Source organism: Brassica napus, chromosome A5, assembly GCF_020379485.1.
Source record: "Brassica napus cultivar Da-Ae chromosome A5, Da-Ae, whole genome shotgun sequence".
Classification (NCBI taxonomy): Eukaryota; Viridiplantae; Streptophyta; class Magnoliopsida; order Brassicales; family Brassicaceae; genus Brassica; species Brassica napus.
Genome location: NC_063438.1, coordinates 835403 through 897236, shown reverse-complemented (window position 1 = coordinate 897236; position 61834 = coordinate 835403). Strand labels below are relative to the sequence as shown.

The 61834-nt window shown below is 33.3% G+C and overlaps 10 protein-coding genes and 1 long non-coding RNA gene across 12 annotated transcripts; 7 read left to right on the top strand and 4 right to left on the bottom strand.

Annotated features, from left to right (window-relative positions):
• The first annotated feature begins 8681 nt into the window (after positions 1-8681).
• On the top strand, positions 8682-10207 carry LOC106450502. Its single transcript, XR_001289415.3, has 3 exons — positions 8682-8994; positions 9080-9647; positions 9796-10207. It is a non-coding gene; the product is annotated as an uncharacterized LOC106450502 (long non-coding RNA).
• A 1060-nt stretch (positions 10208-11267) lies between these two features.
• On the top strand, positions 11268-13440 carry LOC106450496 (dof zinc finger protein DOF2.5-like). Its single transcript, XM_013892170.3, has 2 exons — positions 11268-11505; positions 12096-13440. Exons 1-2 carry the CDS (start codon positions 11482-11484, stop codon positions 13164-13166), a joined length of 1095 nt encoding a protein of 364 aa, XP_013747624.1. The 5' UTR covers positions 11268-11481; the 3' UTR covers positions 13167-13440.
• A 2073-nt stretch (positions 13441-15513) lies between these two features.
• Positions 15514-16120, top strand: LOC106450492 (calcium-binding protein KIC-like). Its single transcript, XM_013892162.3, has one exon. It carries the CDS (start codon positions 15655-15657, stop codon positions 16033-16035), a length of 381 nt encoding a protein of 126 aa, XP_013747616.1. The 5' UTR covers positions 15514-15654; the 3' UTR covers positions 16036-16120.
• LOC106450491 (serine/arginine-rich splicing factor RS31) lies at positions 16085-18342 on the bottom strand. The gene is made up of 6 exons (XM_013892161.3): positions 18104-18342; positions 17894-18021; positions 17052-17164; positions 16738-16961; positions 16386-16652; positions 16085-16298 (listed from the first exon to the last, which is right to left on the bottom strand). Exons 2-6 carry the CDS (start codon positions 17997-17999, stop codon positions 16268-16270), a joined length of 741 nt encoding a protein of 246 aa, XP_013747615.1. The 5' UTR covers positions 18000-18021; positions 18104-18342; the 3' UTR covers positions 16085-16267.
• LOC106450490 (AAA-ATPase At2g46620) lies at positions 18274-20103 on the bottom strand. The gene has a single exon (XM_013892160.3). It carries the CDS (start codon positions 19857-19859, stop codon positions 18453-18455), a length of 1407 nt encoding a protein of 468 aa, XP_013747614.2. The 5' UTR covers positions 19860-20103; the 3' UTR covers positions 18274-18452.
• Positions 20104-24958: 4855 nt separating this feature from the next.
• Positions 24959-26066, top strand: LOC125608880 (nicotianamine synthase 1-like). The gene has a single exon (XM_048779469.1). The coding sequence runs from the start codon at positions 25069-25071 to the stop codon at positions 25624-25626; it is 558 nt and encodes a 185-aa protein (XP_048635426.1). The 5' UTR covers positions 24959-25068; the 3' UTR covers positions 25627-26066.
• Positions 26067-26276: 210 nt separating this feature from the next.
• LOC106450488 (serine/arginine repetitive matrix protein 1-like) lies at positions 26277-27796 on the top strand. Its single transcript, XM_048779468.1, has one exon. It carries the CDS (start codon positions 26363-26365, stop codon positions 27533-27535), a length of 1173 nt encoding a protein of 390 aa, XP_048635425.1. The 5' UTR covers positions 26277-26362; the 3' UTR covers positions 27536-27796.
• A 1891-nt stretch (positions 27797-29687) lies between these two features.
• On the top strand, positions 29688-31782 carry LOC106450487 (protein TILLER ANGLE CONTROL 1). Of its 2 annotated transcripts, none has more exons than XM_013892155.3 (6): positions 29688-29809; positions 29913-29958; positions 30176-30501; positions 30738-31091; positions 31351-31483; positions 31560-31782. In XM_013892155.3, exons 1-6 carry the CDS (start codon positions 29804-29806, stop codon positions 31571-31573), a joined length of 879 nt encoding a protein of 292 aa, XP_013747609.1. In that variant the 5' UTR covers positions 29688-29803; the 3' UTR covers positions 31574-31782. The 2 variants fall into 2 exon arrangements, with proteins under 2 accessions (XP_013747609.1, XP_013747611.1); XM_013892157.3 differs by having other exon boundaries at positions 29701-29809; positions 30182-30501.
• A 2182-nt stretch (positions 31783-33964) lies between these two features.
• On the top strand, positions 33965-35005 carry LOC106450485 (cytochrome B5). The gene is made up of 5 exons (XM_022718992.2): positions 33965-34033; positions 34136-34194; positions 34285-34400; positions 34476-34542; positions 34634-35005. Exons 3-5 carry the CDS (start codon positions 34323-34325, stop codon positions 34891-34893), a joined length of 405 nt encoding a protein of 134 aa, XP_022574713.1. The 5' UTR covers positions 33965-34033; positions 34136-34194; positions 34285-34322; the 3' UTR covers positions 34894-35005.
• A 993-nt stretch (positions 35006-35998) lies between these two features.
• On the bottom strand, positions 35999-38156 carry LOC106450484 (cytochrome P450 78A6-like). Its single transcript, XM_048779467.1, has 2 exons — positions 36999-38156; positions 35999-36811 (listed from the first exon to the last, which is right to left on the bottom strand). The coding sequence occupies exons 1-2, from the start codon at positions 37965-37967 to the stop codon at positions 36194-36196; spliced, it is 1587 nt and encodes a 528-aa protein (XP_048635424.1). The 5' UTR covers positions 37968-38156; the 3' UTR covers positions 35999-36193.
• Positions 38157-51729: 13573 nt separating this feature from the next.
• On the bottom strand, positions 51730-53083 carry LOC106450483 (homeobox-leucine zipper protein ATHB-7). The gene is made up of 2 exons (XM_013892149.3): positions 52615-53083; positions 51730-52377 (listed from the first exon to the last, which is right to left on the bottom strand). Exons 1-2 carry the CDS (start codon positions 52963-52965, stop codon positions 51964-51966), a joined length of 765 nt encoding a protein of 254 aa, XP_013747603.1. The 5' UTR covers positions 52966-53083; the 3' UTR covers positions 51730-51963.
• Between the last annotated feature and the right edge of the window lie 8751 nt (positions 53084-61834).

Below are 61834 nucleotides of genomic sequence, written 5' to 3'. Positions count from 1 at the left end.
AATTAATTGACAAAAAAATTTAAAGATGCCCATGTACCATGAAAGAGAGTTTTATATACATTAATACAAATGTAGAATGCTTTTATAAATTTTAAAACAACACTAAAGATCATAGGCTTCAGTAAATAGAGCATTTACCGAAAAAATTAAAAATTTTGCAGGGGTTAACTCATAGATTTTTGGAAAAAAAAATCAAAAAAATGAAAATTCCTTTTTAATGCATAGTTGCATCCTTCAATAACATATGATGAAGGCCAAAGAGGATTAGAACCTTTGTTGTCTCCGTTTTTCTAGAGAATAGCGATTTTATAGTGGGTATTCAACCAATTTAGGGAGTATTATGAAGTTTTATTAAATTAATTGACAAAAAAATTTAAACGATGTCCATGTACCATGAAAGAAAGTTTAAATATACATTGATATAAATGTAGAATGTATTTAGAAAATTTAAAACAATAGTAAAGATCATAGGTTTTAGTATATAGAGCATTTCCAAAAAAATTCAATATTTTCGTAGGGGTTTAACCCATAGATTTTGAGAAAAATTCAAAAAAATGAAAATTATTTTTTAATGCATAGTTGCACCATTCAATAACATATAATGAAGTCCAAAGAGGATTATAACCTTTGTTGTCTTCGTTTTTCTAGAGAATGGCGATTTTATAGTGGTTATTCAACTAATTTAGGAAGTATTATGAAGTTTTACTAAATTAATTGACAAAAAAATTTAAAGGATACACATGTACCATGATAGAGAGTTTCATATACATTGATACAAATGTAGAATTTGTTTAGAATTTTCAAAACAACAGTAAAGATCATAGGTTTTAGTATATAGAGCATTTACCGAAAAATTCAATATTTTCGTAGGAGGGGTTAACCCATAGATTTTGATAAAAATTCAAAAAAACAAAAATTCTATTTTAATGCATAGTTGCATCCTTTATTAACATAAGATGAAGGTCAAAGAGATTTGAGACCTTTTTTCTCCGTTTCTCTAGAAAATGGCAATTTTAGAGTGGTTAAATCTACCAATTTAGGGAGTATTATGAAGTTTTACTAAATTAATTGACAACAAATTTAAATGATGCCCATGTACCATGAAAGAGAGTTTAGTATACATTGATACAAATGTAGAATGTGTTTAGAATTTTCAAAACAACATTAAAGATCATAGGTTTTAGTATATAGAGCATTTACGAAAAAATTCAATATGTTCGTCGGGGTTAACCCATAGATTTTGAAAAAAATTCAAAAAAAATAAAAATTATTTTTTAATGCATAGTTGCATCATTCAATAACATATAATGAAGGCCAAAGAGGATTATAACTTTTGTTGTCTTCGTTTTTCTAGAGAATAGCGATTTTATAGTGGTTATTCAGCCAATTTAGGGAGTATTATGAAGTTTTACCAAATTAATTGACAAAAAAACTTAAACGATGCCCATGTACCATGAAAGAGAGTTTCATATACATTGATACAAATGTAGAATGTGTTTAGAATTTTCAAAACAACAGTAAAGATCATAGATTTTAGTATATAGAGCATTTTCCGAAAAATTAAATATTTTCGTAGGGTTAACCCATTGATTTTGTGAAAAATTAAAAAAAAAAAATTATATTTTAATGCATATTTGCATTCTTCACTAACATATGATGAAGCTCAAAGATGTTTGGAACCTTAGTTGTGTTCGTTTTTCAAGAGAATAGCAATTTTATAGTGGTTAGTCAACCAATTTAGGAAGTATTATGAAGTTTTAATAAATTAATTGGCAAAAAATTTTAACGATGCCCATGTATAATGAAAGAGAGTTTAATATATATTAATACAAATGTATAATGCGTTTAAAATTTTTAAAACAACACTAAAGATTATAGGTTTTAGTATATAGAGCATTTACCGAAAAATTTATTATTTTCGTAGGGGTACGGTAACCCATAGATTTTGAGAAAAAATTCAAAAAAACTAAAATTCAATTTTAATGCATAATTGAATCCTTCACTAACATATAATGAAAGCCAAAGAGGATTAGAACCTTTGTTGTCTTCGTTTTTCTAGAGAATAGCGATTTTATAGTGATTATTCAACCAATTTAGGGAGTATTATGAAGTTTTACTAAATTAATTGACAAAAAAATTTAAATGATGCCCATGTACCATGAAAGAGAGTTTAGTATACATTGATACAAATGTAGAATGTGTTTAAAAATTTTAAAACAACAGTAAATATCATAGGTTTTAGTATATAGCGCATTTACCGAAAAATTAAATATTTTCGTAGGGGTTAAACCATAGATTTTGAGAAAAATTCAAAAAAACGAAAATTCTATTTTAATGCATAGTTGCATCCTTCATTAACATATGATGAAGGTGAAAGAGGTTTAGAACTTTTTTTCTCCGTTTTTCTTGAGAATAGCGATCTTATAGTTGTTAGTCAACCAATTTAGGGAGTATTATGAAGTTTTACTAAATTAATTGACAACAAATTTAAATGATGCCCATGTACTATGAAAGAGAGTTTAGTATACATTGATACAAATGTAGAATGTGTTTAGAAATTTTAAAACAACAGTAAAGATCATAGGTTTTTGTATATAGGGCATTTACCGAAAAATTCAATATTTTCGTAGAGGTTAACACACAGATTTTGAGAAATATTCAAAAAAATGAAAATTCTATTTTAATGCATAGTTGCATCTTACACTAACATATGATGAAGGTCAAAAATGTTTGGAACCTTTGTTGTCTCCGTTTTTCTTGAGAATAGTAATTTTATATTGGTTAGTCAACCAATTAAGGGAGTATTATGAAGTTTTACTAAATTAATTGACAAAAAAATTTAAACGATGCTCATGTACCATGAAAGAGAGTTTAATATACATTGATACAAATGTAGAATGTGTTTAGAATTTTCAAAACAACAGTAAAGATCATAGGTTTTAATATATAGAGCATTTACCGAAAAATTAAATATTTTCGTAGGGGTTATAACCCATAGATTTTGAGAAAAATTCAAAAAAATAAAAATTCTATTTTAATGCATAGTTGCATCTTACACTAACATATGATGAAGGTCAAAGATGTTTGGAACCTTTGTTGTCTCCGTTTTTCTTGAGAATAGCGATTTTATATTGGTTAGTCAACCAATTTAGGGAGTATTATGAAGTTTTACTAAATTAATTGATAAAAAAAAATTAAACGATGCCCATATACCATGAAAGAGAGTTTAATATACATTGATACAAATGTAGAATGTGTTTAGAATTTTCAAAACAACAGTAAAGATCATAGGTTTTAATATATAGAGCATTTATCGAAAAATTAAATATTTTCGTAGGGGTTAACCCATAGATTTTGAGAAAAATTCAAAAAAACTAAAATTCTCTTTTAATGCATAATTGAATCATTCACTAACATATGATGAAGGACAAAGAGGATTAGAACCTTTGTTGTCTCCATTTTTCTAGAGAATAGCGATTTTATAGTGCTTAGTCAACCAAATTAGGGAGTATTATGAAGTTCTACTAAATTAATTGACAATAAATTTAAACGATATCCATGTACCATGAAATAGAGTTTAATATACCTTAATACAATTGTAAAATGTGTTTAAAAATTTTAAAACAACAGTAAAGAGCATAAACTTTAGTATATAGAGCATTTAACGAAAAATTAAATATTTCCGTAGGGGTTAACCCACAGATTTTGAAAAAAATTCAAAAAAATGAAAATTCTATTTTAATGCATAGTTGCATCCTACACTAACATATGATGAAGGTCAAAGATGTTTGGAACCTTTGTCGTCTCCGTTTTTCTTGAGAATAGTGATTTTATATTGGTTAGTCAACCAATTTAGGGAGTATTATGAAGTTTTACTAAATTAATTGACAAAAAAAATTAAACGATGCCTATGTACCATGAAAGAGAGTTTCGTATACATTGATACAAATGTAGAATGTGTTTAAAATTTTCAAAACAACAGTAAAGATCATAGGTTTTATTATATAGAGCATTTCCCGAAAAAGTCATTATTTTCGTAAACACATTCAACATTTGTATCAATGAAAATTCTTCATATTAGAAATTTTAGAAACACATTAGAATGTGTTTAGAAATTTTAAAACAACAGTAAAGAGCATAAGGTTTTAGTATATAGAGCATTTACACCCATAGATTTTGAGAAAAAATCAAAAAAATAAAAATTATTTTTTAATGCATAGTTGCATCTTTCAATAACATATAATGAAGGCCAAAGGGGATTATAACCTTTGTTGTCTTCGTTTTTCTTGAAAATAGCGATTTTATATTGGTTAGTCAACCAATTTAGGGAGTATTATGAAGTTTTACGAACACATATTTTGAGAAAAATTCAAAAATATGGAAATAATTTTTTAATGCAAAGTTGCATCTTCTAACATATGATGAAGGTCAAAGAGGTTTGGAACTTTTTTTTATCTCTTTTTCTCTAGAAAATGGCAATTCTAGAGTGGTTAAATCTACCAATTTAGGGAGTATTATGAAGTTTTACTAAATTAATTGACAAAAAATTAAAACGATGCCCATGTATGATGAAATAGTGTTTAATATACATTAATATAAATGTAAAATGTGTTTAGAAATTTTAAAACAACACAAAAGATCATAGGTTTCTATATATGGAGCATTTACCGAAAAATTCAATATTTTCGTAGGGAGTTAAACACATAGAATTTGAAAAAAATTCAAAAATATGAAAATATTGTTTTAATGCATAGTTGCATCCTCCACTAACATATGATGAAGGTCAATGAGATTTGAAACTTTTTTTATCTCCGTTTCTCTAGAAAATAACGATTTTATAATTGTTAAATCCACCAATTTAGGGAGTATTATGAAGTTTTACTAAATTAATTGACAAAAAATTAAAATGATGCCCATGTACGGTGAAAGAGAGTTTAATATACACTAATACAAATGTAAAATGTGTTTAGAAATTTTAAAACAACCCTAAAGATCATAGGCTTCAGTATATAGAGCATTTACCGAAAAATTCAATATTTTCGTAGGGGTTAACACGTAGATTTTGAGAAAAAATTCAAAAATATGGAAATACTGTATTAATGCAAATTTGCATCATCCACTAACATATGATGAATGTCAAAGAGGTTAGAAACTTTTTTTTATCTCCGTTTCTCTAGAAAATAGCAATTTTATAGTGGTTAAATCCACCAATTTAGGGAGTATTATGAAGTTTTACTAAATTAATTGATAAAAAGTTAAACGATGCCTATGTAACATGAAAGAGAGTTTAATATACATTAATAAAAATGTATAAAATGTTTAGAAATTTTAAAACAACACTAAAGATTATAGGTTTCAGTATATAGAGCATTTACCGGAAAACTCAATATTTTCGTAGGGGTTAACGCATAGATTTTGATAAAAATTCAAAAATTTGAAAATATTGTTTTAATGCATAGTTGCATCATCCACTAACATATGATGAAGATAAAAGAGGTTTGGAACTTTTATTATCTTCGTTTCTATAGAAAATAGCGATTTTATAGTGGTTAAATCCACCAATTTATGGAGTATTATGAAGTTTTAATAAAGTAATTGACAAAAAATTAAAACGATGTCTGTGTACCATTAAAGAGAGTTTAATATACATTAATACAAATATAGAATGTGTTTAGAAATTTAAAAACAACCCTAAAGATCATAGGCTTCAGTATATATAACATTTACCGAAAAAATCAATACTTTCGTAGAGGGAGGGTTTATTTTGAAAAAAAATTAAAAAATGAAAATATTGCTTTAGTGCATAGTTGCATCCTCCACTAACATATTATGAACGTCAAAGAGGTTTGAAACTTTTGTTGTCTTTGTTTCTCTAGACAATACCAATTTAATAGTCCACCAATTTAGGAATTATTATGAAGTTTTATTAAATTAATTGACAAAAAAATTAAAACGATGTCCATGTACCATGAAAGCGAGTTTAATATACATTAATACAAATGTAGAATGTGTTTAGAAATTTTAAAACAACACTAAGGATCATAAGATTCAGTATATAGAACATTTACCGAAAAACTCAATATTTTCGTTAGGGTTGTTAACACATAAATTTTGAAAAAAAATTAAAAATACGAAAATTCTCTTTTAATACATAGTTGCATCATTCACTAACATATGATGAAGATAAAAGAAGTTTGGAATCTTTTTTGTCTCTGTTTTCTAGAGAATAACGATTTTATAATGGTTATAAATATATTTAAAAATTAATACAAATGAAAAATATATTTAGAAATTTTAAAACAACGCTAAAAATTATAGGCTAAAGTATATATAACATTTACAGAAAAACTCAATATTTTCTTAGGGGTTGTTAACACATAGATTTTGAAAAAAATTCAAAAATATGAAAATTGTGTTTTAATGCATAGTTGCAACATTCACTATATGATGAAGATAAAATAAGTTTCGAACTTTTGTTGTCTCTATTTTTCTAGAGAATAACGATTTTATAATGGTTAGAAATGTATTTAAAAATTAATACAAATAAAGAATGTATTTAGAAATTTAAAAAAAATACTAAATATCATAGACTTTCAGTATATAGTTTTAATGCATAGTTGCATCATTCACTAGCGATTTATTGTCTCTGTTTATTTAGAGTATTACGAAGTTTTGCTAAATTAATTGACAAAAAATTAAAAGAGAATTTAATAAAAGAGAGTTTAATGCTCTCTGTGGCCGCCGCTCTCGCGCTCTCCCTTCTCGCGCTCTCCCTTCGCGCTCTCCCTTCTCGCGTTCTCCCTTCTTCGCGCTCTCCCTTCTCGCGCTTTCCCTTCTCTCTTCTCTCCCCGGGAGCCCCACTCTCTCCCCGGGGCTCTCTCCCCGGGGCTCTCTCCCCGGGGCTCTCTCCCCGGGAACCCCGCTCTCTCTCCGGGAACCCGGGCTCTCTCCCCGAGAGCCGCCCCGCTCTCTCCCCGGGAGCCTCTCCGGGAGCCCGCTCTCCCCCCCGCTCTCTCCCCGGGAGCCTCTCCGCCTCTCCGCTCTCGCTCTCTCCAGGAGCCGCTATCTCTCCGAGAGCCTCTCCGGGAGCCCGCTCGCCGCTCTCCCTGGGCGCCGCTCTCCCTGGGCGCCGCTCTCCCTGGGCGCCGCTCTCCCTGGGCGCCGCTCTCCCCGGGAGCCGCTCTCCCCGGGAGCCGCTCTCCCCGGGAGCCGCTCTCCCCGGGAGCCGCTCTCCTCGGGAGCCGCTCTCCCCGGGAGCCGCTCTCCCCGGGAGCCGCTCTCCCCGGGAGCCGCTCTCCCCGGGAGCCGCTCTCCCCGGGAGCCGCTCTCCCCGGGAGCCGCTCTCCCCGGGAGCCGCTCTCCCCGGGAGACGCTCTCCCCGGGAGACGCTCTCCCCGGGAGCCGCTCTCCCCGGGAGCCGCTCGCCGCGGGAGCCGCTCGCCGCGGGAGCAGCTCGCCGCGGGAGCCGCTCGCCGCGGGAGCCGCTCGCCGCGGGAGCCGCTCGCCGCTCTCCCCGGGAGCCGCTCGCCGGGAGCCGCTCTCCCCGGGAGCCGCTCGCCAGGAGCCGCTCTCCCCGGGAGCCTCTCTGGGAGCCCGCTCTCCCCCCCGCTCTCTCCCCGGGAGCCTCTCCGCCTCTCCGCTCTCTCCAGGAGCCGCTATCTCTCCGAGAGCCTCTCCGGGAGCCCGAGAGCCTCTCCGGGAGCCCGCTCGCCGCTCTCCCCGGGAGCCGCTCTCCCCGGGAGCCGCTCTCCCCGGGAGCCGCTCTCCCCGGGAGCCGCTCTCCCCTCTCCCCGGGAGCCGCTCGCCGCTCTCCCCGGGAGCCGCTCGCCGCTCTCTCCGGGAGCCCGCTCGCCGCTCTCCCCGGGAGCCGCTCTCCCCGGGAGCCGCTCTCCCCGGGAGCCGCTCTCCCCGGGAGCCGCTCTCCCCGGGAGCCGCTCTCCCCGGGAGCCGCTCTCCCCGGGAGCCGCTCTCCCCGGGAGCCGCTCTCCCCGGGAGCCGCTCTCCCCGGGAGCCGCTCTCCCCGGGAGCCGCTCTCCCCGGGAGCCGCTCTCCCCGGGAGCCGCTCTCCCCGGGAGCCGCTCTCCCTCTCTCTCTCTCCCGCCCACCCTCTCTCTCTCTCTCTCTCCCCGCCCTCCCTCTCTCTCTCTCCCGCCCGCCCACCCTCTCTCTCTCTCTCCTCTCTCTTTCTCTCCCTCTCTCTCTCCCCTACCTTCCCCCGCCCACTCTCTCTTTCCTCTCTCATATGTATAACATAATACAAATATATAATACAAAATTACTCTAAAAAAAAAAATTGGTAAAAGCTTCATAGTTCCTAATCGGCAAAAAAAAAAAAAAAAACTGGGAATGATCGTCGACTTCTTGTTGTCTCTGGCAGCAAGCTCTTAACACCTGAATCACCATAGATCTTAGAAATCAGACAATGATTTTCGCTAAAACAAAAAAATCAGATCTGAATCTCGAGACTTACTTCTTCAGCAGCAGCGGCCATGTAAACCGGGAGCTCCACCACCGAATCTTGAGCCTTTCTTCAGGAAACGAGCTTTGATCGATTTCGAAACCGGTTTGGTCTCTGGGCCACCGGCTGTTTCTTCCGGTGGTTTCTCCATTGCACAGAAACGGGATTGAACAGAGAGAGAGTTTTAGTGGAAGGAGGTTTGAGGTTTGTATTTTGACATTTGCGGTTTTCTTCCGACATCGATATAATTGGAGAAGAAAGGAGGGATAATGGTTTGGTTTTGTTGTCTGATTATAGTGTTTTTGAGTTTGGTTTGGTTTCTTGTCTGATTAAAGTGTTTTTGAGTTGGTGTATTGTAATATTTATAGAGAAGCTAGCGTAAACGGCTATATTTCTCTTAAAGGTTTGAGTCTGGTATCGAGATCCACAACACAAAACGCCTGCGTTTCTCCTAACGGTAATAATAATGTTGGAATCGAACCGGTCTTGCAACCACCTAAACCGGTCTTGCAACTTCTTCTCGAAGATGGTGCCTTGTAATGTATCTCTGTCTCTCTCTCTTCGTACAATTAAAAAAATTCTCTGTAACTAGATCCTTAGGCGATGTTATTGTTTCTGCAGAGCTATACTAACTGATGAAAAAGAAAGACGATATGAATGCTTAGTCTTAAAGACAGATCTTTGCTTTTGCGTAGTTCTAGACTGAAGTTGATATTGGAGTATGGGCTGGCTACAACTGTAGAGCTAGACGCCATGGTGCTGTGAAATTGATAGATCTTCTTCTTGTACATCCCCGGAATGCTTGTGACATTGAAACTTAACAACATGGTTCTTGTTCATGTTTCTTCACTAGTGTTTCTCAAGAAAATTGAGTCTTGTATCCATCAAAATACCCAGGTGGTGATGATGAATCTGTCAACAAGCTTTTATCCAATTACATGTACTTCACGGCTTGTATGTGGTGCTGTGTCCTGATTACCATTTGTAATTAAACTGAAAGAACTAGCAATGATGAAGATGGGGGTTGTCCTTCTTTGTAGACGTTGGTTATTAGTGAATGGTGATTATACTGGTGGGTTTGAGAATGAAATGCCGAGCATTGTGAAGGCACATATTGACTATTGGTATAGTCATTCTGGGTTTTATAAAATCAGCCAAGGATCTCTGTTTATGTTTATCATTCTCAAAGGTATTTTAGTCGTGTCTTTATCATTCTGCCATCTTCTCGGAATAATGACTACTTATGTGTGTGCTCAGAGATTCACCTATAGTTTAGTCTCTTTAGAGGTTTAGTTAGTTACATTAATTAGTTCTGTCATATATTTTGTGGTCTACAGACTCAGCAAAGGTTGAAAAGGAAGGATTCTCATTACCTAGTTCATGTACTTCTCCTGGAATGTCAGTTTTTGGGTTTTGTAGTTCCCAAGGAAAGTATACACTTGAGAGCAGTTCCTCTTATTTCATCGGATGAGTCTTGGAGGCTCTCATCGTCTTTGCTTGGCGCACCAACCAGAACCGCAACACCACCCCAGCCCTGAGACAACATCACATAGTCATAGGTTCAAATACATATGTATGGATATTGGATAATGTAGTTAGTTATAAATGGCTGTAAAATTGTCTTCATGTATATTTACTCTGTTTTGTTCTTCTCACTGATCTTCGGCCTTTCCATGTCATTACAAGTATTATTTGAGTCATTATAGATAATTTCTCAAATAAATATTGGTTTTTGTTTGGTAACATGCATTATGAAATGCCATTATATTACAGACAAGGGAAGGAGTAACAGAATGACAAATTTCAATTGCAAAATAAAATCATTAACATCACAGAGTTATATATAACTAAACATAAATATTGACTGTAATCACACAAAATTAAAACTTATATACAAATGCAGTAGTTAACTAATCTCATCAGTTTTATAAAATCTAGATGGGCACCACTATATTTATATATACACATTGAATATTGATATAGTAAATGTTTTAAGTCGAGCTAAACTTGGGTGTTAAAGCCACTAATCACATGTACGCAAAGAGTATACACTGATACACGTATAGGTATGGTGTTGGGGTTTTTTTTTTGGTAAAGGTGTTGGGATTTTTAATATAGCTATGCGATCTGATGGACCATATGGCAAACAAATAGTATCCAATCACAAAATGGGAGGTCAAGAAAATAGCATACAACTCATAGTTCCACTACACACTAGTATATGCATTATATGATACAGAAAAGATTTTTATATCTATTATTAAGAGATACATTATTTTAACAAACGGACATAATTCCTTACACACGATTTTTATCGAAGATATATATATTTTATTAAGAGGGACCAGAAAGAGCTAGCAAGAGAGAGCGGTCGCGAGACATCATCACTAGTCAAAATCAACAAACCCAACTTTTTCTTTTTACTTCTTTATCTTTTTATAACCGAATTTCTTAAAAGTTTTTATTCGAAAGTTTTCTCCCGAATTTAGAGGATGATAATATGAAATTACAAATCATAATATAATCTCTAAATCAAACAATTTAGTTTCATACTGCTCATCTAAATGGCATAAATAAATGCCATTTTAACAAACAAATGTCATTCTAAAGTTTTTCATTTAAGTTATTAGACACATAATTATTTTAACATTCAATAATCAATATTCCAACTACAGTCCAATAGAACCAAATTCATCATACTCGACAACCTTTTTAATGATATTTGTATATATATATATGATATTTTCACCACGGGAAATGCATAATGTGTTTACATAGATGTATTTTCTAGTCCAAAAAATATATATATATTCTCCTAGATAATAAGTTAAAAGTTGAGTGCTTCTCTTCTCCGTGTTCTTCGCTGGCTCTATATTCAACATCCATAAAGTGAAAGGCAACGCACAGAAGAGCCATCACTCACAAACAAAGAAAAGGCAGAAAAAAGTCTCAAAAACATTCTTCTCTTTGGCCTTTACTCAAAACCCACACAGCTTCCTCTGGCTTCCTCTTTGTCGGAACTCATGGACGCTACGAAGTGGACACAGGTGCTTATAAGATCTTCCTTTAACTCACTCTTTTTCCCTCTTTTGTTTCTTTTTAACTACATCTTCTCTCTTTTTCTTTCTCTTTTGTCTTCCATGATCCATTATAGATTTCATATTAATATGCATATTTATGTGTGTGCATATATAATAAAATTTCTTATATATTACTCATGTTGATGATGCAATTATGGATAACGACTATATATCTTGAGTTTAACACATATTTCAATGACAATTCTGCATGGGAAATTATAATTTTGTTGGTTTCGAGGCTGGAAATAAAAGATTAGGGATACATTATAGCTCACAATACATTTTTCTCAGCCTTTTAATGTGATTAATCATTAATTATATTATTGGAAAAATGATGATAGAAAATAATTAAACGTCAGTATTTGTTATTTACCCCCTTGTTCTCGGTGTTCATCTCTTTTCATTTTTCTGTTTGATCTTGAGAAGCATGGTGATAATCAATCACACGTTTATGTCTTAATCAGCTTATTATTTAGTTTATGATTGCTTGTGGTATATATTGATATAGATTTTTCAAAATTAAACTCTAATTAGCTCTTTCGGTTTCAATGTTCTAGGGCTTTCAAGAAATGATGAACGTTAAACCAATGGACCAAATCATGATTCCTAATAACAACACACATCAATCAAACACCACGTCAAGTGCAAGGCCAAGCACCATTCTCACACCAAACGGCGTCTCAGCCGCTGGAGCCACCGTCTCTGGCGTAAGCAACAACAACAATACCGCGGTTGTGGTGGAGAGGAAAGCAAGACCACAAGAGAAACTAAATTGTCCAAGATGTAACTCAACCAACACAAAGTTTTGTTACTACAACAACTATAATCTAACACAACCAAGATACTTCTGCAAAGGTTGTCGAAGGTATTGGACCGAAGGTGGAACTCTTAGGAATGTCCCTGTCGGGGGAAGCTCAAGAAAGAACAAGAGATTATCTTCGTCTTCTTCTTCATCAAACATCCTTCAGACAACACCATCTTCACTTGGTTTGACTACAACACTTCCAGATCTAAACCCACCAATTCTCTTCTCAAACCAAATCCCCAATAAATCAAAAGGGTCATCACAGGATCTCAACTTGTTGTCTTTCCCGGTCATGCAAGATCAGCATCATCGTGTTCACATGTCTCAGTTTCTTCAGATGCCTAAGATGGAAGGAAATGGCAACATAACTCATCAGCAGCCTTCATCATCATCCTCTCTCTATGGTTCTTCTCCTGTTTCAGCTCTTGAGCTTTTAAGAAGAGGAGTTAGTGTTTCTTCAAACTCAGTTATGCCTTCTGGTCCAATGATGGATTCATCAAACAATGTGATGTACACTTCTTCAGGATTTCCAACAATGGTGGATTACAAGCCAAGTAATCTCTCTTTCTCTACTGATCATCATCAAGGGACTGGACACAACAACCACAATAGGTCAGATGATGCTCATCATCAAGGTAGGGTTTTGTTTCCATTTGGGGATCAAATGAAGGAGCTTTCATCAAGCATAACACAAGAAGTTGATCATGACGATAATCAACAACAGAAGAGTCATGGTAATAATAATAATAATATTTCTTCAAGCCCTAATAATGGATACTGGAGTGGGATGTTCAGTACTACGGGAGGAGGATCTTCATGGTGAAGCAAAATGATCAAAAGAGATTGTGAAATTAGATTTCTACTTCTCTTTCTACTTCTCTTTCATAACACAACAGTCTTTTATTCTCCTTATTTTTCTAGGTTTTTATTTTGTTTAAATATATATATATTTTTAAGAAAAAATGCTCTATAATTTTGATAGTAATTTGGGTTTGTTTGGTCACTTTGATTTATTGATACGTAGCGTATATGACTATATGTATAACAGAGTTGTGTATAGTTAGAAGAATATGTGAATACGAATCTCTTAAGTGTTACATGATCTGTATTCATCGCTTCCTTTATTGTTTCTTTGGTGAATATATGTTTATATAAATATCCAGAAATAATCACTTGATTATCGAACATTAAAAGCTGAAATGAGTAACGAGAAATTTGGGAGAGTAATAAGGTAAACGATGGATCTTAGTAGCCTTCATTTTAAATGAATCCAACTTTTCTTCACCCCCGTACGTGACATCGCATGTACTGTATAATGATAATTCGATTCCAAAAATATATTGATTATCATGAAAAGCGTTACGTAAACTGCTGTTTATTAATTTAATTTACGTTATATTTTGCTAACTATGTGCTGTGACGAATGATAATGATGTATGTCTTTGTCTGCTACTAGCTAGTTGATCACTTGAACTGCGGAACGAGATGCCACTTCAGTAGTGCCCACTAAACACGAATTTTCTTGGGCTTCGTTCTATTAAAATTTTAAATTTCTGTGTGTGACAGTAGTTCTCTGTTGAATCTCTTTACGGCTTTGAATAATCAATAAACTAGCATAGAGACACAACGACATATTTGGGAAATTCACTCATATTATAAAAGGAAATAAACCAACCGCGATATTCTCCTGGTGTGTAAGAAATCTTAGACGTATCTGCGCAGTGCGCATGCTACTTTTTTTTTTTTTTTTTTTTTTTTTGTCGTCTATCCATTTAAGCTAGATCAAGTGGAGAGCAGACGAGTTGATTCTCCGAGGAGCATCTCCATCTGTCCGGGTCTGATCTATATGGAAGAAGATAAAACCTCTGGTCCTTGCATCTTTTGCTAATCCATCTGCCCGGCCATTTCGGCTTCGAGGAATATGAGACAGTCTCACATCCTCGAAGTCTTCCTGTAACCTCTGGAACACCTCGATCTCTGTCGCGAAAGCTGGCCAGTCCATCGGGTTTGTAGTCATATCCACTAAGTCCATGCAGTCCGTCTCAAACCGTACTGCAGTGATCCCTTTGTCTCTCATACATGAGGCTGCCCAAAGTAGCCCTTCCATCTCAGCGTGCAAAGCTGAGAGGTTCCTGTTACACGCCCGTAATCCGAAGTATTCTAATCCCATCTGATCTTTAAGACTCCACCCTAAGCCACTGACACTGCCATTATTGATCCATGATGCATCAATTTGATAAGTAGGGATTCGGGGTATCCAAGGGGACGTTGTCTCAATCTCTGTAGTGGACGGATCGTCCTGATCCTCATTTGCTTTCTCATTTTCGTTAGCCTTCCTCCAACATTCCGCCTCAAGAGACGCAAGTATATAAAAGAACTCTACTTTATACGAATAAATATTACAACTCAAATGGATCGAGTCAACTATACGAAATATATAAAAAACATTGGATATTTGTTTTCCTTCTTTCAGGCTAAGTATATAAAGGAACATGCACTCAATTTAAAAATGGTGAACTTCTGAGAAAGGTTTAGTTAAAATACATAGTTGAAACTTGAAAATTATCCATTAGCAGTAACAAAGGAATGAAACGGCGTGTTCTTTGGGATATACTTATAATGTTATAATCCAACTCAACTCGATCTTTTGGAGGTTAGAAACGTATTTATCGATGGGTTGGCTTGACCTTGACCAAATTAGTACAAAGCATAATCAACAAAGAGACGTTGATTATTTGTAAAATTAAGAAAAATTACTTGCTTAGATCTTTAACCTGAAGTATATGAATGAATATAGCGACGTGTCAAATTCAGACAAGAGATTACTTACCATTACGTCAAAGCAGAGTTAGGACTTGGACGGAGAAATAGACAAGTCTATCATCTGTCGTTATTATGTAAGAGAATCCAATTCCCAATAGAAATAAAACAAAACTCGTTAGAAACCAAGAAAAACGAAACTTCTGCCAAATTGCTTACCTATCTATGTCTCTTCCCTTTTGATAATTTAATACATAATAAGTGTCCTAATACGTCCAAGTCACGGCACTTGAGTAGTTTCTATGAAACTACTTAATAATCAGATGCCTTCAAACACGCTAAAACGCAACATCTTGAGAACGGATCACGTCCCTTTATTACTTCAACTCAGATTCCAACAACGATGGTTTCAAGAAGAGAGTTTATATACCACACGATTAGGTTCGAACGTGACAGCCACATCGGTACTAATACGCCACTCACTTATATATCTCTCCCTCGTTGGACTTAACTAATTCATTCAAGATACACATCACATTATCTCTTCTCTAATGGACCCACCAAGCACTAAACACTTTGTACTAGAAACTAATACTACGAAGATGGAGACTAAATACGAAGACATGCTACCGATTATGGCGGAGAAGATGGACGTTGAAGAGTTTGTATCAGAGCTATGTAAAGGTTTCAGTTTGCTAGCGGATCCAAAGAGGGATCTGATCACAACTGAGAGTTTACAGAGAAACTCAGGGATACTTGGGATTGAAGGAATGAGCAAGGAAGATGAAGAAGCAATGGTTAGAGAAGGAGACCTCAACGGAGATGGAGTTCTTAACCAAACCGAGTTCTGCGTTCTCATGGTTCGGTTAAGTCCCGAGATGATGGAAGATGCAGAGACTTGGCTGGAGAAAGCAATCAGCCAAGAACTCTGATGATGAAAAATCTTTTTCTTGTGCAATGTTTCTGAATATTAAAAATCTATTTAGGCAATGAACAAACTAAATGATTTAGAGAGAATCCAACCTTCAAATCGTTCACAAAGATATAATGTCATTATAAGCTACTTAAGAACTACAACCACATGTAGAAGAGCATAGCAACTAAAGTTCAGACTAACGTAGAAAACACAACCACTCGTAGAGACACATTCAGTAAACAGCTTCTTCAACCTCTTGCTCTGTATACAGGAGACCGGCTACACAGACAAAACAAAGAAACTTAGAATATAACAATGATCCATAACACAAACAGTTGTTAACAAGCCAAGTGTTGGTGTTATTACCTTCTGTATCTGTCATAACCGGGGCTCCTAGCTCTACCGTATTCAGGACTGCGACGACCATAATCTGGGCTTCTACGCCTTTCGTAAGCATCTGGACCCTTGTACCTGTCATACTCAGGACTGCGAGGACGGCCATAGTCAGGACTGGGACGCCTCCTGTACACTGGACTAGGAGATCTCCTTCTCGGACTAGCAGCGTATCTATCATCTCTCTCATCATCATCCCTCAAAGCATACTCAATGGATACAACCCTGTCCATCAACTTGCTGCCAACGGAGGGTAAACATGTAAGGGCAGGCATTATCTGTTAGAATCAGACAGGTGGTGAAAGTGTGTTGTTGTTGTTGTAACCTGTTTTGTGTAGATTCAAGGGCCTTGGTTGCATCTTCCTGAGTTGCAAATTGAACGAATGCGAAGTTGCGTCTTATGCGGACGTTGAGAACTTTGGCATAGGGCTCAAAGTGCCTCTCGATATCACGCTCTTTAGTGCGGATAGGGTCGAAGTTGATGACAAAGAGTGTCTTCGTAGGTCTCTGGTTTGAGGCTGCCTTTCCATGAGGCTTCCCACGTTCACCCTGAAAGCCGGAAGAAAACTTAGACCTCACTTCAAAAAAAAACAAACAGAGCATATGAAGTCATTAGAACAAAAAGAGAGAGATAGATACCTTAGCCCATTCGACAGAGAGCCTGCGTTTCTCATAGCCAAAAGGGATATTGTCAATCCCACGGATAGCATCCTCAGCATCACGCTCATCCTCAAAATACACAAAAGCATAACCTGCAAGAGAAAACACAAACACAAGGTAAGAAACCGCAGACAATCTGTTTCAACAGCCCACCGAATTAGCAATGAAGGAGATAAGTCAGCTCAAAGAAACCCTTTTTAGTTTTGAACCTAGAGAAAATGAAAACTAAATATATACATACAAGACCTGCATCAATGTGAAGGAAGGCTGTGGTGTACATAAAGATGCAGAGGCGATCCATGAAGTAGTAGAAAACAAACATGTGTAGTAGTTGTAGTCAATCAAAAGCTAATCAAAATCCAAATTATTCTTTTTTCAATTCTGAAATCTGAATGATTGCAAAGGCACTGCTTTCACCATTTCTGACAGTAGGAGTTCAGATATAGATAGGCATGAGAAGAGAAACAAAAGCAACGGATGATGGAGACATGGAAGAGCATGAAGAGAAACAAGGCAATCGATCAACGGATGATAAAGGTAGGCATGATTGCATGAAAATGTAATTTGCAAGCCTCCTGCCACCAAACAAACACTTAAAAAATACCAAAATAATCTTCATCTCTAGTTTAATACTACTGGCTCCTTGAGATAATTCTCATAACACTAATCAATGGCCTCAACCAAACAAACACTTAACATACTACTGGTTCCTTGAATTCTCCTAATACTAAATCCAGAATCATATATCAAATAGAACAACGAATCAACTTCTCCTCTAAACGATACAAGAAAAGAGTAAAGTTTGCGAAGGAGTTATCTACCAGACTTCATGTCAACGCGCTCCACTCTCCCGTACTTGCTGAACAACCGTTCCAGCTCCGATTGGCGAGTCTCGTACTCGAAGTTCCCCACGAACACCGGCCTCATACTTGCAGACGAAATCAAATCTCTGCAACACCAATCAAACCAAAACGTCAACGATATGATTCGAATATACTATCGTCCTCTCTGCGGGAAACTTCGAATTTTACCTTAGAAGAATCTTAGAAAAACCCTAGATGATGACGACGACGATGCTCGACGAAGAAGAACGCGGTTTTATAACGAGTGTGTTATTGACGATGCTCCATGACCGTTCGATCTAACTCGCATATCTTTTCCACCCTTCGATCTTTAAGGGTATTTGGGTAATTTTGATGAATATTGAATTAGGCTTTTTGTAACTGGCCCAACATGTTGAGTTTGGGCTTTCTCTTCGTATTGTCTTGCGAATTTTTTTGTACATTAACTAGAAAAAAAGGAGGGAAAAAAAAAAACATAGGAACATTCTCTATCACAGCCAATAACATTAATCCACGTGGCCGTTGACTTTTCGAAACTTTAATCCCTAGCCGCATCGTACGACTCAGACTTTCTACTGCTTTTGATTCTCAACAACCCATACAGCTTCCTGAACTCCTTCACCCCCGGCGAGCTTCCTCCTCCTCCTCCGCCTCCGCCGCCGCAAAGAGGACCGCTCATCTCGCTGGAAGCATCCTCCGATCTCCTCGAGCCGTTTTCGAGAAACGAACGCCGCACATTTCCGTCCCTCTGCAGAGCATTGATAACGTACTTGAGCGCACGAGTCGGGGAGCTGCGATTCGCGATCATCAGCTCCCCGATCTCGGCGGGGCTCAGAGACGCGCCGTTTTGAAAAATCCCTTCCACCTGAGGGAAAAGTTTGTGCTCCTTCACGCCCAAGTAGCTGTTGGCCAACGTTTTAAACGCCGTGAAGTCGCATAACGGAAAGTGGATGTGAACGTCGACCCGACCCGGTCGGAGCATAGCCGGGTCGATATTTTCTTTCCCCGTCATCGTGAACACCATGATCCGTTCATCCGCAGCGCAAGAGGTGAGAATACTATCGGTGAAATTCAAAATCCCCGAAACGCTCACAGCCGTCGATTTCGCTAACCGATCGAGATCCTCGATCACGATCACTGACTTGCCCCTCGTCTGTAACAGAAGCATCTTGAGATCCGAGTCGTCAGCTACCTTTGAGAGATCTACATCGTAAACATCGTAGTCAAGAAAATTCGCCATCGCCGCGACGAAGCTCGATTTTCCGGTGCCGGAAGGTCCGTACAAGAGGTAACTCCGTTTCCAAACGCGGCCGAGACGGTTGTAATACTGTTTCCCTTTGAGGAACGATTCGAGATCGGATTTGACTTTGTTCTTCAGATCCGTTTCCATTGCGATGTTATCGAACGTGCAAGGATGATTAAACGGAATCGATCTCCACCGTTTATTTTTTACGTTGATGAAAAGCTTCTTCAGCTCCGTGTTTCTCTGTTCAAGCTCGTCGGCCACTGTGTGTATATGCTGAAGATAAGGGCCGAGGATCCTCCGTTTATCGGCTTTACGTATCTTCAAAACGAAACTCTTGGCGCCGTTTTCGTCTTCTCCGTTGGTCCAACAAACTCTAGCGCCGAGGAACTCGTCTCCAACGACCTGGTTTCGATCCAAGCGGAGGACGATATCGTTTGACTTTTTCCCGGTGAAGAGGTTCGTGAAATCGGAATCCTCGATGGAGCTTAACGAGTTCAGATAGGTGTACACTTTCCTGTAGAGATGATTCTCTTGAACTTCGTTGAATTCGGGGACTTTGTAGTGCTGGTAAACGTGAAAGAGATCGACGATCGTCCTCCTCCATTTCTTAACCATGTGAATCAAACCGGTTTTGAATAACACGATCCTAACCAAGAACAGAACGATCCCCACACCAAGTAGCCATAGAATCCTCCCCATCGAAACGAACTTAAAAAACTCTGTTTCAAAGAACTCTCTCGCTTTTAGAAGGATATATATATTCCTATCGATGAAGGATAGTTACTCGGATTAGAGAATATAGAGATTAAAGTCATGGTCTGAGAATTGCGAATAGAAAACAGAGACGGAGTATTTTGACGGGATATTTAGAGGCGTGGAAGAATCATAAGAAAACTCTGAGAAAGAGAGACGTAAAGAAGGACTAGTAGGTATTGTGTATAAATATACAAAGAAAACGTGACGAAGACTGAGCAATCAATTGATAATACTGGTTTTTTTTTTTTTTTGAAAGAGTCAACAACTTATATTTACAGATACACAGGAAAACGAGATTTTGTATTTAGTTAATCTACTGAGAGCTTTGGTATTTTGTGTATGTTCATGAATCCTTTAATCAAAATTTTGAAACTAATTAAACGATACAAATTTAGTGTATTAAGAATTTGGTTGACTTACATTGTTAGATTTTTAAAATATATACACTCGTTTGACAAAGCAAGGAATTTTTTTTTCAAGTTCATGAGTAAAGAAAAAAAGAAGTAGAATTGTTTTTTAGCAACTCTAAAAATGTTAAAAAAAATTAAATTTCAGATTTTTGAATCGAATTTAAAATATCCTTGTGATTTTTCATTAATATTACTATTCTTTTGATTGGTATCATTGTGATTCTAGCAGTTTTGCAATAAAAACAATTTGTAAAGTTGATGACACTACAAATATTATGGTCTTCATGTAATACATATGTAGTAGTACTAGTGATATTTGATAGGGCGACTGAAGTATTCTTCGTTGTAAACTAGTTTTCACAAATCACAATTATCATGACAAAATATACTTGTAAAGTCAACTAGTTTTGTTCCTTTTGGCTATGATTAATTTTTTCATTACTCGAATATTCTACATAAAATAATTACAATCGGTTTGAAGGACAGAAGTTCATAGCTAATTCACTTAAGAAACAAGCTAAATTTTGGCTGTCATTTTCATTTTTATTTGTCAGAAAATCTGAGGTCGGCGCAAAGAGAAATTAAGTAACTTTAGTTTATAAATTTAACAAGCCGCATAACCCCTTGGAGTTTTGAAAGGTTTTAGTTGATAACATTTTAACTACCTCGTAAATGTTTAATATAAAAGTATTAGTCAGATTATTAAAATATGGATTATTGGACGCGATACTTTTTTTTTTTTTCAGAAGGCGGCATTTGTATAGTTCATGATTCATGATTATGCACAAAAGCTTAGTTTCCACTACCAACTAATATATCCCATGAATACATAAAAACATTTTATCATTTTATATACACAACATATTCAGTATTCCTCCGAAATAGCTAGCCGCATATATATCATTCTAGCACTAGAATATTCATCTAGTGGACCCTTTACGCCGTTATACATTTTCTTAACCTAATTTGTCTGCAACGTTCTAGTTCGGGTGGTTAAATTTTGATTAGCTGGAAAAGAGGGAAGAGGTTGTGTGTTCTAGATTATGCATTTCTTATTGTGCTCAAAGTTGGATATAGCGCGAAAATCGTGTAATTGTTAGTGTTGACCAACGAGAGTAGCTAAATCACATGTTGTTAATTAAAAAGAGTTATCTTGTAAAAAACAAGTAACATGAAATCCACGGCCTAATTTTCTACAGTTTTAATATGGAGTAATAATATAACTTGGTTATTGCATACTTGCACCCATAAAAGCCAAATACAAAGGAGTTAGCTGACCAAAAGTCCAAAACACCTTCTTTCACAAGGGGAGGGGGGGCGGGGTCGTACTAGGACAACATCGCAGCTTTCATAATTATTTAGTTTACAATTTCAAGACACCATGTGGCCTTTTTAATATTGCATGTGTATGGTGTTAGGTTGGTACACGGAATCAGCATTTCAATTTATTACGGCAAGGTAACATATCATGTAGGCTCTTATTCTCCTTAATCTATCAATCTCTGTTGTTACTTGTTACCATAATCTAACGCTCTTAAACCTTGACTTAGTTTGATTATACTGTTTATATATGGTTGTCTTGACTCCTGTTATCTTAGTCGTGCTCTGAACGTTACTTTCAAAAGATAGAGGCAAATTCTCGATTAAGACGTATGGTTCACGGAACAAGAAGACTCCTGTCCAAAACAGATTTCTTTGTACGTTTCTTGTAATTTAACCAAATTTTCATTAATTGCCCTTAAGATTTCAGTTTAAACCATAAATTACAATAATCCATGCATGATTTTTCTCTATTTTCACTTTCCCCTTTTTTGTATACAGCTGGAGAAGTATATAGTCGGACTCAAAACTCAAAAAATATTTTGAATGTTTCAGCATGGGAAATTTCAAATTCTAAAGTCATACACAACCCATACACGGTGTGGTCCAATATTAATAGTGATTATTACATTCAATGGAAATAAGACGTCTCTTTCCTTTCTTCTTGTAAATGCTGCTTTCGATATTTTTATCAGTTTTCAGCTTTTGCTTTACATGTTCTGCACTAATGGATTGTCTGTAAAGTTGTACCAATTCAATGTCATCGGTGTGTGCATTCATCATGATTCTTCTATACTATTTCTTCGAATTCCTCTTTACACACATTTTAAAATAGAACTTACCAATCTGGTTTATCCGATCTAAACCAAACTAAATTAAACCATAATCACATTTTAAATGATACAATTTGACCCCAAAAAAATGATACAATTAAAATATAGAGGATCTTATTTATAAAACTTTCACACACAAAAACGCATTTGGGTTCATTTCTTTTAATTTTAGCATATTTTGCATGTGCTTTGACTTGAAAGAAAGAAAGAAACTAATATATGCTCAAGATATTATAATACAGACTTAGAGTTATAACAACAACGTGTTTATTCACATTTAATCCGACTAAACCGTTCCATGTGTTTGGGAATTTTGACCATTCGAAGCAAAATTAACATAACTAAATTCTTACAAAGAAAACGTGTTTCTACGTGGAATTGTAACCGCATTTCTATGACATCGACTTAAATACCCTGATATTAGTCTGATATTAGTCGGAAAGTATTTCAAATTTGAATGAGGTAATGTAGTAGCCAGTCCATTTTATAATGCGTTTTTTCTGAAGTCGACTACGTAAAAAAAAAAACATTTTTTGTTGTTTATAGGAGAATGAATATAATGGGCCTTTACGCAAGTTACCGAACTAAATGCCTTTTTCTAAAACACCAAGTTTGCCTATATAGTATATGGCATCAAAAGCCCAACGTTTCTCCTAATTGTAAAAGACATTTGTATCATGTTTATTCAGTAAATGTGATGTTTGCTACACTTTGCTCCGTGCATAAACAAAGTTTGGTATCGTGGCCAATATTAGAGGTTCCACTGATTATCACTTGTTAACTACTCATCGTTCCTTATGTCACGATATATTAAACTTCAGATTAATTTGCTAACTAAATTTATATCCCTGGTTTTGTTGACCCTTTCAATAACACATTGACATACATCTAATTTAATTAGACTATAAACATGGGGTAAACATTGTGTATCATACTTATCTATTTTAATCGTTAGGAGTCATAATAAAATTCTCTCTTAGTAAGCATAAAACTTCAGCTGAAATGTGTAAAACTTGTTTTTGATGTACACATATAGTAATAATTTTATAAAATGCAAATTGGACTTAAATTTGTGATGGTATACTTGAGATAGGTCTTCTGATATCCAATAAGCATAACGTATAATACACTTCGAGACACTGTATCATATAAAAAAAGTTTTAAAGGAAAGAATTAGTGGCTTAGAGTAGTGACCAATACATTTTGAATTTAGGCTTTATGAATATGAAAAGAAAAGCTGACGAAGATGCTTAGCACAAACATACTTTCTTACTGGTTATCAGTATTCGATGTTTGGTTCTTGAAGTTTCCCTTTCCATGCATCTTATTAATCCCTGAATAAAGCTAACTAGGTGATAACCCGCGCCTTGCGCGGAATGAGATTATTAATTTCGTTATTTATAAGATAAAAAGATATTAAGTTTGTTTAATGTGGATATCAATTTGGTTATAGGTTGGATTTTTTGGACTTTTCATTGGCCACAACTTATATGTAGAGGTTGAGATATATGAATCATTATCATAGGGTGTCTATTCAATTTGAACTTATTTTTCAGACAAAAAAATAGGATTGGAGCCATCACAAAAGTGCAAGAGATTATCATGAAGGATGTTGTAGAAAAAATCTTATAACTAAAAATACATTTTCATGTTTATGATCACCAGAGGTTTTTTTACTTTCGCTAATCTTCCACATAGACTTGTACGGTTTCAAATCTGATACATCAGTTATCTCAACCATTATAGAAGAATGAGTGAAGAATGCTCAAGTTTTGTGTATAGGTTATGAGTAAGAAAGATGGGAGACACGTGTCATATATAGGTTTATAAAAACCTAATGTAAGTCACGTTGATCGCCGAAAAAAATAAATTAATGTCATATATTTGTGCCTTGCTCAATATAATACGATGTATATATTGCCATAAACCAAAGTTTCGAAATATATACAAATCCTCTATCATTAATCAACCTTGCCAATCAGTCAATGTAGCATAATCCATTTCAAAACAAAGATTAACTGTTTCTGATATAATAACAAACTAATTTTAAATTTTGGTTTAATAGTGTTAACCATAATAATAGGGATTAATTTTAATTTTGAAAACGTTTTTATTATACCGAATGAAACGCTAAGCATTAAACCATACCAGAGCTTAGCGTGTACATCCCTGTTTCGGTTTAACACTCAAGAATAGAGTGTTTCTTTATTATACCAAAAAAAAACTTGAGTGGGATGAACGTATCTCGTGTGTTTCTTAGGTGTAGCGTTTTTGCAACTCTCTCAAAAGTTGACAGTTTCTTTGGTGTTGCGTTAACATATAATTAAAAAATGTGTTAGGTAATGTCTCAAAGCTGTTAAAAATTATTAACTATTAAATGGAAAAGACGAAACAGTAATACTCCAATTAAAGATCATGAAAAAAAACGCTATTCCGGTTGTAAACGTTTTCTTCATACATATAAATTTTGGAGCATATAACTGTTTTTTTGTCATCCACACAACATGGAAACACGTAAGATGAAAGTATATTATTGTGATCACCATTAAGAGTATTGAGACCAATCCCAAATCTCATTTTAGTCTTGGCATGGCTTGCCAAAAGGCTCATTTCGAGATGCAAATTCTCGACTTGTCTAACAAAATCTCCAATCTCAAGAGCCTTAAACCTTCCACTTATATCGACAATTTGTTCCAACAGCTCATGTCCACGTGCTTGCCTACGGACACAAATATCGAAGTTGAAAAGTTGTGCCCAAAAGTCCAAAACATCAGAACCAATCTCATCAACCTACGTAGTGAAGATATAGGGTATTCAGAGCAACACTACTCTACGGTCTTCGGATCTCTCGAAGAAAACCCACTTCACCATTTAGATCTCTGCCCTTACTACACTAACTACCTCAAACTGAGCAAGGTCGAGTTTGATCTCCTCATGCTACACACGAGCCATGTCCCAACCAAGATCGTGTTTGTGGCCTCCGGTGTGTTGCCCTTCACATCCATCATCTTAGATATGTCCCACCTCCCAAATACGACGTTCGAGAACTTTGACATCGACCCTCAAGCCAATTCACTTGCCTCCCAACTTGTCTCACGCGATACTAATCTTTCTAGTTTTAACATATCTCGTCTGTTTTATAATTGAAGTAAATAAGGAAATAAATTGTGAGAAGGTTTATTTAAGCGACACGTAGCAAATGTAGTGTGAAAGCATTAAATACAATGCATCTCTTTTAATATATAAGGGATTGCCCAAAAATGAACATAAATAAAATAATATTCCACCGTTCGTATAAAAGGTATACAAGGGTTGGTACATTTAACATGATTAATTAGCCGTCAAATCGAAAAAGAGGAGATTATGGGAATAAACGTGTCTCACACGTGGAGAAGCACGACTCTCCTCAAGTGTTAATTAAAGTCCATGGTTCTAAAAAAAACTTTATGGTTTAAACATATGCATTGTTTTTTCATGTGCAAAGGTACTATATATTGTAAAGATTTTGTTCTGCATGCAGATTTAGTCGTCTTTTGTGTCGGCGACTACATGCAGACCATATTTTTTTCCGGACATAGGAAAGAAGATAGAATCTAAATTAAAAACTTATTAACGGTGAAAAAACAATTTATAGGAAAAGCTTGATAATGAAACTTAACGATTGATACTAGTCGTAAAAATGTGGTTTTTGCAAGCTGGAAATCTTATTGCATGGATCTGATACCTTTCTTCTCCATTTGCTTTTTTTCTTTTCATGTTTCTCGTGTTTCCTTTTTCTTCAACAAACTTGTATATATATATATAAGTTTCTGGTTACATAATATGAATCGTTCCATCGTGTTTTCACTCTAATAACATCTTCCATTTCAAAATTTATAAGATAATGTCTAACGTTCGTCCATGGTTCCGTCTCTCTAGCATCGCTAGGCCTACATCACAAGCCTCAAGCGACCCACCTCCACCTCCTCAACCCCGACAAACCACTCGCCGTCCGGTCGTAGTCAGAACGCCGGCAAGACAACCGTCACCTCCACGTCAGCAACAACCTCCTTCTCCTCCACGTCAGCGTCCTCCCCCTCCACGTCAGCAAACACCTCCTTCACCTCCACGTCAGCAAACACCTCCTTCACCTCCACGTCAGCGAACACCTCCACGTCAGCGAACTTCCCTTCCACGTCAGCGAACACCTCCACCTCCTCAAGAGCGCTCTCCATATCATTCACCGCCGAGCCGCCACATGTCACCACCGACCCCACCAAAGGCTGCGTCTCCATCGCCGCCACCACCACCGCCTAGGTGGTCATACACGCCGCCGCCACCAACTCTCAAGGAGGTTCAAGAAGCTTTACCACCGCGAAAGCCAACTTCACCACCGAGTCCAGCTCATTCGACTCGGTCAGTAGTAAAACCTGAATCAGAGACTTCTCGAAAAGCGCCATCACCGAGAGCACTCTCTCCTTACACTCTCCCACCTCCTCAGTTACATTCCGAACGTGAAACAACTCAGAAAAACATTGTCACAGCCGAGAAAACAAACCAACTCCAAGAACCAAACCACCATAACCATAACCCTAACCATAATCATCAAGGCAACAACACCAAGAAGACTCCACGTCAGCCATCTTATTCCGAATCCGAAAACATAATGCGCTCTCGAGTCATCACCATTGCAGGTGAAAATAAAGGTGCTGTAATGGAGATCCTACGTTCTCCTTCAGGCAACAAAACCGGAGGAGCGGGACGACATTCCTCTAGGGGTTTTCACGGCACGGGAGAGAAGGGACGGCGAGTTCAGAGTAGCAGCAGCAGCAGTGATGAAGGGGAAGGGAAGAAGAAAGCGACGAAGAACCATAAGGCTAATAATAGTAATCTCCCGATGAGAGCATTTATAAACAGTAACGTCCAGATGATTAACAACTCTATCGTTTACAACTCGACGGCGACTCATCACGATCCTGGCGTTCATCTTAAAATCTCTAGGAAACCTGGCTCCGACAATGGTTTCCACGTCAAGGACTACACGTACGGTAAAAATGGGGGTGGATACACCAACTAATAAACTAAAAGATATCTCCGGAAAAAAAAATGCTCAAGGTTTTGTGTTTACATTGTAATAAAATTCAATTTGATTAAATAAAAATAAAGAATAAGAAAATATAAGTGGGGTTAGTGGTTTCTGATTCTTCTCTAAGCTTTTGGAAACCCCACTTACTTATATGGAGGCTTTGATTCGTTTTATTGAAACGTTTTTCTTTTTTACTTGTAAACGGTTCCCTCTGACATGATCAATGAGATATCGATTTTATTAAGATAAAAATCATGAAATTGTTTCATATTCACTGCATGGGCCCTTATGATTCTTAAGGCCCAATTTATACTGGACAGGCCTATCTTGCACTTGAGGTTTTGACTTTTGGGCCTATGTATACAATTTGTATCTTGATAGATAGGGGTAACGATTTGGATAATATATTCCAAAAGGATATGGTCACCAGACACCATCGACAAACTTACGTGAAAGAAACATGGAACTAATCATGTTACTAATCAAATGACCTTCAAATCAGTTCAATTAACTTCTGCTAAATTTTCTAATGTCTAGTTTCGTGTGTCCGTTACGAGTCATAAACCGTAAAGCGCAGCTCATGCTTCGATAAATCCGCAGGCACCCTTTTATTTACATAAATATCCTACAAAATATCCTATAAATATCCCAACGTATTCGTATACTTCATCCACTTAATGATATCTGTTTGATTATACATACTGTTGAGTAAACAAGGGAAAGAAAAATGCATGATATAACGTCTCATCTCAATGTCCTATTATATGAATAGTATTAGTTGTTTTTAGAGACAGTAAGTCGTCTAACAGGTTGATGAAAATAGTTTTCCTACTAAATGAAGACTGTATATTATATGTAGACGTTTATATAAGTATTTTATTGGATATTTTAGTATTTAAAACTTCTATATATTTATTATTTTAAAAAATAGCACTACCTTTTGGTGTACATAAACACTACCACAATGCTTTCGAAAAGTTGTGTAAGAGAACTAAAGTGATCATATTATTAGGCAAAAGACAACAAAAGCTTAGGAACAAGATGCAAGTGACAAGGAGAAAGGAGGGTGAAGTGTGTGTGGGGTTATTGTGTTATACTTTAAAAGCTCGGGGATACTTTGCATGTGCATGATTTGATGATTTAATAGGTATCCAACGACCTTGCGATTACCTAATACTAATAGTGATGATACTATAGTTTCTTTATCAAACCATTAAACACCGACGAAATGGGGAGAAGCTGGATTAACAGTAAAATCGTAGTTTCTTTTGTGGGGTTTGTACCAAAATCCATCACAAAATGGTAATGGAGACTGGAGAAGAAGTTAACTACATTGATTCGACTAGGTTGGATCCACCGTTGCTAAAATGAATTTTTTTTTTGGGTTATGTAGGAGTAGTTTGGATCTTGGATCCTAATATTTCTCTTGGCCTCGAACAAACTTTTGATGGTATCAGTGACACAACGTAAAACATTCGTTCCACTGCACGACATCACCTAGTCTATGGTTGTAACCGGTAACAAATCAAAGAAATATATGGCATGATAGAAATTATTATTTCTGAAATTTAATGGAATGAAATCAACATTTCATTTATTCCAAAACGTTTTTGATTTGGAATGATTTTTTAAATGATAGTTAATTTTTTTTTTTGAATAGTATGGAATGTTATGAAATGAAATAGAATATATATTCCAGTTTTTAATTGTAACTAGTAAATTTTTTTTTAGAATAAAAATGAACTAAACATTTAGAAAGTTTTAATTCCAAAAAAATGCATTCTAGTTGCAGCCTACAACTTGTGGTGGTACAAAATTGTTGAAATGAGAATTATTGAAATAGGATATCTAAACTGTGACGAAAATTGATTGAAACCAAAACTATCGCTTTTGTGCAACGAATTGTTCCTTCAGTGTCAAATAAAAACGATAAAGCATTGAAAGCAACAGAAGCCTACCAACAATATTACAAGAAATGAACCAAAGGAAGGCCAAGAAGGCAAAACTGGAGATGATTATAATACTATAAGTTATCAGGTCAAAAAGTAATTTATTAATAATCGAGACCAGATAAGCACTAGACCACTTACATGTGGCACCTACTGATTGGTATTGTCTCCCAAAACTCAGACCTATCTCACCCACTGTCCATTTCTTGACACGTGTCAGGAGCTTAAACACTCCCCTTGAGTGTCCAATAAATTTCTCATTTCACACTATTCGTTTGCTTCAAACTCTTCACGAAGAAAATATAATACTATGACGGTACGTAATGTTTTTAGTCATTCATTCACTTGTATGCATTTTTAGCTCCTTTTTTATAGCTCGGCGTATATAATATCTCTGTTTTTCTGGATTTTCTCCGAAGATCTTTAACTGGGTGCAGAAGAAGCTGCACCAAAATGTCATCAGAGGTTAGTTCTTTTGTTTTATTTTTTTTCTTCTCCTAAATCAGTATTTTGCTTATCAGAAGTATCGCGTGCTTAATTAAATAGTAGTTTTATATACAATCATGTGGTTCCCTGTTTATTATTTAGTTTTTATTTGGAACATATATATACTCTCGTGTTACAAAAAGCATAGTTTTGGTCCAAGCTGTATTTAGAAACATGTATTTTCATGTGGTGAAAGAAATAGATGGTGTGGCGAAAAGCGAGAAAAAGAAGAGAGGTGAAGGAACAAGTGAGATAGAGAAGAACACGAAAGCTATAATGGATCAGGTTGGGTTAGTGGATGCTCTTGATAACTGGTTCGATGGAGTTCTCACCATCGGCACATTTGGTTTTGACACTTTGAAATTTCAAGAAGAAGCCGAAATAGATGATGGTGATGAACGCGAGAGTGTGGGTTTGGACTATGTGGTAATCGATGGTAGCATCATCAAGAACGTCAACCAAGAGTCGGACCCTCTTATCTCCAACGAGAATAAGGTTTATGATCATCATGAGGATTTAGAGGTATGTGCGTATAATGATAAGCTATATTTTGACAACATCTTTTGTTTTGAATATGAATTTACAACTTCAAACATTTTATCACCGCATTTTGTATAGGTATTTTTTTTTTATCTTAACTCAAATACTGATGAAATAATTGATGGTCATATACTTCTTTCATGAAAAACGATATTCTAAAATTAATTAGCTCAATCTTCTGATAGATTGATTTCCTTGAGATCTATCGTATTATATAGGCATTATGCATTAATCACTTTGAGTCGGTCAAAACGGTTGAAAGGGCGGTGGTCGTGGCCGCGGCCGCGGCGGAGACCGAGGTGGAGCCGGAGAAGAAGAGGACAACACTAGCCGAGCTTTTCATGGAAGACCGAGTAAAAGACGATGATACGAAGCATGACAAGAAGAAACCAAAGAACCGTAATCTTGATGTTGATGGCCAGGAGATTAAATATCATAAACAAAACGGGTCAAAGCTGCCTAGTAAGTTATCGTTTGCTAAGAAGATGATCATTACTAAGTCCAAAGATACAGAAGACTCGCGTCCAATCAAGAACGAGCATGACTCGCGTCCAATCAAGAAAGTGCATCAGGTAAATATTTTATTTTGATTCCACAACATTGATGATGATATAAAAATGTATTACATGTGCCTGAATTATGCAAGCAAAACGACGTCACGTCACGTCAAGCTCAAGTTGATGTTTCATGTCTGTTATTATTATTTAGTATCTTTTATCTGCATGTCTGTTGTTGTTAGTATCACTTGGTTGCTTCGTAAGTGTACCTATAGGTGTGTATATATCCAGTTGATGTGTACAATTACAACATCATTTATATCTATGATTGTAGATGATAAAGAGGATGTTAAAGAAGAAGATCCATCCAGATATGGATGCGAGTAAGGCGTCTAAAAAGGACGGTCCATACAAGCCAGCCCTGAATTGTGAAGCTCTCGAGACACTTTATCTTCTTAATGTTCCAGGTTCCTCTTTTTGAATTATTTACATAATTAGCGATCAATAGTTATCTTTCTTTTAATCATCTGCGCTGTTGAACAGATTGCGTGGCTTAGAAGTCTCAGAACGACGTCGTACGAGAGCAATTACTGGACGTATGATTTTCATATTATATGTGATTTCTATTTTCTTTTGTTTTTTGAGAGTGTTCGTATCGTTAAGAAGTATTGTTTGTCTTTCACAAAACCACTACGGAGTTGTTACCGTTTATTTCTGTTTTCCGCATATTTTATTTTATTATTATATGTGACTACGTGTTTTTATTCTTCATGCATCGTTCTACAAGTTTCTCTGTAACAAAACAAATTCGTCCTGTATCAGTCTGAGGTATTATTCCATTATGTTTCTTTTTGTAACAAAGTATTATTCCATTGTGTTATAGCTTAGTCAGTCTATAGGTAATTTGTTAAAATGTCATAAATTAATAAAAAAATTGAACCTATCCCAAAGATTTTGCATTTATTTTCACTGATGAAATCTCATTGTCATTGCTAATCATCGACTTCTGCCAATTACATATTATAGAATATTTCTTCCTAAAAATAAACAACTTGCCCAACAAATCAATACTATTAAATTAGGATCATGACCCATTGATATATGTTGTGTCCAACTTAAATTATAACTCATCTAAATATTAAACGAATCTAGCATCTTTCAATACTAATGCACGCTCTTATTATTTTTATTTTTTTGTTTGAAAAAAGCACGATCTTATTCTTCAAGAGCAATTATTTTTCTCTGTCCAGTAACCACTTCTATTTATTGATAACCTTTTTACACATGATTTCTCATCATCATCCTAACACTAAACGCTTATTGAGCAAATGTTAGTGTTGTGAACAGAAAATGATGATAATCCCACCAACACAAACGAGGTATACTAATTTCTGAAGAATCATGGTTATAATGTAATCTAATTTGATAAACCCAGCTTAGCGAACTGGGTTGATAAAACCCATTTTACAGTAACTCATCGTAAACATCTAAGTCGAAGTAATCGACCAAAAAAAAAAAATTTATTACCCTTTTTCAGATGTTTTATAAAAAAGTCATGTTCGAGAACTCGGCCTCGACAACCGATTAGTCGCCAGAAAATCATGGAGTGGTCAGCAACCATGGTGATTTGGTGTTAATTGAGAAATAAATAAAAAACTGAAAGAACTCAATTTTTTTTTGTAGATTTTAAGCTTATAATCACATGTATACTTTAGATTCGTTATATTGTGACTGAAACCTGCAGGAATAACAAGAGAAATCAGCGAAAAATGAAAACATTTCTTATCCTATTAAATTAAAATAGAATTTATTATTTAAAAAAAGATTAATTTAGCAAAATAGCATCTTGGAATTTTAGATTTAAATATTTTATACAAAATTATAAACAATGTATGTTACCATATTTAATATTTTTTACAATGTTTTGAAAACTGTCTCCTGACATTTACTCTACATTGTAGATGGATCAATGGTCAAACCGGTTAAGCGGGTTTTAAATTTTAATTCAGTTTTAAATTAAATAGCTATATATGTATAAGTGCAATCATAAAATTATTTTGATAAAAATTTATATTATTGTTGGAATCTAAAAATAAAATGAGAAATTCAAAAATTAATATAAAAATATGATGAGACTAATCTATTTAGATAGATATTAGAAAACACTATAAAATTTTATGTTTTTTTTAAATCATGTTTCATTTATTTTTAACTTGAATTCGAGAACCCGAGTTTTGATATTGAATCGAATCACCAATTTTAATGAGTTTGACCCATTTATGACTAGATTTGTCAGTTTAATTTAAATCTGGTTTTAGCATAATCTTGAACGGCTTAAAAGAGCGGATCACAGTCCAGCTGGTCCAGTCCGCTAACTCAAATATGGGTTTTAGCAAAACATATCGTCTTCCATATGTAGAAATTTTCATTACCAAAAAAATATTTAACACATGTACAGAAAAATAAATCATATGTAAACAAATCTAATACCATTTTCCAAAACTTTGAAATTTAAATGTTACAAATGATATATCCTATAAAGTAATTGACATTATTCAATCATAATATAGGGTAAGTATGTTATGATAAGGGATAACATAGGATTACTTCTATAGGTGCCGATTTTCACAAAACCTCTTACTAATAATTTTAAAAAATATTTTACACAAATATGACTACATAGAAAAATATAAATATGATTACAAAGAAAAACACAAATATAAAAATTAACTTTTTTTTTTAAACAAAAAATATACCCGCCCTTTTGAAAGGGCAGGTCAGAATCTAGTACTATTTCTAAAGTAGGAAAACCTCTTTTGCGTTATTGGGCCTGGTGAGGAAAAGTAACTTTGAGGCTTAAGTTTAAACAAAACGAAATAATGATGGTGGACTTTCGGTATATTTAGTTACGTGATATAAAAACGTGAAGGACTTCACCAACCTGAGGTCGCTGAGCACTTTGACGCGTCTCAGCTACCATTTAATTACAATCATCATATTCTTCACGTTTCATTATGGTAGGTACCATTTTTTACATTTCTTTCAACGCCTTAACCTATTTAGTAATTGTAATGTAATCAAAAATCAAGAAATAACAATATTCAAGAGTTCTTTCACAGCTTATAATATAAACAGACCGCGTGTGGTCTCGAGAAGTTGCGCTTTGTTCCATCTATAGGTTCGTAATCGTGGAAACTCTTCCCTTCAATTGCTTTCTTGATTTTGTTTCAGTGTTATATATTTGAAGTCTAATGAAACTCTATTTCAGGTTAATTAACTTCTAAGCAAGAGCAACAGAGTGATCAAATGGCGAATCTTATTTCGTTTCATGATGTGGCTAAACATAAGTGCAAGAATGATTGTTGGATTCTCATCCACGGAAAGGTCTATTTTTCATGAATCCATTGTTTTTTTCTTAGTCTTCTACTATGTATGAATCTAAAACAAGTGTATCCACAGGTCTATGACATCAGCAGTTTCATTGACGAACATCCTGGCGGTGACAATGTTCTACTCGCCGTCACCGGTACGTACAAATAATTATTGGTTTAATCCGTTTTTTCCATTTCTTTTGGTTTACGTAACTGTGTGAATTTATTGACAACTTACTAAAAAAGGAAAGGACGCGTCGACTGATTTCGACGATGTGAATCATAGCAATGAAGCAAAAGAAACGATGAAGAAATATTGTATCGGTGACGTTGACAAGTCAACGGTTCCGGTGACGGCGAAGTATATTCCGCCGTGGGAGAAAGAATCTACGGCTGAAACCACAAAAGAAGAAACTGGAAACAAGATGCTTGTATACTTGATTCCTCTCTTGATTCTCGGCGTTGCTTTCTTTCTCAGATTCTACAACAACAAGCAGACAAGTTAAAAGATTGATGTTGGAACTTGGAAAGAAACATCCATCACATAGTTTCATATTGTTGTAATAGTATTATTTTGGTCTTGTGCGTTCGTAATAATAATGGTTTCTTATTCAAAAAGTTGACCCGTGAATGGGAGTTCAAGCTTTTATTTCTTTTTGTAACAGCCGTAGCAAACAGGCCAGTTTTTGATATGTTATAAAAAAAAACAATCAACTAAAATAAATTTCATTAACCAAAAGATGAATGGGTGAGGCAAGCTCAATTAACACCAAGTAGTAGTTCGTTATATTGTATACAACTGTACATATGCAAAGAAAAAACAAGTAGAAAGTAAGACAGATATACAACTTCTCAAAGGAGGAAGGAATGGGCGTGATATATATAAAATGAGGTTATTGTATATATGTTTACTATAAAGATATGAAACCCACATGTATAATTTCAACTTACATATTGTCTGTTAATATTTCTTGGCACTTTATGGATACAAAGATCTGAAGAATGTTGTAGGTTTTAAAACTTATCAATTGATTTGACCTATTCGATTTCACAATGTAATTATAATTAATTTTTTTTTGTCATCGATTTTTACAGACTCATACTTGTTCTCGAAGTGATGTTCTTTTCATGCATAGTATTTGGATATTCGAATAAAAAATCTGAGAATATTATTCTTAAGTCAATATTTGCTGTCAGGAAATATATTTTATTTTCTTTAAATATTCAAAGCGTTGATTACATGTGCTGGTTAAATATTATATAAAAAGTAAAGAAATCCCAGAGTGTGTATACTCTGAAAGATCATTTCCGTAATCACGAAAAAGATTTTATGGTTTTTTCTAACGACACAGATTTTATAGTTTTATATACGATTGCAATCTTGATTTTTAGAATTTTTTCATAAAAGAATGTGTTGAGTTGTATAGCTTAAGGAGAACTAATTTGCCAGGGTCGAAAACCTGCGGGTTGTATTTTTAGAATTGACTAGGGCGGCATCTATATTTGAAGTATACAAAGTTACAAACGCATGTGGTTTTTGGACTAACCACGGTGATTTTTTTAATTACCTTATACGATAGTAAATAAATTACGTTTTAGACACTAATCAAGAACATAACAATATAAATTACTTTTCATTGTATTTACAACATAGAGACACATCACTCACCTTTCATACTCACAAATCACACACACACACAAACACCACACGTATATATAAGAATGTTAGTTCTAATTAAAAAGCTGCTTAATTAGTTAATACATTGTTTCCATTAATTAGAAACCTTCCATTTTCTTATAAGTTTTTTAACTGCGCCTACGACGCACTTGAGCAGCAAGAGGGGTAGCCATCTCACATGAAAGCCTCAGCTTCTCAGATAAGTCAACACCGTTTCCAACAGACGATCCCCATTCAAACTCATGCAACAGCGTCGCGGTCCAGAACGTAACGGTAGTCAAACCAAGATTCTTCCCAGGGCAGATCCGACGACCCGACCCAAAAGGCGCTAGTCTCAAGTCCGACCCTAGAACCGAGAACTCCACCTCACCTTCTTTCGCTACGAACCTCTCGGGTTTAAACTCCAAAGGATCAACCCACACGTGTGGATCATGCGCTATGGCCCACATGTTCACCATTGCTGTGGTCCCCGCCGGAACAAGACAACCATCAACTATCGTGTCTGTTATGGCCAAACGGGCCCACGATAGTAGTGGGCCTGGAGGGTGCATCCTCAGAACTTCTTTCACCATAGCCGTCAGATACGGAAGTGAAACCAAGTCAGACTCATCGACGGCTCTTGATTTTCCGACTACCGAATCAAGCTCGTTCTGTACCGTCGATTGAATATCTGGATGAAGCACCATCCTAGCGAGGATCCACTCGACTAAAACCGCAACTGTGTCTGTTCCTCTGAATATCATTTCCTGTAATAAAAATATAACGAGAATAAATGCAAATTCTTTAGTATTTAATTATTTACTACTTTATATAGAATCTGTTGATAAATATTCTAATGCTTTATTTATCCCATCACATGTCACATTCCATCTAAAAATTCATGTTTTTTTCCGGAATTTCTAAAGCAATATTTAGATTATAAAAATTAATTACCCAAAGAACAGCAATGATGTCAGGGTCGGATAATTGATCCGAACCATGGAGGGAGAGCAGGACGTCCACGAAATCACGAGGCGAGTCACCGGTTTGTCTACGATGCTCAGATATAATCCGTGATACAAACCGGTTTACCTTTGGTACGAGTGCGGAACATCTAGACCGGATTCTCTGTGGATCAAATTCCGATAACCAAGGAAGGTGATCGGTCCAATTCAATTCTCCGAGCAAATCATAGCCTTCTTCGACCAACTCACGTAACTCAACATGGTCTTGATCAAGCTCGTACTCTTGTCCGAAAACAGAACACATCATGTTGCTAAGCGACGCCGTTTTGAGCAGCTCACGAACAAAACAGAGCGCGTTAGTACTGCTCTGTTTCTCGAGCAACCCCACCATCTGGCTAGCGATCACCCGCCTCTGCGTTTCGGCTCGTTTGATTTGTTTAGGACTGAAGAGGTGGTTCGAAGCGATCCTTCGCAGCGTTCGCCAGTAAACCCCGTGTGGCGCGAAACCAATCGCCCGGTTAAACATCAGAGAGTAAGCTGATTCCTTAACCGGCCGGTCAGCAAAAATTGGACTATTCAGAATCTCTTTAGCCACGTCGGGGTTGCACGTGACGATCACGCGTGTCTCGCCTAAGCTGAAAGCCATGAGGCGTTTGGCTCCGTATCTCTCAGCTGCTTCCGCTATTCGGTGGTGAGCTAGAGTGCTGGACATGAGAGACATGCTTCCCACGAAAGGGAACCCTCTTGGACCGGGAATAACCGTTCCGGTTTTGTTAGTTAACCGGCGAGAGAGGTGTTTGCCCCATGCAGGTCCACCGGGATAGGTCCAGAAGAAGAGAGAGAAGGCGAGCCATACTATTACGATGGCAAGGAGAGAGAAAGCGAGACTGGTTTGGCTTAGACCGCTGCATTTGGACAGAAGGGCAAAGATCAAGGAGCTTTCGAGTTCTGTAGCCATGGGGGATCAAAGGAATGCAAGTGAAGCTATAAGAGAGAAGGGAGAGAAACTAAAGGAGAGTGTCTTTTGGTCTGTGGGGCTTAAAGATCAACAGATAGCTTTGGTCTTTATATAGAAAATCGGAACTCCTTAAAATAAATGCCAACATTTATTTATGTATTTGTATAGTACTATCCCTAGTATATATTGTCTTTTAGTATATAATTTAGAGGAACATTTTTTCTTAATAATATTTTGTGTAGTTGTATTTATTTTATTGTCTCTCTCTGAGCCTGCGGTAAGAATGTGTTCATTGTTCGACAAATTTAGTTTTTGTTTTGTTATTTTACATTTTACGTTGTAAATTTATTATTTCGACTATGCTAGTCTTTTTTAGTCAAAAAAACTAGTCTAGTTTAAAAAAAACAACTACTTCATATGTTTTATATTGAGTGTCATTTTAGATTCACGCACATAAATTAAGAAAATATTTAATTTTGTATATTTTCTGTATAAAAACATCATTATCCATATACCTAATCATATTTTAACCAATAGAAAAATAAACTGGAAAATAAAGTTAATAAATTGTGCATTGAAATACTAAAACGATATTTATTTTGTAACAATTTTTTTTTACAACGATACTTAATATAAAACGGAAAGAGTATAATAGTGTATCTGACGGCTAACTTTGCAAGAAAAAAAACGAATTTTACATATGTATGGCCAAAATATAGTTTAAAAGATATTTTTCTAATTTTGGAAAAAATGTTCATAGTATTAATATAACATGTTCATATTTGAGATATTTAATATAAGTACAAAAGGTTATTAAAATACTCTTTCAAGAGGTTACTAATACTGTGCTGATAGTTAGCTAGTTAATTAGGCTTCCCAAGCTTGATTCCGTTAGAATCGATCGACGTCGATTGTGAATCTCTTTTGTGTGAATATCTTATATTTAACAAATTGAAAGTGCTTGTAGATTTGATTCCAATATTGTTTTAAAGGAAAATAAGAAAGCAAGACCGTTCAGCCACAAGAAAAAGATGATTGCAGAGTCTCGTTCACTGATTTATTTGATAAATAAACATCAAACTAAAGGTGTTTAGAACAGAAGCAAGACCACTTTGAATGTAATTGTTTAGATGATTTACATGGATTCAAAAATGTAACGAATATTGATTTACACAAAAACTTTTAATTGTGTATATATGGTCATTAGTAAAATAAATTTTGTTTAATAACAAATGGGTTTGCAACAGGTGGCTTTAATCGCAATGGATAGAAAAATATATGAATCTTATTAATTAACTGTATAGTACAGAGTAAAGAATGTAATAAATAGGTGTAATGTGATGGTTACATCAACTAACTTAACTTATTGCAAACGCTAACTTAATTATCATCGTGACCGTTGAATCAAACGTAAATCATGGAGTCTGCTTGTATTAATTAAATAAAATTTATCTGTTAATGTGTAATCCAGTTGACTTGACTTATCTAAATCACATCTAAATCACTGATCTGTCTGTTTATTTACATGTAACTGTTATACAGTTGTTGAATTTCAACATCCAATATTTCTTTCAATATACTTGAAAATACATAGTCTAATAAAAAAAAATTATCTACCATGTCTATTATATTTCGTCGAAAAACACACCTATAGATTTTTTTTTTACTCTCTTTAAGTTCAAAACCAACAAATTTGATTGCAAATTTAAGATTTTTTTTTATTAGAGTTCATAACGGTGCCTTTACTAGCAAGCAAATAATATCTACGGCTCAGCGCCGCCATACGTTGGCGCGTGAGACTTACCTCTCCAATCCAATGGGATCTATGCTCCTTCGAATGATGTCATATTTCATGGAGCCCGTGTTTCATATCTATCAGTAAAAAGTAAAAATAAAGCCAATTCTGAACTCTAATAACTGAACGCCGTAAAGGAAAATGCATTTACAGTATAGGGTTTGTTTTAAACATGGGTTTATCTCAAACTATATAACAATTCAATTCAAAATTTAATTATAACCAACAAAAGTATTGTGGGCTGTAAATTGTAGCCGATGGATTTGGGTTATTTGTTATTTAACATTTGACGAGTTCTTGATTAATCAGTCTTGATTCAGGAGTACTTATATAACTTATAACGGCCTGACAGATTCTACTCTAAATACGTTTTTTAAACATGGACGTGGGATCGATTAAAGATTTCTCCAATAGGTGTCGCCCACATATGCGTTTCATTATTTGTTTAAAATGTAATAAGACAAACTTGTCATTTAACTAAAAAACTAACGTTAATTCGCTATAATTAACCGTGGTTTGAAAAGTTAAAAGGATTTGAACTCAATTGTAAATAGAAAATAGCGTGTCCTTTTGTAGCTAGTACAACTTATCCACGAGACAAATGTAATTTATACATTATTGTACTAACCTCCCTATGTATGTGCTAGATGACGCTTTGACAGCTACAAGATTTAATTAGTTCGCTAAGACTTGCAACTCTTATTATACTTACCACCATCCATTGAACATTTTATTACAAAATTTAGTCCGTACGTGATGTCATATATATAAACTACTAAACATTATTGGTTCAAGGTCGTAAGATCACATATGCATAGTTATTTTCTATCCACATATATATGTACTCCCTCTATAAGATCATTTTATATATTTCACATAAATTAAAAAATATTAATTTTTTTCTTTCTTTTATTTATATATTAATAACAGTTTCTATCACTTAATACATTAAAACAGTGAAGTTCAAATATAATTTTGTTAAAATTTTATATTGAATATGTAAACAATATTTTGTGAAACAATATTAACAATATTTTTTAAAAGCGGAGAAAATATAATTTTATACGATATTTGGTAAAATGGCTCAAAAATTAGTTGAACTTTGGAAACTAGCCTTGTCTTGCCCACATGATTGTTGCTATCAGTTTATAACTCGACTGCCGCTAAACTTGATGTTTAAAACGAAAGTGCTTATATCTGATAGAAGTTTCGTGGTATTTCTATCATATCTTTCAAGTTATACTTGTAAACAAATAATCTAACGCAACTGGAATTAGTAATTTAAGAAGAGTATGAATATTGAGTATTTGACCTTCAGCTGAGGACTTCAGCTATAGATTGGCCGATTGTACCGAGAAAAAAAATTCTCCTCACTTCCTCAGACAAAAGTGTATCTTGTGTTGATCTTTGCCGTTAGATGATGGCAGCTTTCTGTTTACAGCCGTTAATTTCGTTACCAGATTAGACTGATCAGAATCCGTCGCTTTCTCATTTAGCCACGTGTGAAGTTTAAGTGACAAAGTGCGTGATCGTGTCAAGTTTCTGAGTGTGGTATATAATTGACATATGTACACTTGGCATCGGTGGAATACTGGTACGACATGACCATGTAACCCACCCCCTAAACCTCAACAAACTCAAAGGAAATGGACTAGATGGCACGATGGTCATTTATGGGTACGTAATCAGACAAACCCCACACGATTCGATAAACACACAAAATCTAATATGGTCCCAAACATCGGTTGCTAAGTTCTTGTCGATGGCTTATATCAACGGTCAGAGGTCTCTCGTGTTTCATTGAGAAGTGCCTGGCCGTTGATCTAGCATCAACTTAGCCAACTTAGCAATTACAGTATAGGTTTATCTTCTTTTGTCTTGGTTATTTATGTATATGTTTTGTTTTGTTATAGTCTTGGTCTAAAATCAGTGAGGATCAGTCCAAAGAGGAGACTGGTCATTAAATAGTCTGATAAGGATTGCAACTTCCCCCAACTTAGAGCTACTTATTCACAACTTGATCATCATATTTACAATTAGATGATACAAGTAGTCAAAGAGGCAGAACAACATATTTCAACATTTAACTATTTCTCATGCATATGCAACTTCTATTTATAAACTGTAATATAGGCATATAACATATGTGTATTCGAGTTGAATGTCGTTATTGTTGTACTTGTAGTTAATATATATACACACACATTAATAAGATATCAAAACTTTATATACCTTCTATATGAACAAAATTAACTACGCGACCGCGACTCCTTTCAGTAATACATAGGACGACTGAGGTTGAGCTTATTTGCATAAACTACAACTACAGTTTTTTGTGTGTTAACATTTATGTTTGTTTTTCAAAAAAAAAAAAGGTTTATATATGCTTATGCGTTCAGATTATTATAATATAAAACTAAATATTTGGTTGACGTTAAATACAGTAAAAGCGTAAGAAAATTCCTAAAACTTTTTTCAGTTACATGTACTATTAGCATATATATATCAATTATTGTATAGTTTGAAAAAATTATTTAAGTCTCCTTTGGCTAAATCAGTCTAAACCACACTTGTATATATACTGCATACACTGTACACATTCTGGGTTAATGAGGAATATTTAGTTGTGATTCATGTTTCTAATAATTACCTTTTGAATTATAGTAGAAACATATGAAATTGCTAACTATAATTATTTATAACAATGAGTTATCCAAACTATAGCACACTTTTCGTTCAATAAACAATGTCTTTATCTTTCTACTGCTTTGTGTTAAGAAACTTTCATTATGATCGCACATCGGCATTTAGATGTTGCCTTTATCCTGTAACCAGTTACAAAAAAAAAACTAATAAGACTATACACGCAAATTATTCGCATTTCGTAGAACATTATTAGACTTCCAAGTTTAAAGCAAGTAAAATATGATAAAAGTTAAGGTTTGGAATGTGGGGTTTGCCATCAATAGTTTTGATCCGTAATCGATACGTCAATTTCTTGGAAGGGGGTGTCTCTATATGAACGTAGCCTTGCAGGTTAATGTGTGATCATTTCCTTTTTTAGATGGAGCAAACTAAAATGTCGTTAATGTGTTTAATTTCAAAAATTGACCATATATACATGACAATTGTTTAATTAATAATACCGCACACATATCTTATAGCTAATAGGCATTTATATGCTATAGTACGCTGTATATGTAACAGTACCAACTATAGTCAAGCAATGCTGAAAATTTAAACTTACATAGTTGATTTTTAAAAAGTCATTCTTATTAAAACTCTACTAGGTTAAGATCCGCGCCTTGCGTTCGATGAACATTATATATAAATTATTTTAGATATTATATATTTTTATATATTATGAAATAATAAATATATATTAAATAATTAAAAATTAAGTAACTATTACATATATAATTAAATTGGTGGGAACATATAAATTTTATTAATCCAAACAATTGTTTTTCTATTTGATTTGATATATAATTAAATTTAAATGATATTAACATATATAGTATATTTTTAATATTAATGTCTACAAAATGATGCTTTTTAATCATATTTTTTAATTATTTGTATTTTTATAGAAAATACTTTAAATTACTGATAACAAAATTTTCATTGTAAATTAATAGTTTTAGTAATTTATAATTTTTAAAAATTAAGTTGTCAATGTTTGTTCAAACCTTTTATCAAAAGAAATTGTTCAAAATAAATTTCAAAATTAAAATATTTATGTATTTTATATGGTATATAGTTTAATTTAAAACAATATATATATATATATATATATATATATATATGTATATTTTAATTTTAATAATTAAATTAAATTAGACTTTTACTTATATTATTTTATAATCATTTGTATATTGTCGTAAAAAAAAATTAAACCATTGATCACAAAATTTGAATGTGAGACTTGTAAAAGTTTTAGTAATTTATAGTCAGTTTTAAAAATTCAATATATAACATATACAGAAAAATCTAAATTTTTATTATATGGTTAATGTGGTTGTTTAATTTATTTTAATAGATTAAGATTAAACCAATATGATCGAAGATACACTAATTTTTATCAAATCTTTATTATTCAAAATCATTAATTATCACAAATTAGGCAATCTGTAACTTTTATTTAAAGAAATAATAAAGAACCTTAATAATGAATATTATGGTTAATTTAATAAAAAAAACTTATTATATAAGTAGATGAATCAACATGTTTCTCTAAGTATTCTAAGAATCATCATAGGGATGACACGTGAATACAAAAAAGAATTGTAATGTTTCTCAATTAATATATAGGAAATTTTAATAAAATTAAACAAATATAGATGTCAAATTGACATATTTTAAACAAGTGAGAATAACAAATTAATTGTTCTACAGTAGTGATGCAAAAACAGTTGGCTTGTAACTTATGTTTTATTTATATTTATTTAAAATTTGAAATATTTGACTGATAGAAAAATGACATTAAAGCTATTTGGAATAACAAAATTTGGTTTAAGATAACCTTTATTTTGAAACAAAAAGAGTATAGTGCCTATATGTCTATCTAGCATCTAAATTGTTATCATTCGGATTTGGTTGGTATAGTGTTATAATCAATAATTTTTTATATTCACGAGAAGTATAGTGTCTAGGGCAAATTTGGATCGATTTCTTGATCATTATTAATGAGATGTGTGTTATACCATATGGTATCAGTGGGCCGGTGTCGGTGTACATCATCTTTATACTTTATACAGATTAACGCATATGGAACTCGCAAATTTGACAAAGATGGAACTCGCAATATTGTCCAATAATCATTTAGAGAGATATGGCTATATGTTTTCATAGAAAATGGATGGTATGTATTTTCAAAACAAAAAGAGGAAGGTATATAATATATATGGCCTGTTACTATTTGAATTCTAAATCTAAAAATTATTAAAAGCGAACCAGTTAAATAATACATTCAATTTGTATTAGTTCTTATCAATGTTAAAACTACATGTATATATTTTTGTCGATACTGTCCCCTTTTACCATGATTAGATAGTGGTTGACCAAAAAAAAAATACTATGATTAGAGAGTCAAGAAGTTACTGTGTATTTTCTCTCTTTTTACTATAGAAATTAAACAAATTTTAATAAATAATTGAACTTAACAGTTCAATATATCCAATATATTTTTCGATTTTTTTTTTCATTGCAAACCATAAAACAAGAACTGATCCTTCTTTTGTCGACTTGAATAATTGATCTGGACACTATTGAACAAGAACTATTAGAGATAAGTCACCCCAAACCTTGGAAAAAACTTTTTTTTGTTAAAGAAAAGAAAAAATAATTATATTTAAAGATAACGAAACTGCTTGAGATTTTTATAAATGCCGTAAAGACTATTTTTCCCATATACTTTCTGATTTTTTTCTGTAACATGTCTTGCCTTTGAATCAAACCACTCAACTAAATAGTTTTTGGCTGTCATTTGATATCTAAATTTTTAACCATATACAGTTTCAGTATCCAGTTTGAGATATGGTGTGGTTCGTATGTTCTTAAAAATCGGTCTTATCTTCTTCTTCACCTTTTTTTTTTTTTGATCAAACAACATTTTATAGATTCTTACTTTCCATTCGAAGAGGAAATGTTTACGATACTTGACAATAAAACCATACTGGTAAAAGAAACAGCTATAATAAAAGCTGAGCACATAGAAAAACAGAGATAGATGTAGGCATATATCACACATAAGCAACTAATATGGTAGAGAAACCCTCTGAACTCTACGCCAATTGAGCTGAAAATGGAGATGTATCCATGTGAAATATAGAATACATAGAGTGATCTAAAGCTTGAGACTGAGGGTGTGATTGGTAGTGGCTGTGAGTGCTCTCTACAGCCTCATTTCTTTCTAGAGCACTAAATCTACACCAATATTGATTTCTATTTTTTTTTAAGTTTATAGCCATTTTATAAAATTTACAGCACTTCTTTGAATTTATGTCTTTACAATTTCTCTGCAGAGACAAAAACCTACAGCCCAAATTTAAAGACTTTTAAAAATTAAAAATCTAAAGCCAAAACAATAAAAACCACAGCAATATTTCTACAGTAAAAATATGAAATCACATCACTTACCAATCAATCCCTGAAACAGCAACGAATGCACATTTAACAATCACATAATCAGCTACAAATGCAGAGGAAAATGTTCACACAATTCCGTTAAATCGTTTTATATCCTAATATGGTAAAGGAAAATGTTCACACAATTCCGTTAAATCGTTTGTCCACGCAGGCCCGGGCTTGAACAGATACCTGAGAAACATTTGCATGGGGCCTACAAATTGTATAGGTTTTTTGGGTTTGCATTTTCTGTTTTTATTGTTAGCTAATGAAAGGAAAAATCAGTTCTAAGATGTGTTTTGAACATATAACATGATAAATGTTTAATTTTTTTTTCATTCTCTTATATAAAATGAAATAGAAAGATAATTTTCAGAACTGATACTTTTATAAATTTTAAGGATATTGTAATTCTTAAATGTAAATTAGAATTTTAATAATTTAAAATTTTAATTTATTAGATAGAGCCTATATTTTTGGTTTCGTATTGGACCCGAAATATCTCAGGACCGGCACTGTGTCCACGTCTTTCTTTATTTCACAGAAAGACGAACTGAGAGAGGAGACAAAAACAAATAACAAAGGCAGATTATTGAATATTTGTTCTCTTTTTTATGATATCTCGAAATATATGATTAGATTCAAGTTTATTTTGACTTCTCAACGAAAGCATTCTGTTCAATGCTAAGAAGGAAATATAAAAACTAATTGTTCTTTGACACGAGAGTTTTTTTTTCTTTTTAGTCAAATTGTTATTTGTCAGAGAATATGCTCGATGCTTAACTTTAGATCTCTGAATAATTTCTAAAATGATTTCTGTCCACAGCTGACGATGAAATGAAAGCTTTAACGAATATGGTCTTTACTTTACTGTTTTGTCTATGTCTCTGCTTTACTTTAATACAAATGAAATTAATATACAAGAAAGAAAACTAGAAAAGAAAAAAAAAATATTTAGATTCGTTTGCTCCAGTAGGGTGTTATCACCTCTGCTCCTTTTATTTTTTAGCAAACGCATATGCTTAACTTTGTTTTGTTAACTTTAAACACTTACACATTTATCTTTAACTAAATAATATTATCACTTAAATCGTTAGACTAACAAGTTTAACTACACAAAAAATTGACACTGACTTATCCACAATAAACGCATCCAATATCTTCAAAATTAACCTTGAAAAGTTTTCAATTTTAAATTTATGATGTTGCAAAATATAATATAATAGATATATTATTGAGTTGTATTATAATGACTTAAAAAGTTGTGTATATACACAAGATTTAAACATATCTCAATTACTAATAGAATTTATCTATCATTATGATATATATATATATATATTTAATCCTTATTTCAATATTAGTTATATAATATTTTTTGTTTGAACTTCACAGATTTAATATGATTCACTTTTTTTGTCAGCTAATATGATTCACTTTATAATCAGAATTTAGTTAACGGTCTGTAACATCTAGTCAATAAGATATTAAGATATATCTTGTGGACTAGTATATCTCTAATAATTAATTGTTTCTTGGGAAATTGCACTCCATACACTAAAGTTTTATTCTAATTAAACAAATACCCTAAATTCCACAATGTTATACTTTCTCCATAGACACAAACTAGTCACATCATAGGTATTTTCATTTTTTTAGGGTTTTAAACCAATTCACTCTTGTTTCTTTAACACACAGTTAGTGTCTCACTTGCAGTATTTTCTATTAATGTTCTTAATAACAAAACACTATACCAGAGCAACCTTATTAAGTTTTTAAAATTGAAACACTAACTTAATTTATATTAGTAATTTAATAAAGTTGAATTACTTGATTAAATTTTCTATAAATTAAACTAGTTACAAATTAACATTTGTAAAGAGAGTATCTCATGAATATCCAAAAATATTTTATTTGAAATATTTCAGCATGAAATTCTTATTTTTTTAAATATCTATAATTAAATATTATTACTTTTACATATTTACACATATAAATGTATAAATAACTCCATAGTTGAGAACTCCTCATAAAATGCTCTTAGATTGCCCAACGTACCTTTGCATAACAATTTGAATGATGAATAGATTCCATGCCAAGGTCTTAATCAGAAATCAGAACAGCCATCTCGAACCCTGTAATTATTGAAAACCTATTCTTAGACTATTATTTCATTTCGATTTCATTTCTTTTTCCTCGATAGAATATTATGGAAGACTACACTAACTGTGTCTGAATATATGCATAGAGATCAAGCAAAAACCTTTTTCGACGCTATTATGATATACTATGACTTACTAGTAGAGCCGGTTCTAACATTTATAAAACTAACCATAAAAGCTTCGCAATGCATGTGCCTAATCGCTTCATGTTTACCAACTTGTGCTATAATTTCAAAGCTTGGTCTCTTCCCTTTTAATTTGTTACTAGGTAATAATCCGCGCCTTACGCGGAATGTGATTATTAGTTTTGTTAATTTTAATAAAAACACATTAAATCTGTTTAATCTGTATATCGGTTCGGTTTTAAGTTATTTTTTTATTTTTAATCTCCTAAAATATAACCATTATTTTAATCTGTAAATAAAATAAAATTTATTAAATAATTGAAAATTTTAATAATAATATTTTATTACAAAATAAAATATTATTTAACTTTTTAAACTTTAATACCTATTATAATAAATTTAATTCATAAAATATTGTAAACTTATATAAACTATAATATATATAACATATATATATAATTCTGTACATATATGTATATATATGCATATAACATATCAAATTTGATATCTGTTCCTAAAAATATTGGAATTTGTGATTTGTTTTTTTTAAATTGTATTTTAGTAACTGATTTGCTTCGTAGAGTTACGGATATCCATATTTTTTGTTCAAATCAAAACGGATAACGAATCGAATCAAAATTTAAAAATATTTTGCCTGACTTTATCCGTAAACAATAAAAATAATATATATATATATATATATAGTTTAGATTTTGATTCGTTATTTGTTTTGATTCGAAACGAAAAATCTAAAGTTTTATTAGAACTATGTATATGAGTTTTATATTAAAAATATAAATTATATAGTGTGAACGCGTTATCATATTTATTATCAAATCATTGTAAAGCTGCCGCGTGTCTATTATAGTGTGAATGTATTTATGACAATGTTTCTCTTTTAATATATAAGGGATCTTTTTTAAGGTACCGTATGGGCAACCTCTCGAGACAATTAGATAAAGTTGACCTTCTTATTTTTTTCCATGCTCACGATATTCAAAATCTACTAAATTAAAGTAAGATCTGCAGGGGAAAAAGGGTAAGCAAGATATAGCGCAACCTGTTATTTTCATGAAAGCTCGAATATATAACTTTAGATATATATAATATTTAAAAGAGAATATAGCTGCTTCTACAACTCCAACTTATTGATATCTTTATCCCTATAAAAACACTGGAGTCAAAACTATTTCAATCCATTTATTTCTTTTGTAAAAATAGAAATTGTTATTTTTTCTTTTATATATAGGAAAAATAGCAATCTCTATTTTTACTCTATATTTTGATAATGTTATTTTAAAAAATTAAAGTAAATTATATCTCTTATAAAATTTCTCTATTTTATATTATTTATATAAAATAGTAAAACCATTGGTTTGGTAATTTCATATTCCTTTTGTCTCATTTTATAACAGGTTTTGGTTAAAATTGTGTGAGCTAAATTTTTTTTTTTTTTTACCTTTTACATAAAGAATTTAGTTAACATGTAATAAAAATATTCAAACTAATAGCAAAAAATATTGCAGAGTACTAATAATTATAACTTACTAAATAAATAAAAACTTGTATAAGAATTTGAAAAAAAATGAAATAGAACAAAGAGAAGTTATAAACATTTGTTATAATGAAACATAGAGTATAATTCTAGTGCATGGAGGTGTGTGAACATCATCATCGTAGTTAAATACATGCAATTAGTACGATCGATCTCGAATTATAAGTTTATGGAGGACATAGATCGATAAATATAATTAACATATATATTTCATATCTGCGTCTCGCGATTTCCAAATCAAATCATTGTGCATGCCTCGTATTGTGTCTTACGTACTATCAATATTTAATGTTAAAAAAAAAGTATATTAATATTCGATCGCACAGTCTAAGTTGGGTGAAGATTTGATTCTGATGATTATAGTGTATTGTTGGAGTCGCATGGACTCAACTTGCATACAAAGATTAGACCCAAAAAAAAAACTTGGATGCAAAGTCTCTCTACACCTTGGAGATTCCCCTACCAAAAGCTCATGCATCATTATATTTTTTCTCCCTTTTGCACACTTTGAATAATTCTTATTAATTAAATAACTTTCGAATATGTATGAAATAATTTTTTTTGACTGTATCGATCTCTGTCATTTTTTGATTAAAACGATCTCTCTCATTATTTCATTATATTTTACGAACTAATTTTTAACCAAATTTTGCGAACTTAGGACAATTTTTTTTTGTGGACGTCTTTTTAGTACAGTGGTTTGATCAAAGGTTCATTGATGCTTCTACATTATGAAGTTTGAGTTTTAATTCCCAGAAAATATAGAATTATGTGAATTAATGGAAAAACGACATACAAGAGATTTACAACATGGCACAAAGAGTACCAAGTATGAATTCGATAGGACGGTTCAGGTGATGCAGTCAAACATAAATTCTCATAAGGCAAGTAAAATTGTCTGTAATATTTATCAGAGTTTGTAATAGTATAATATATCTAACGTTAAAAAAAAAAGATAACTATTTTTTTATTACAAAAGGCTTGCTATTGAATACTAGAAATGATAAGAATAATAAGTTAGACAAAGAGCAAGGCAGTACCACATTGTTTTAAATTAAAACAACCAATTTTGTTATTACTTTGTCTTATTTTTGGACAAAATTGTTATTACTTTGTCACTTTTGTAATCAAACCATGACTAATATTTGAATTTCATTGAAGGATGTAATAAATTTGAAATTTCATAAAAAATATTTGTATTTCATTACAATTTAACTGTAGAAACGTATGTCAATAAGTATACAACTGAGTAACCGACCCTCTTACATGGCAACTTTCAATTGTCAAACTCTAGCTTACGAATACGATGCAGTGTATATATATATATATATATATATATATATATAATTCGTTATCGGATCTATATAAAATGAAAAAAAAAAGAATTATCGCAACAGAAAAAAGAAATACCGTGCAGTTCCAGCCCAAGGTTATAATCGAATAATATATGAAGATATTAAAGTTTGGCAAAAGGCCAGACATATTGTAGAGCTTAAAGCCCATTTATAAATAAATTTGCTTAAAAGCCCAGATAACTCACAAGTCATAAAATTGTACAGAATAGCACTTGAAGAGTTGAAGGTATTAAAGTTAGTTGACAAAAAAAAAAAAAAGTATTAAAGTTTGTCAAAAGCCTGAAATATTGGCTGAATACATCGTAAGAAGGCCTATAGGATCTGTAGCTCAACGACGTCGTGATCAGGTGTTTGATATGAAGAGGCATAATTTTTGTAAAAAAAGTACTAACAAAGTTCTTCGCAGGGAGAAGCTTCTGGACACATCAATAAGTAAATAAGTTACATACAATCCTTGAATCGAATAAACTTCTTCTGCAATGTAATTTTTTTTTGGTAATCTCTGGAATGTAAATTTGTCTGCATGTTTAGATCGATCAGTTGAGAAGATGTTGTTAATTAGCATTCATCATTCTTCTCGTGTTCCCAATACAAATGTTTTGTAACGAAAACATAAACTTAGCTCTTGCCTTGATCATTACATCTTGATGCACAAACTATATATTATTATATAATGATTCTCTGCCTTTGATCCATTATTCATCCAAATCAAGTCTTAAACTTACTACTTAGCTACAAAGCATGATAATTACTTAATACTACTACTTAATACAGAATTACAAAGACTAACTGGGAGAATATACTACTCTTTCTAACACAATTTATACAGACAAAAACCATATGATATTTGAGCTCAAAAGACTAAGCTATCGCTTTTTTCATGACCAAAAATCCCACCATGGGCAATTGCTGCTGGATTGGTCCAAGAGATTAGCATTTGATTTGAAACCTCCCCAGTCATCAGATGATGTTAAGCAACTATCAGCTGGCTCCACAATGTTCATCAGGTGATCTGCTTCTTCCCCAAACCCACCAAAATACTCTCTCTTGATGTCGTTATTGTACCCACCATCATCATAATCATCATTATGATGACCACACAGAACCCCATCATCACCCTTCTCACACACTTCCATCTCTGGCCTAACCTCCTCCTCCTGTTCACGCCTTGTGTTCTCTTCGTTTTCTGATTCATGATCTGTGCTGCTTAGAGCCACCACCGCTGCTTGATCACCACAACATAGTCTTTTCTCTTCGTGCGTTTTTTGCACCTCTTCGTTTAGTCTATGCAACTGCATAAAAAGTTATAACATGTGTTACATGTCAACAACTCATTAAAGATCTATTACTTGCTTCAGTTAAACATTCAAACAAAGATTTTTTTAATCACATGATCAGTCCTTAACTGAAGTTTATAACCACTAAACACATTTTTTAATCATTAATTGCAGTTTATAACCATTAAAGCATGGGTTCCTATCAAATCATGTGATCAACCTCTTTAATTAATTATGTTAAGATAACAATACCTCAGAGACTAAAGCTTGCTTTTCTTTCTTGAGTGACTCAAACTGAGAAGCCAAGTCGTTATAGTTTTGTTTGAGAATGTTGAACTCTGTCTCGAGCTGCTTCGATTTCCAACGAGCCCTCTTGTTCTGAAACCATATGGCCACTTGCCTGGGCTGCAAGCCAAGCTCTCTGGCTAACTGAACCTTCTTCCTTGGCTCAAGCTTTGTCTCAGACTCGAACATCATCTCAAGTGATTTGATCTGCTCGTCACTAAACCTTCTCTGATTGTTCTTATTGTAATTGCTCTTCTTCATGGCCATGAAAGGATCTACTGACATCCTCGCTAGACAATATTCCTCTCCTTCTGTCATCTAACCTGAGAGGATTTATGATGTATTTTTATATATTTTTTGAATCTCTGTTTTTGAGATGCTGGCTCTCTATATATGTGGTGTTGAGGCTAAGATTATTACGTTCAATTTTTTTGATGATATAATGAATTTTTCGAATTTTTGTTGTATATAATAAGATATAAACTTTAAGTTGCTTTATTGCAAGTTTTTTTATTCTTTTTGAGCTAAACGATTTGTGTGTCGACAGGTAGCAATAGGGGCGGATTTTGGCTGCTTATAGAGTCGTCGCTTTCACTTGTTAAGTCGAGTTTCATTTCAACGTGAACTAATCATCTAACTACTGATTAATAATTTCCACCTTTTTATTTTCTTCTTTTAGATAACTATGCTATTTTATAAATCTTTCTTATAAATATCACTTTTAATTTTCTTTTCCAAAAGTATCGCCAAATAGAAACGCCCAAACACTCTTTCTAAATTATTACATATTTTAAAAAACGTTTACATGAGCATTTTAGCGATTTAGATTGTGGTATTTACATTGTATTTTATCAGAAAAATATCTGTTTGCATACTATAAATGTTTACACATGAATCCTGATTTTAAACCAATTTAGGATATCTAGATAGGATCGCCCTATCTCCAAATATTCCTTTCTTGATTCTTTCTGAAGATCTTTTATTGATTTTCAAATTAGAATTTTATGTTACAAGATCATTGAGAAAATTTGGACTCTATGCATTCTAAAACAAATATATTTTGAGACAAAAAATGTAATCAAGTACTCTAAATTTTCGTGGACGTATTGCCAACTAAATTGTTGATCACTTGTGGACTTTTTCACCAGATAGAGTGATCTATGTTTCAACCAAAAAAGTCTTAAAAAAATATTTCTTATATTATTTTCGAAAAAGAGATTATGATCATAGTATTTTTTTTTTCTTCGCGGTGACGACAACGATAACAATTTAACAAATATTAGCAGTAATGTGAATAGCGACTTTAATTCTTGCTTTCGCGCGTGATTAGTTTAAGGTTTTCGTTCACCTTGCTTGTCGGATATTTCTTTTGACTAATTAATACAAACACCAATTATTTTGGGCCATCTATGCTTGACATTTTCCAACCTATAGCTTTCACCCAATACAGAATTCATCTTATCTTCGGAAAAAAAAAATTAACCACAATACAAATCTTAAGGTAATTTCAGTTGACATTTATCTTTATATATAGGAGATAAACATGTAAATTAGACTTGAAATTTAGAAAAGTGGCAATCAAAACCATCAAGTTCGGCCACTGAAAACTAGCCAACTGGTTGTGATCAGAGAATGAGATATCTTTGCTTTCGGACATGAAAGTTGAAAAAGAGTTGGCGTGTCACTTGATTTATGGTGGTTCCTGCCTATTTTGGCCCGGCAAAAAGTCACACGCGTCGCGGCTTACTTAAATGTTGCGGTGTCTGATAAGAGCCGTAGTAGAAGACAAATTCTCAAAAAATTAAATTTTAATTTCGGAAAATAATTCCTTGTCTTGTTTGTATTTGCAAGCTCCACGACTTGCCTCGTGTAGTTCTGCTTCTATATTTTCAATTAATTAGTAGGGTTTCACGTTTCGCAAAGTTCTTTGTTTTTATTTGATGGCTATGTACACCTATGGTATGAAACAGTGAAAATAGTTTGGTTCTTCTAAAATATCCATATTTTGTTTCTGCATATAATTAATAAACATCTCTGATGAAACTATGATACTTCGCATCCGATATTTACACGTATTTATATAACACTCCACGACCACGAGAATCAAACCTAGTCATAAGTTCTAAAATAAACGTTGTTGTTTTTTTTTTTTTTTTGAAAAAAATAAACGTTGTTTTACGACTAACATTTTGTTCAACAACAATAGTGTTTTAAAACTACACTAAATTAGTATTCTAATCTTAGCCAAAATAAAAAAAGTATTCTAAGACCACATTCTATTTTTTTTCCCCGCAAAAGGTTACAAAAATGTACTGCGAGAAAGTATTACTAGATCGATTAATCTGTAATCTTAATATCTAATGGTGTCAACACATGATGCCAACTCGAGCCAATGAGGAAGAGACATTTTGCACCGTCTTAAAAAAGCTTATCTTTCCCTGATAATTGCTTTATAGAATTAATAAATGAAAAAGAAAGATCCAATTACTTTTGGTCAAATTCATCATTGGTTTTATAATGTTATTATCAAAAAGGATATATAATAAGTGCAAATTCTGTGTCATAAACGACTCAAGTGGCCAACAATCTTACCCTACTTCTTTAACTACTACTACTCGTTAAAGCGATATTGGAAAATAAAGCGGCTCGACTTTTCTTACCGAGTAAATTAACAAGCAAATCCATCTTAAAATAAGCATGTTACAGACATCAACAATTTTCTGTGGAAAATGTATGTTGGATCAGCTATTGAACCAGAGTTTCGCAGTTAACTTTTGTACAAGAAATATAGTTATACTATATATGTTACAGGTCATAAACTACAACTTTTAAAAAAAGAAGAAACAAAATCTTTCTCGTAAAAAAAAAACCAAAGCAGGAAGAAAATAAAATGAACAAAATGTCCCAAGTCACAAAAAAAAAAGAAACCAAAATGAACAAGCAAAAATTAATGAAGATAACGAGTGATGATAGGACATGAACTTCATCCGTATTAGAATTTTCTTTTTTTTTGTTTGGTTGGTTTCCCTTTCTACGTGGAAAGAATATCTACAGACTACAGTATAAGGAAGTACAAGTACGTTCATCATAGAAGAAAGATCTAACTAATTGCTTATTTGCATCATAATCAAAGCTATTAATTATATTAGCTATAGAAATGTTAAATGATAGTATAGTCATAGAAGTTGATAATACCATGTCAAGAGAAAAACCGAAGATTAGGTTTTGGTGCTGACTTTGCCTGACCAAAGACCTTCAGCTATTTTAGTCATGTTATCTGTTCTTTTGCTTTAGGTTTCGATCTATTTCTACCACCCAAACAATTTCGATATTAGTCATAAAACTGTAGATTTTATGCCCCCCCCCCCCCCCCCCCCCCCCCCCCCACCCACTCTCCCCCACCCCCAATGCTTATCTCTTACATTGAATGTGTTACCTGTTATCTTTTTCTCGGAAAAGTTGACCACAAAAAGTAATCTAGAGAAAAGGCCCAATACGAACCAAGGCCCGTCGTAGATTTTCTAGGCCCATTATCCCTTGTAAGTTTTAAAAATGAAAGGAGATTACATTGGACTAGTCTTAAGTGAATAAAAGCCCATCTACCCCACTGTTATATAATGAGTTTTTCGTAATCACAACATTCACAATGACACCAAAAGGAATCCTTAAACAAATGTAGTTGTTATGTAGATTGTGTTAGATTAAATACATACAAGTACTAATCGTAAATAACTTCGACTAATAGTATAATAATGGTACTATGACTAAGAAAGATTGTGTAATCTTTTTTTCAGTGCGAGATTGTGTAATTTTTATATCATGAATTTTGTACTTTCGTGACTTGAGACTCGTAAACCGTGACATAGTGTAATTTTTATATTATGAGTTTGGATACGCCACTGACTACGGGGACAAATCCTACTGCGGGTTTTAGTGTTGTATGTTACGTATATGTTTATACGTAAGAACAAAACGTACACACACACATATGATATATGTCTGTGGAAATGAAGAGGTGTAAACAAAGATTGATGGAGATACATCGAAGAAATGGTTAAAAATACAGTGAATAAAAGTTTTTGACAAGTAAGGGTCTCCATCAATAGACATTTGAGAAAGGGTCTTCATGTTCATTACCTTGAGATCCACACTTTTTATAGCTTTTGCATATAATATTTTCTTTAGCTTTTGGTTTTCTTTGTTTCATTGTTATAATATTACTGAGCTGTGGTTTATTGAATAATGATTTTATTTACAGTCTTTTCACCGTAACCCAGCTAACATATATAGATAGAGAGTTAGTACTGTAGCAGTTAAAAAGTACAGTATATAGCTAGGAAATATCATGTTTTTTTCAAAAGAAAAAAATGAAGAGGAAAGATAGTTTTAATAGAAATTTGGAATCTGAGATGAGAAATTGAATGGGCAGAGAATACGAACAAAGAGGCATTAAATGTTCTTGTCCTCTCATTTTCCCTAATTTCAATGATACCCCACGCTCCTCCTCCCCTAGTTCTTTCTCTAATATTCTAATTGCATTAATTCAGTTTTTAGAACAATCAAATTTTATGTTTAGTCCTTAAATACATAAGAAACGGTCGCTCGTTTACTTTTTTTACATCAAACAAAGAAGTAGGTCGTTTACACAGTCAATGATTTATGGGACTGAAAAGCTTATAGGGCTACAGAAATATTTTAAAATTTTAATCTACACCTTTGTGATTTATTGTATGGAAATTTAATGGTGTAGCTATCATTATTTATATGATGTGGATACAAGTAATTTCCCTTAAGATAATTTAATGTTATAAGAGAATCAAAATAGGAATTATCATATGTATGGTTATGTGTTATTGCATCACTTACACAATTCTCATATGTACATTGTTTTGAATATCAACTTTAAGAGGCTTTCAATAATCTGGAGAAAAAAATGTTACAAGAAGAAATTCAGTAGTGTGGACTAGAAAAAGTATTTATATCGTGGTTGACTGGTTTACATGATTAAATAAGCCTTTCCTGAGTTTCCTCCACAGGAAGAAAACATAAACATAAACTATAGAATAGATAAATGAATTAAACGATCAAATATCTAATCTATTAATTTAGAGTCCTATTTTTTATCTACTGTTACAAGGTTGTTATTAATTTTTGGACCCTGTCAAAAATGTTACAATAATATTACACGCTGCTTATATAAAATGGAACCACATTACTTAAACTAAACCAACGTAGTTACATAAAACTAAACCAACATTTTACTGAACGTATCTTCGGTTCTTTTTAAGTTTTCCACTGCTGTTGTCTACATCTTCTTTTTAAATAATATGATAATTAATTGATATTAGCTGTCAAAAACGATAGCATATTTTATGTTTAAATTCTATATTTTTACCTGCTTTCACTTTATCAAGAGATTTGTAGAGAGTTATTTTTTTGTTCTTCCATTTAATCCACTGTCATTATAAGAAGATAAAGAACATGGACTGTTAGTTATAATTAGTACCAGAAAACGAGCAGCCATGTAACCAACACAGAAACTGTAAAACCATTTTGGGTTTTGGGTTTTTGGAGTTGCAAACATAAATTACTTATAATCAGTGAGATAAATTTTGACTTTGGGATGATAAAGAAGAACTAACAAACAGAAACAGAGCAAGAAGTAATTAACCAGAGAATCAAGAAAAACCAAACAGAGGCAAAAACGTAAACAAAGAAGTAAAAACAGATACGAAAACAGAGAATCAGCAACTAAACTGACACACAAATAGAGAAACAAGATGAACTAAGCAAACACAGAAAGCGAGAATCAAGCACTGAACAAACATATATAATACTCAAAGCATTCCTTAAACAATGTGCAACAAAGAATGACTAGCCGTTAAGTTGAATATTTTTTTTCCATCAGTACTGAATTAACTTTTCCCTTTGTTTCTTCAAAATATCCAAATGTGACAGAACATTCTTAAAGTGGATTTTTTTTTTTTTATTGGCAACTTAAAGTAGATATTTCTTCTCCCTTTTGTTAGACTTAATAGATTAGATAATATAGGAGAACTATCCATCTATCAATTTAGTTGAACATTTAAAGTACTTACAAGACAGTTAAGGAACTAACTTTTTTCTTATTCCTTCGTTGCAAAAGAGCATATAGATTTTTTTTTTGGTGCTTTGAACTTTGACTTTTCCTATAACATGACTCAATCTCTCAATTCACCTTAAGCTATACAAGGATAGTCTATCTTATATCAACAAACAGATGGACAAAAAATATTATTACAAGATCTATAAACGCTTAAGAGAAGACATAGTTCGATATTTAGGGTAAAGATGATAACCTTTTTTCTTTTGGCTATTGACATAGCAAACTTCATGCATGTCTTGAGAAACAAAGAATGTCAATAAAATCAATTTATTTATAGAGATTTTGGGATCCACAGTTCCAATAATATATTTTGATAACTTTTTTTTTGTAACAAATACATTTTGATAACTACAATGTTACAAAAATGAAACTCAAAATTAATAAATTGTAAAAATTAATAGAAATTTAAATAGTTGAACTAACTTATTTTGATAATCTAATTTAAACAATATAAAATTGAAACAAAATTACCTCCTTAATTTAAAAATAATATCACAATTAAGCCCTAAGTCAAACCACTAAATTACTACATATAAACTATTATACATTATAAACTAACTCTAGGTACAACATATATTACAAACATATCAATTATATAATTATAAAGATAATATATTATATAGATGTCAAAAATATATATATATCAACATATTATATAACACAAAATAAAAATGACAGATTCAAAAATCGTATAATATAGTCCAAAAAAATTAATTAAGATTTTATGAAACAATACCGCGCACAGCGCGGGTCTGTCTCTAGTGTCCAATTAAATTAGCTTTGTTTCTTAAAGGAATGTAAGGATGGAGAGCGTGGGTTCGGATGCAGGGATTTGACATCTACGTCGTCTCTCTCTCGGACACAACACAAAACACAACTCTCGAAGACTGCATAAACGTTGAAATCTGTAGCCAGAATCGTCTTCTCCATTTGTCATTCTCGTCCACAGTTTCTACCTATTACTTATTTCATTACGTTATTATATATATAGTATGAGTTGCGAAAAGAAAAATATAATATAGTATGCGTGGATAGTTCATTACCTTTCTTGGACATTAGCAAGCAAAACAAAATGTTGCAGCACTTGTCGCGGGCACCTCTGCCTTTTAATTCTTCATCTTATATTTCTGTCTTTTTAGTAATGTGATGAATGATGTACCATATATATATTTACAAATATAAATGAGACAATGACATATCAGATTGTAGGCACCACCATGTTCTACATACTAATTATTATTTTTACCAAGGTTCCTATCCTATATACCAATTGTTTTGTTGATCTGATTAGGGTTTCTTACTTGTACATTTTCACCAATGAACTATTCGTATTCCAGCTGGTTGATTGATTAGCTAATTATTTTATAGAATGACAATTGCATTTTTGTCAACAAAATGACAATCACTAAAGCAATAAAAAATACACAAACAAAAGTAGGTACTAATTAGTTGACTAAAGGACCTAACTTTATTTCAAAAGCGAGTCATAGAAAAGTGACTGCTTTCTCTGCCCCATTTTATCGCAGCATAATTTCATTTACAATGCACATATTTTGACATATAATATATTAATATCAGACGAAATGATAAAACAATGTCCAATGTTTTGACACGATGAATTTATATTTGTTAAATGACCTCAACCCTTGTTGTATTGGAGTTGGTTTACCAAGCAATAACAAATATGATTATAGAGAAAATCAATCACTATTTGTAAATTCATCTTTTTGTCCCTCAAAATCATCCTATAAGATTGAAAATTAATATATAAGAAGTCAATCTTATGAATAAATTTTAAGGATTAAAATAGGATTTTTAAAATAGTGATTGATTTTCTTCAGGTTATACTTAAGAATGAAGAAATTTGTTATCACAAGAAGAAAAAGATTGAAGAAATTATTGATAAAAAGTTTCAAACACAAAAAATTCATTGTTTTAAAAACAAAAACATGTTCACAACAACATAAAAAGTGGTTGAAAAAGGATAATTACTATTTCCTCCGTTTTATTATATATATCGTTTAAGTTTTTTTGGCACATATTAAATAATAATTAAATTATTATTATACCTTTAGTTAAAATATTGTTTTGTTTGATTTTCTTAATCAATAAACTTAAAATATAAATATTATTGAAAAAATTACCAAAAAATATGTATTGAAATATAAGAAAACATTTATAGTGAAACAAAATTTAAAGTCTACAACTACATTTAATATTAAAGAAAAGAAGTATATACTATTATACATTAGAATATATAATACTGTAACTATAACTATTACTCCCTTGGTTTCATAAATATGCATGATTTAGAACTTTTTTAAAAAAAATGTATATTTCAATATTTTAATGCGTTTTATCAAGTAATAATAATTAATCATAACTTAAAAAATTAATTGTATTTATTTAACTTTCTTGGTTTGTAATTATGAAAATAGATAATCACAAAAATATGAATCTAATACCAAAAATTAATATGTTTTATTAATATAAATTGCAATATAAAATTAATAAATTTTGCATTAAATTTATAAAATGACATTTATTTTAAAATAATCTTTTTACTGTACAATGATAATTATAGTGAAATGTATGGAGTATAATACACTTGAATAGTCATGCAACTTTTCAGCAAAAAAAAAAATAGTCATGCGAAAATAAAATAGCTTACTGAAAATAAATAAATAAAGATTGCTGAGCTTAATTATTGCGTAAGAGAGAATGATTATAACTGCCAGTTTCATTAAAGTGCTTCGTTTGCGTGAAAACGATGCACAGACCGATTAAATCTCTCACTAAATCTCGAAAATAAAAACAAGAGCATTAACTAATTACCAGATTGATTACATGATTACTTCTCTTTCTTCCTCGTTGACCAAAACGTTTACCGTTATGAAACATGGTGACTTTCATCTCCGTTACATGCTTGTCACAATTTTTATTTTTCGGGACTGAAGAAGAAAAAACTCATTCCTGAACATTGAAAAACTTTTTACGTAACAAACTTTAAAAACCCGAGTCGAAGATTAAAGATTTTACCAC

Coding starts and splice junctions, on each gene's coding strand:
- LOC106450496 (XM_013892170.3), top strand. CDS start 11,482: ATGGACGCTACGAAGTGGACACAG. Junction 11,506..12,095: donor ACGCTACGAAGTGGACACAG/GTGCTTATAAGA, acceptor TCAATGTTCTAG/GGCTTTCAAGAAATGATGAA.
- LOC106450492 (XM_013892162.3), top strand. CDS start 15,655: ATGGACCCACCAAGCACTAAACACTTTGTACTAGAAACTAATACTACG.
- LOC106450491 (XM_013892161.3), bottom strand. CDS start 17,999: ATGAGGCCGGTGTTCGTGGGGAACTTCGAGTACGAGACTCGCCAATCG. Junction 16,962..17,051: donor TCTCTGTCGAATGGGCTAAG/GTATCTATCTCT, acceptor TCCGGCTTTCAG/GGTGAACGTGGGAAGCCTCA. Junction 16,653..16,737: donor CTTGAATCTACACAAAACAG/GTTACAACAACA, acceptor CTCCGTTGGCAG/CAAGTTGATGGACAGGGTTG.
- LOC106450490 (XM_013892160.3), bottom strand. CDS start 19,859: ATGGGGAGGATTCTATGGCTACTTGGTGTGGGGATCGTTCTGTTCTTG.
- LOC125608880 (XM_048779469.1), top strand. CDS start 25,069: ATGGCTTGCCAAAAGGCTCATTTCGAGATGCAAATTCTCGACTTGTCT.
- LOC106450488 (XM_048779468.1), top strand. CDS start 26,363: ATGTCTAACGTTCGTCCATGGTTCCGTCTCTCTAGCATCGCTAGGCCT.
- LOC106450487 (XM_013892155.3), top strand. Junction 30,502..30,737: donor ATCATCATGAGGATTTAGAG/GTATGTGCGTAT, acceptor CGTATTATATAG/GCATTATGCATTAATCACTT. Junction 31,092..31,350: donor CAATCAAGAAAGTGCATCAG/GTAAATATTTTA, acceptor CTATGATTGTAG/ATGATAAAGAGGATGTTAAA.
- LOC106450485 (XM_022718992.2), top strand. CDS start 34,323: ATGGCGAATCTTATTTCGTTTCATGATGTGGCTAAACATAAGTGCAAG. Junction 34,401..34,475: donor GGATTCTCATCCACGGAAAG/GTCTATTTTTCA, acceptor GTGTATCCACAG/GTCTATGACATCAGCAGTTT. Junction 34,543..34,633: donor TGTTCTACTCGCCGTCACCG/GTACGTACAAAT, acceptor TTACTAAAAAAG/GAAAGGACGCGTCGACTGAT.
- LOC106450484 (XM_048779467.1), bottom strand. CDS start 37,967: ATGGCTACAGAACTCGAAAGCTCCTTGATCTTTGCCCTTCTGTCCAAA. Junction 36,812..36,998: donor ACATCATTGCTGTTCTTTGG/GTAATTAATTTT, acceptor TTTTTATTACAG/GAAATGATATTCAGAGGAAC.
- LOC106450483 (XM_013892149.3), bottom strand. CDS start 52,965: ATGACAGAAGGAGAGGAATATTGTCTAGCGAGGATGTCAGTAGATCCT. Junction 52,378..52,614: donor AGCAAGCTTTAGTCTCTGAG/GTATTGTTATCT, acceptor CTTTTTATGCAG/TTGCATAGACTAAACGAAGA.